The 72,089-nt window shown below is 41.7% G+C and overlaps 1 protein-coding gene and 1 pseudogene across 1 annotated transcript; both read right to left on the reverse strand.

Moving 5' to 3' along the window:
• Window positions 1-9,766: 9,766 nt before the first annotated feature.
• LOC106610026 (neuromedin-K receptor) lies at window positions 9,767-52,293 on the reverse strand. The gene is made up of 5 exons (XM_014209136.3): window positions 51,765-52,293; window positions 46,261-46,449; window positions 45,204-45,354; window positions 14,201-14,397; window positions 9,767-12,634 (listed from the first exon to the last, which is right to left on the reverse strand). The coding sequence occupies exons 1-5, from the start codon at window positions 52,136-52,138 to the stop codon at window positions 12,328-12,330; spliced, it is 1,218 nt and encodes a 405-aa protein (XP_014064611.1). The 5' UTR covers window positions 52,139-52,293; the 3' UTR covers window positions 9,767-12,327.
• Window positions 52,294-66,877: 14,584 nt separating this feature from the next.
• The window catches only part of LOC106609993 (cyclic nucleotide-gated channel alpha-1-like), a 19,944-nt pseudogene continuing 14,732 nt past the window's right edge, over window positions 66,878-72,089 (reverse strand).

Below are 72,089 nucleotides of genomic sequence, written 5' to 3' on the forward strand. Positions count from 1 at the left end.
CCCATGGTGTTTATACTTGCGTACTATTGTCTGTACAGATGAACGTGGTACCTTCAGGCGTTTGGAAATTGCTCCCAAGGATGAACCAGACTTGTGGAGGTCTACAATTTTTTTTCTGAGGTCTTGGCTGATTTCTTTTGATTTTCCCATGATGTCAAGCAAAGAGGTACTGAGTTTGAAGGTAGGCCTTGAAATACAATTAGCCTATCAGAAGCTTCTAAAGCCATGACATCATTTTCTGGAATTTTCCAAGTTGTTTAAAGGCACAGTCAACTTAGTGTATGTAAACTTCTGACCCACTGGAATTGTGATACAGTGAATTATATAAGTGAAATAATCTGTCTGTAAACAGTTGTTGGAAAAATTACTTGTGTCAGTTTTGGCATTCCACGGTAACCTCACCATGCGGTAAATTGGTAAATAGACCAAAAACCGAGTTCCAAACCTCTCTGCCAATAACAGCTAGTTTTCAGTTTTCCCCTCCCCACTCAGACCACTCCCTGACAGTACTAGCTAAATAATTGCTTGCGAAATCGTTTTTTACTAAAAATCGATTTTTGCCCATTTTAATGGAAATCTGTTACAATAAGGTTAGCCAGAAGTGATTTGATAAAAACTACTTAATTAAAGTAATACTCCCACTAGTGTATCAGCTGTGGTAAACAGACATGGGCTTTAAAAAGACACCAAATATGTGCAAATCTCAACAGTCAATCAGACTCCAAAGAGAGGGTATAGGATTGAGCTACATTGCCAGAAATCTAATTTATGAAAGTTAAGGCATAAATACATATAGAAACTTATGTAAATCACTGGGTAACCTTTCGATCAAAAAAGGGGAGAAATGATAGCCTACATAATATATCTTTATCAAAGCTTCGTTGTGGTGTAATACCGCCCATCAATACATCCTGTAACACAGACACACAGCAGTGTATGTTGAAAGATATGCAAATTAGAACAGATAATTGGATAGCATGCAAGGGATATGAATGCATATGATAGAAGTGCTGGTATTGTATTGATGATCAAGAGTACATTCGCAACGAGAAATGCATCTAAGAAATGGTGTGTGTGTTGCGTGTGTATGTGTGGGGCGATGTTTTCCATGGACTTGTGAAAGTAAATGGAGGGAATCCTGTGTTATAGACTCATATATATTTCATAGGAATCATCATCATAAAGACATCAAGCTGTTTCACTATTTCTATTTATTTGAAAAAGAGAGGTTGTCGCTTTTTTGAGGTCTTGTGTCTCTGACTTGATAAAAGTCAACAAAATGCATCTTATATAATCGAAATCCTTAGAGAAGAGGCCCGGCTCAGTATCAATGTACACACACCAGATATTGTGTCTCTAGTGTAAATCTCTCTCTGGGATTTTCCACCTCACACTCTGACCTGTATAAAGACTCAGCATATATACTTCACATGAGGGACATACCTTCAGAGAAAGCTTCCAACTTTTAATGTACAATGGAGCAAATATGAAAGCAATCTCTTTTGGATTGCAGGTAGCAATGTCAAGATGCGCTGTATGGAATACTGTATGAGAAAAGTGTATGACATGACTAGTAATATGAAAGATCTGTATGCTTGACTCTGAATTCGTAAAACACATGTGAAGGTGTGCAGGGTTGCAAGTGCAGTTGATAAAAGAAAAAGACAAGACTTATCTGGACCCCCCAAAGGCCCATAACATCTTACACATCTTAATGATTGTGTGATGTGTTGAATTCTATTCCTCCTTTCAGAAAAAAGTAAACCAAATCTTTATGAAACCACAAATACTGTGTTTATGAACCCATGGCATTTGATTGAAAAATTCCCCTTCAGTTTCTTTTAAGAATGGAATGGAATTAAGACAACACAGGATCTTTTTGATCTGGATTAAACATTTTGAAAAACTGACCCCTGAATATAGGACAAATATGATCCTTGAGAGACTGATGGAACTAACTGTCTTTCAAAAGACAGGAAAGAGTTCATTCCATTGTCTGAGCTGAGGCATGAGGTGACTCCAATGTTGAATGAAGGTGGATATTTCCACTACACCCCGGCCAGCCCACTCCTTTAAAGCAAAAAAAATATCCCAGGAGAAGAAACACACATATTTTCTTATATAAAGGGACTTTGATTTCCACACCAGTGGCTGAAGTGAAAGTAGGAGATTGCACCACCCTGATTCCAGTTGTATGTCTCACGAAAATGGGTCTGAATAAACATTTTTTTTTAAAGATTGCATGCCAATATGCAGCGCAGCGGTCTACGGCACTACATCTCAGTGCAAGAGGCATCACTACAGTCCCTGGTTAGATTCCAGGCTGTATCACATCCGGTGTGCAAAGCTGTCATCAAGGCAAAGGATGGCTACTTTGAAGAATTTCACATAAAATATATTTTGATTTGTTAAACACTTTTTGGGTTACTACATGATTCCATATGTGTTATTTCATAGTTTTGATGTATTCACCATTATTCTACAATGTAGTAAAGAGTAAAAATAAAGAAAAACCCTTGAATGAGTAGGTGTAACTGGTACTGTACATCGAGCTATGCTGCCTTACTAGCTGCCATGGAACTAAATTGACTGGTATGTGATATTTTCCACATCTGCCTATGGCAGCAAGGCCTGTCTGTATACAGTGCATTTGGAAAGTATTCAGACCCCTTGACTTTTTCCACATTTGTTGCGTTACAGGCTTATTCTAAAATTGATGAAGAAAAAAACGATTTAATCAATTTACACACAATATCCCATAAAGACAAAGCAAAAATATATTTTTTGAATTTTTATCAAATATCACATTTACATAAGTATTCAGACCCTTTACTCAGTACTTTGTTGAAGCACCTTTGGCAGCGATTAAGGCCTCAAGTTTTCTTGGGTATGACGCTACAACCTTGGCACACCTGTATTTGGGGAGTTTCTCCCATTCTTCTCTGCAGATCCTCTCAAGCTCTGTTTCAAGTATCTCCAGAGATGTTCGATAGGTTTCATGTCCGGGCTCTGGCTTAGCCACTCAAGGACATTCAGAGGCTTGTCCCAAAGCCACTCCTCCATTGTCTTGGATGTGTGCTTCGGGTCGTTGTCCTGTTGGAAGGTGAACCTTCGCCCAGTCTGAGGTCCTGAGCATTCTGGAGCATGTTTTCATCAAGGATCTCTGAACGGAGCAAAGTACATTTTTCCCTCGATCCGGACTAGTCCCTGCCGCTGAAAAACATCCCCACAGCATAATGCTGCCACCACTATGCTTTACCATAGGGACGGTGCCAGGTTTCCTCCAGACGTGACGCTTGGCATTCAAACCAAAGAGTTCAATCTTGGTTTCATTGGAACAGAGAATCTTGTTTCTCATGGTCTGAGAGTCCTTCGGATGCCTTTTGGCAAACTCCGAGCAGGCTGTCGTGTCTTTTACTGAGGAGTGGCTTCCGTCTGGGCACTCTACCATAAAGGCCTGGATTGTGTCAAGGCCCTCTTGGGGACCTTCAATGCTGCAGACATTTTTTGGTACACTTCCCCAGATCTGTGCCTTGACACAATCCTGTCTCGGAGCTCTACGGACAATTCCTTGGACCGCATGGCTTGGTTTTTGCTCTGGCATGCAGTGTCAACTGTGTGCCTTTCCAAATCATGTCCAATCAATTGAGTTTACCGCAGTGGACTCTAATGAAGTTGTAGAAAAATCTCAAGGATGATCAATGGAAACAGGATGCACCGGAGCTCAATTTCGATACTTATAGCAAAGGGTCTGAATAAAACTTTCTGTTTTTCATTTTTAATAAATTTGCGAAAACCTGTTTTCACTCTGTCTTTATGGTGTACTGTGTAAAACATTTAATTTAATCTATTTTAGAATAAAGCTGTAACGTAACAAAATGTGGAAAAAGGGAAGGGGTCTGAATACTTTGCGAATGCACTGTACCTTGCTACTTAACCTGACAAGAGCACTGACACAGAGCAGCCACAAACTGTCCGCACGCACACGCTGCTCTGCCATGTGGTACGTAGGTGGTAGGATATATTGCTAGGCTGCTACAGTAACAGTTCTCTCAGAAGAGCCTCTGCATGCCAATTGCCTTATTTAGTGGTGTGATTCCAACCATGACTGGTGTGAGTTTGAAAAAAACACAGTAGCTGCTATCCAAAATGACATCAGGGCCGTATCCACAAAGCTGCTCAGAGTAGGAGTGATGATCTAGGATCAGTGGGCCCTTTTAAATCAAAATGAATACGATTATATGGACAGATGGGGACCTGATCCTAGATCAGCACTCCCACTCTGAGACACTATATGGATACGAGCCCAGATCACTGAATTACTCCTTCAATCAGTGGTGGAAAAAGTACCCAATTGTCATAGTTGAGTAAAAGTAAAGATACCTTAATAGAAAATGACTCAAGTAAAAGTCACCCAGTAAAATACTACTTGAGTAAAAGTCTAAAAGTATTTGGATTGAAATATACTTAAGTATCGAAAGTAAATTTAATAGCAAAAATATACTTAAGTATCAAAAGTAAACCAGATGGAATAATTTTCTTGTTTTGTTAATTTACCGATAGGCAGGGCCATGCTTCAACACTCAGACATCATTTACAAACTGTAAATGTGTTTAGTGAGTCTACCAGATCAGAGGCAGTAGGGATGACCAGGGATGTTCTCTTGATAAGTGTGTGAATTAGACAATATTCCTGTTCTGCTAAACACAAAAAATGTAACTAGTACTTTTGGGTGGAGCAAAAAGTACAGAATTTTCTTTAGGAATGTAGTGAAGTAGAAGTAAAAGTTGTCAAAAATATAAATAGTAAAGTACATATACCCCAATAACGACTTTAGTACATTTTATTATTTGTAGAAAATGTGTTTCTTATTTTGTATTCTTTTTTCTCTCGCTACCCAAGAAGATATGACCTCTGAAATACACATTCAATTTCGAGGGAAATGTTTTGTCTTTTTTGAGTCTATCTAATATAACATTATGGAGTAACTTTAGGGACAAAAATATACTTTTTAATTAATTCCACGTTGTAAAACAAGAAAATGGGGGAAAAGTCCAAGGGGGGCCAATAATTCCTGTAGACACTAATGTTTAGGGCTAAAATGAAACATTAATTTAAACAAGAACATACTCAAGCTAGAGCACATGCTGGGGGGTGAAGTGTGGGAAGATGAGAGCGAATGGAAAGACGGAGAAATACGTTTATTGTGCTTCATTACTTCTGCAATAACAACAGCTTCAATGACAGCAAGAGGTAAACAAGATGGCCCTAGTACAATACGTCTCTTCGCTACATTAGTAACCATGTCACTTTAGACTGCACTAACGTAATGATCAACGCCATCAACCCTGCGTCATCCCATGGCTTCATTCTGCCCTCTTCAGGGAATCACCACATAGAGAAATATTGAAATGATGACGTTTGAGGACAATGATACTGTCAATGCTAACGCATCTAGAACTGAGAGAAAGGGAAAAAAACATCTGATTACCTCAAAATGTAATAATGTCAGAGGAAATTGTATGTAAGGAGGAAAACTAAGTAGAAAAACCATAGATGATATCTTGTTCCAACCTTTTTCTGTGTAGTTAACTTTCTTTCAAAAAAATTATTCAACACAAACGCTTTCACCTCAGCTAATGAACAGTGAACACCCAGCTTATACCCAGTGAGGCATGCCTAAAAATTCAATCTGTCAATTGACCTACTACAATGTACTAAAAGGAAAGGATGCCTGGGTGGTAATAATACACATTGATACAAATATGTGGGCAATTAGCTTAAAGACTTGTCACTCTGTCTGTCTGTCAGTCGGTCAATCTTATCTTGAAGATCTTGTAAATAGCTCTCTAAGTAAAGACAATTGAATAAGGAAGCTTATAGTCTGAGGAAGAGGCTGTGTCTGAAATAGCACCCTATGGGCCCTAGTCATAAGTAGTGCACTTAATAAGTAATCGGGTGCCATTTGAGATACAGACAGGGTTTGAAGCGAGTGGCGTTTATGACGGAGTTAGTTCTGATTTCATTTGGAGTGCAAGCAGGTGAATTATCAGTATTGTCTTGTAAGGGCTGCGAGCCAAGGGAAGTCATGGTCTTGGTTCTGCTTCTTGAATATTAATACACATTCACAAGTCTCTGAACTAAGGGGTAGACAGTAACAGCACAATAGTAGCCTAACTCTGGCATTTCGAAACAAAAAAACATGATATTTCTGCTTGATACCGAAGGGTATTATTATTTTTTCTCAAATAATGTACTTTATTTGACTATGTTTGGGGTGCCAGCTAGGTGGGATTTGCACCTTTTTAACTATTTAATTGGTTCCACTGTGCCTGGCAAGCTCAAAAGTATTTGGAAGAAAGAAATACACTACAGTCAAAAAGTTTCCTCCACAGCTTGTCTGCTGTCCTTCCATAGAGTTGCATAAAGGGTGCACATGGAAGATGCTAAGATGAGCCCAATTCTATGACTCCTTGCAAATCCATAGAGGAATGTCTGTCCCAAAAATGTTCACATGGGAGTTCAAATCAAATCCAATTTTATTGGTCATATACACATGGTTAGCAGATGTTAATGCGAGTGTAGTGAAATGCTTGTGCTTCTAGTTCCGACCATGCAGTAATATCTAACAAGTAATCTAACAATTTCACAACAACTACCTTATACCCACACACAAGTGTAAGGAATGAATAAGAATATGTACATATGGATGAGCGGTGGCCGAACGGCATAGGCAAGATGCAGTAGATGGTATAGAGTACAGTATATACATATGAGATGAGTAATGTAGGGTATGTAAACATTATATAAAGTGGCATTGTTTAAAGTGACTAGTGATACATTTATTACATCCAATTTTTATTATTAAAGTGGCTAGAGATTTGAGTCAGTATGCTGGCAGCAGCCGCTCAATGTTAGTGATGGCTGTTTAACAGTCTGATGGCCTTGAGATAGAAGCTGTTTTTCAGTCTCTTGGTCCCAGCTTTGATGCACCTGTACTGACCTCGCCTTCTGGATGAACTTCAGGGTGAACAGGCAGTGGCTCGGGTGGTTGTTGTCCTTGATGATCTTTTTGGCCTTCCTGTGACATCGGGTGGTGTAGGTGTCCTAGAGGGCAGGTAGTTTGCCCCCGGTGATGCGTTGTGCAGACCTCACTACCCTCTGGAGAGCCTTGCGGTTGTGGGTGGAGCAGTTGCCGTACCAGGCGGTGATACAGCCTGACAAGATGCTCTCGATTGTGCATCTGTAAACGTTTGTGAGTGTTTTTGGTGACAAGCCAAATTTCTTCAGCCTCCTGAGGTTGAAGAGGCGCTTCGCTGTTGCGCCTTCTTCACCACGCTGTCTGTGTGGGTGGACCATTTCAGTTTGTTCGTGATGTGTACGCAGAGGAACTTAAAACTTTCCACCTTCTCCACTACTGTCCCGTCGATGTGGATAGGGGGGTTCTCCCTCTGCTGTTTCCTGAAGTCCACGATCATCTGGTTGAGTTGGAGGATTAGTCACGTCTGAGTGAGTTCCGATTGGATGAGCGATTGACTAATATTCCCTTCCACGACCATATGCACGACTGATTCTTAGTAGGAAAGCATCGGTTTGACTTTAGTTGAGGATAATTGGTTAGATATCTGCTTTGTTTTGACAGTCCCCCACGCCACTTTAACAATTAGTTTAGATATAAGGGAAACCACAATAGCTAAATTCTGCAACACCATGGTAATGTAAATACTGTACCATAGAATGTTGACAGAGCATCCACAAGAAGTAGTAGGGATGACCAAAATGTGGTGGGGTGAACACGTTGTTGTTGTTTGAATCCCAGACAACCCTTGAAGCACTTTTATTGTAGGAAAACTGCAGTAACTAAATTCCACTACACAATGGCAGTAGTACTGAAGTAAAAATACTTTAAAGTACTACTTAAGTAGTTTTTGGGGCTATCGGTTATTTACTTGACTATTTAAATTTGACAAATTTTACTTCACTACATTCCTAAAGAAAATATTGTACTTTTTATTCCAAGCATTTTCCCTGACAATGAAAAGTACTTGTTACATTTTGAATGCTAAGCAGGACAGGAAAATGGTCCAATTTACACTTATTATGGACACCTATCTGGCGGACACACTAAACACAAATGCTTCATTTGCAAATTATGGAGTCTTGGAGTGTGTCCCTGGCTATCCTTAAATAAATAAAAAACAAAAAGTGCCGTCTGGATTGCTTAATATAAGGAATTTGAAATGATTTATATTTTCACTTTCGATACTGAAGTATATTTTAGCAATTACATTTACCTTTGATACTTAAGTGTATTTAAAACCAAATCCTTTTAGACTTTTACTCAAGTAGTATTTTAGTGGGCGACTTTCACTTGAGTAATTTTCAATGAAGGTATCTTTACTTTTACTCAGGTATGACAATTGGGTACTTTTTCCACAACTACACAATGGTCATGTAAATACCACAGAATGTTGACACAGTATCAACAAGAATAATTAGTAGGGACACCTAATAAAGAACAAAACTATTTTATTTACAGGATCACGTTAAACCAAACACGTTACATCGACAATGACAAAGTCCACATTGTGATGAAAGTCAACCAAAGCTCCACCAGTAGGTCATAAATAGCTAACACAAAAGTGTTCACAATGTACAGAATTGAATGTATTGATTTATGATTACATGTCTTAAATTGGTAAGGCCTGTGTTACTGTTATCACTGTGAAACTCTGCAAGTTATACATATGCTGCTGGCCACTGTTCATATGGTGCTTGTAAATGTACATGAACTGCATAACTACATAAAACACTTTTCAATCTGAGCAAACAGGATTCTCCAAGTGTGTGTTTCTTCAATTTGGAATGTATTACAATAAAGTATTTTAAATTCAATATGGTGGGTTGTGTAGATGTAAGCATTCATGATAAGCGCGTAGACAGAAGCTTGACATTAAGCTTCAACAATACTGTTTAGTACAGGCTGGGTTCACATACCCAGATGAAGTCTATTCAAAGGAAAATCTGATTCCATGAATAAACTTAATCTGGGTCCATGAAACTGGCCCATAAAATCAAACTTTAGAAGTTATGCAGAAATACTTTGTACCACATGTATAAGCATCACATTACAACTTTTTGTAAGCACTACATGAACATTCATAATATCTTATGCCAATGTTAAATCACTACACAGCATATGTCAACTGGGAGTTTGTTGCATACTGTATGCTGCCATTAGCACTTCGTGTTTGTGAAGCTGTTATGACTGATTACCCTGTGGTATATCCTTATTCAGGGCCCTTTGCAATTAAGTGTTATCAAATCAGTTCATCTGGACAACTGCAAAGCAAAAAGATAGAGGCACTATTAGTTATACATTAAACTTTAACATTGTCTTCAGTAACATAAATATACAATGGACGACTGACATCTCAACAGTTTTTTTTCTTTCCGTATTTTCTTTGTTGTATCAAACCATATCTTAATGAATAACAGCACTATCAAAAACATTGGGATTGAATGATAAATACAGTAGCTAAAACGCATCATGACAACACGTAATGAAATACATGACGCAAATATAGTATTTCTTTACATTCTTTCATAAAGGCTTAAGACATTCTATTGGCATACTAAGGCTGAAGAGAAGCCTGGTGCTAGTGCCAGCACTTGATTTAAACCCTGAAGGATCACACACTCACACACACACACACACATATATGTATATATCACACACACACACACACACACACACACACACACACACACACACACACACACACACACACACACACACACATATATATATACTTATATATATATATACACACACACACACACATACACACACTCACATATATATTATATACATATATATAGTAGGCGCACGCAAGCACACATACACACACCCAGGGAAGAAATACCACCCCTTACTGGAAGTGATGGGATGGCAACCCTCTTTCACTATGGTATCCATCTAATTGATGGCCCAAGGTTTTACCTAACATCTAGATTCTAAACACTGTGGTCATATCCACCTGCACTGTGGATGCACACACACTGTGATCATGAAAACTCTGCTACGTGGGCACACACACAAGCACATCTTAACACCTCATTGTGGGCATTTTGTTCAAAGGTACAGTACTATATGTAAGTACAATGCAGGAGGTGACGCACTTCTCAATGGGAATATGAAGGTAAAAGAAAAGTAGTAGTAAAAACGGTCATCTGCTATTTTAATTCCATTCCACAACAGTTTTTCCTGCAATTGTTTTCTTATTTGATAGCGTGCATAACCACAAAGCTACTCAAACATAGAAAAACATGGATACTGCTTTAAAACATTAGCAGTAAAAAAGATTTACGCTGTACTATGCATTCAGATTCAGATCAATGATGCCGCTTTAAATAAACAATTAGCTAGTTATTTATGTGCAAATTTGTGTAATCGTTAGTTTGCTTTTTTGCCAATGGTGACCTAACGTTGACCATGTAGGAGGAAAAACAACGTGCATACACACTAACACTTAACACGGAAATCACTAAGTGGCTATAGAGGTTACAATTGGGGCATAATGGAGGTATCAGGTATGAAGGTAAGACCCAGATGCAGACACGTCGAATGAACAATAATTTAATATTCCAACAGGGGAAGGCAATAGACAGGTCAAGGCAGGCAGGGGTCAGTAAACCAGAGGTGGGGCAACGGTACCGAGTGGCAGGCAGAATCAGGGTAAGGCAGAGGTCGGTAATCCAGAGAGGGGCAAAGGTACAGGTCGGCAGACAGGCAGGCTCAGGGTCAGGCAGGCGGGCTCGGAGTCAGGACAGGCAAGGGTCAAAAGCACGAGGGCGAGAACAGAGAGACTGGAAAAAGCAGGATCTGAGACATAAAATGCTGGTTGACTTGAACAAACAAGATGAACTGGCAACAGACAGAGAACACAGGTATAAATACACAGGGGATAATGGGGAAGATGGGCGACACCTGGAGGGTGGTGGAGACAATCACAAAGACAGGTGAAACAGATCAGGGTGTGACAGGAGGGATAGATGGGATACTTTGGTCATTCTATACATGATGTAACTACATGACATAAGACTTTGTAGAATCTAGTAGAATCTGTAGTGCTTATGAAGACTATGTATGCCATATGAAGCCTTTATAAATTGTAGTGTGTTTAAACTGGGACCAGTCATTCTATACATTACGTAAGACTACAGCTAAAAACCACTGCTACAAATGGTAACTATGGACACACTACCTAAAGATATAGGTCGCTCCCCAAAATGTATTCTCTCTGGTATCTAGCAGGCATATATCTAAAAGTGCTGTAATTTCTAAATGGTTCACTCGATAGGGATAAATATACCCTCACATTAAAGCTGACAGTCTGCACGTCCAAAGTGCTGGTGTACAGAGCCAAAAACAACAAACAAAATTGTCACTGTCCCAATACTTTTGGAGCTGAGTGTACAAAACATCAAGAACACCTTCCTAACATCCCTGTAGAATGCGTTCGACACCTTGAGACACTAGGTGTCGAACGCATTATACAGGGATGCTGGCCCATGTTGACTCCAATGATTCAAGTTGGCTGGATGTCCTTTGGGTGGTGGACCGTTCTTGATACACACGGGAAACGTTGAGCATGAAAAACCCAGCAGCGTTGCAGTTCTTGACACAAACCAGTGCGCCTGGTAGCTACTATCATACCCCGTTCAAAGGCACTTAAATCTTTTGTCTTGACCATTCACCCTCTGAATGGCACACACACAATCCATGTCTCAATTGTCTCAAGGCTTAAAAATCCTTCTTTAACCTGTCTCCTCCCCTTCATCTACACTGATTGAAGTGGATTTAATAAGGGATCATAGCTTTCAACTGGATTCACCTGGTCATGTCATGGAAAGAGCAGGTGTTCATAATGTTTTGAACACTCAGTAGCCATTGCATTCAGGATGTTACTTGGCCAGGCATTTTTTGTATATTTTTTCGTATGCATGTTTATATACACAGTACACTCAGTATTACAGACCGTACAACAATATGTTATCTGATGGTTATATTTGACAATTAATTCCTGCTTCTCATCTAAAATGTGTTTTTCTGCCGTCTTCTCTGAACTCGTTGAAAAGTGTGTGTTTGCATGTGTGTGTATTGACAGGGACAGCATGTCTTGTATGCATGTTTGCAATGTCTACCTGTTTTTGCATGTACTGTACACAGTATAAGTTACCACTCTATACATGCCTGCGTGTGTGAACACATGCCAGTGTGTTTGCGCATGCCTGACAGTGTTTGTTGCTTTCTCGTATGCCCTCTTAGGAGAAGTCCTCAGCCTCAGCATTGGGGGCGCAGCCTGCCTTAGCCTTGGCCCCGTTCCCATTGCAACCAAGCCCGTTTTCCACTCTAGGGTTGACGTAGCTCTTCTTCCTGGCCTGGTTCTGGTTGTTTGTTCTGTCTACAGGGTCATACACCACTACCACGGCGGTATCCATGCGAGACAAGGTGTACATGCTGCTCTGGCGGGCCGGGTGGAGGCGCGTGGCCCTCAGCTCCAGCTCGTCATAGCTGGACACCTGGACAAAGGGGCACCAGCGGAACGCCTGCTTGAAGCCGGCCCGGAACCTGGGGGGAAGAAGGGGCGAATAGAGAGGGGGGAATGACACACCCCTCTGTGTTCCTATTGGACGAGTTAAAGTAGCACAGTACCTGTGTCACTACGTTTCCAAAACATTTTCCACCTACTGAACACAATCCAGGTTTTCATATGATGATCTGATTTTCATAAGGCAGGAGTAAACAAATGACATACCAATGTATACAGTGCAGTGAGGTTGAAGAGAGAGTTGTATACTGACATAAAACATCAACCGAAAGCACACAGACGAACAAATAAACAATTCAACAGGAAACTAAATCTAAATCGACTGCAACATACACAGCCCTGTGTTCTCCATCAATTTAAAGTCAGCTAATGACCCAGATAATAAACAACAAATACATACTTAATACAGTACATAAATAAATACATCAAATATTTTTTTTTATAATAGAATAGAGTCCTGTCCAGGGGTATACTTCAAGCTACCTCACTCTACCGAAACAGGAGATAGGCTCCTGCCCTACTGGCCATTTTGGCTCGGACAAGGCTTACTTAATAATAGCCAAGAAAGATTTAATGATGTTGTTTTTATATATACACATCATGAAGGGGGCAAAGCAACCACACAGCACATCCTTCTTGAATAGCCCGATTGTGATGATGGTAAGAGTGCTATGTGCTTTAGATAATTGCCTGCGTGTACCTAAGTGCACTGGGGAGCTTCATTCACAAGCTAGCATTCATCAACGCTCAGACTCTGGATTCAGAGCACTGAAGCTCCTTCAAGGGAGGTCTTGCTCTGTATTTAATTTGGTTATGAGATTTCTGAGGCCGGGCAAAGGAAAGACTAAGGCACAGAGCTTGTCTAGATGGATATACAATTGCCATGCTCTTTTCATGGCATTAGGATGAATTGACTATGGAAACACAGCTACGTGTGTGAGTGTTTGTGTGTGTGTACACGAGGTGACGCTGAGAGGGTCTTATAGGACTACACCTGACGTCATACTTCCAGGTTCTGTACCCGCATTGTTCCTGCAGAAAGAATGAGTCACACAGGTACTGAGTGGTTTAAAGAACAATGTTCAAAAAGCATACAATGGTAACCAATTTAAATCACGCTTTGATTTCCAGGTCTCTTCAGCATTTCTTAACGATGTCCTTGAAGTAGCTTTACTTTCAATCCTCAGTCCTAAAATTGTCTTTTTTTTTTGCATTTTCAAGAGTGCATGGAAATCACAAAAGGACATGTTATCGGGATTGCCATGGCCTGGACCTTTGTTGAAGCACGTCTCTTGTGCTGTGTTTGGAGGATTACCGGATATTCAAAGCTTCGACATGCACCTTAGTTGTTTTTCAAGGATTGTTATGAACTTATACAGAGGCAGGCCAACAGCATAAATATAATTTCCATGCCCTTTCCAACCATCGACCATGAAAATATAGCTACATGGGTATGTGTGTGCGTGTGTGTGCACATGTACCTACGTTTGCACGCACTTGTGGGTGTATGTACCTCCGCGCATGCATACCTGTGCCTGCTCCCATTTCTGCTTGCCTGCCTGTGTGCACGTGTGTATTCTCCTTACCTGCTGTTGAGGCAGCAGTAGATGATGGGGTTGTACATGGTGGAGCTCATGGCCAGCCACAACACTGACAGGTAGACCTGCTGGATGGACTTCCACCTCATCAGAGCCCTGATGAGGCCCGTCACGATGAAGTAGACGTGGTACGGCAGCCAGCAGAAGGCGAAGGTCACCACCACGATGATCATCATCTTGACCACCTGAAGGTGAGGGAGGGAGATGGGAGGTGTGAGGGAACATTAGTTCAATTCTTGTTCAACCCCGTGAGGCGAGCTGTCTGGACACTGTGTGGCGTCTGCTGATAAACAGACAAATTCTCCTGCCACTCGATCAGCCAGACAAATGAAGCTAATTAGCCTGTAAAGTGCACTCTGCAGTTACTATTCTGTGGAGAGCAGAGCGAGCTGTCAATCCTTCAATTGGAGAAGGGAAATGAAGCTTTAGCTTGCGGTTTCCTTCTTCCAGTGTGTGTGTGTGCGCTTTAATGAGCCTGGTAGGAGCTCTGACTAGCTGGAGTGTATATGAGTAAACGTATTGTAACGTCCGTTGTTGGAATGAGACCAAGGCGCAGCGTGGGTTGGGTTCATCATACTTTAATATAAAGGGTGAACCAGCAAAAACCAAAACAAGAAGCAACACAACGAACGAACAGTTTCACAGGCTTCTCACAGCAATGCAAAAACAACTTCCCACACCAGACAGGTGGAAAAAGGGCTACCTAAGTATGGCTCCCAATCAGTGACAACGATGTACAGCTGTCCCTGATTGAGAGCCATACCAGGCCAAAACACAGAAATACAAAACATAGATAGGGAACATAGAACGCCCACCCCAACTCATGCCCTGACCAACCAAAATAGAGACATAAAAAGGAACTCTAAGGTCAGGGCGTGACCGGGTGGTCTACAATGATCAAAGATAATAGGCCAGGCTTAGGGAAGAAGTGCATCAGTGAGTGTGTGTCTGCTCTTTGCACTTTTGAAAACTAAATGTATGTTACTGTAGATATAGATATATAAATAAATAAGTGGTGGTTAGATGTCTTGCTTAAATTTTTTTTTTTTTAAACACTCCAGTTCACTGGCCATTTAAAACCTTAATTTTTTCTTCAGGGAGCAACTGGTGACAAAAACAGTTTCTGAAAGACACATCAACAACACAGTTGAAATGGGAAGAAGTGAACTCCAGCTTTCAGTCTCTTATCACCAGTTGGTGGTATTCTATAGTCTGCACTACAATCCCAGAAGTATTTCAGAGGCTGAAGATGTGTCTCAGGGTCGATACTCTTCACAGTAAGGGGTGATCTTTTCTCCAGGTGGGCGTCAGATCCGACAGGCAGGAGATAATAACAGAGCTTCTTAATGTGTGTGTGCGTGCACGCGCATGCGTTTGTGTCCACTGCGGAAAGACTGCTATGATTGCACATCTCTCTCTTCTCCTCAAAAAGGACCTGTGGCCCCGAAGATGAAAGAAACAGAGGCTGACCATTCAGCCTACCGAGAGACTGGCAGGAAAGAGCTTAGCTACCCTTTGAATCCCCAGGACATGGCTTCTCTTCTGAAGAGAGCTTGGATTTGTCCCAAATGGCACCATATTCCCTATATAGTGCGCTACATTTGACCAGAGTTAGGTTAAATAGGTAGCAATTTGGGACAAAACCCTTAGCTTTGCGTAGGTAGACTGCACAATGGTATGGTTGCTAGATGGTGGTAGGAAAATATATGGTCATGCTCAAGGTTGAACGGACTTGTTCAAAAACTGATTAACATCAAGGAAAATCTACACCTAAAGACTTACTGGATCAGTAACTGTACGGTACAAAAGCAGCAATGTCACTGTCAAATTAAAAATAACACTGAAAACTGTTGAATATTGAAAGATAGGTAGATTTCCTGAATAAAGCAATCTTCCCACGTCCTGTAGCATTGTGGATACAGGTAGCGTACACAGTGACAGGTGTGGTCTGTCTGTCTCTGGACGAGCATGGGAAAAGAAGGGCTTTTCATAAAGGCCCAGAAGAGCAAAGTTCAGAGTGCGCCACACGACTGAGCCCAGACAGGCAGAGAGCAAAAAGTGAAGGAAAACCACCCGGAGAGAACTAAAATACAATTTTCCTCATCTCTATTTCTGGCAGCCAATATGGAGTGACGAAAGTTCACGGATGCCTGCACAGTAATTGAAACAAGGCAAGACAATCTTATATTTCTCATGTCCATGACGTGAAATAGTACTTGTTTTCTTTCTGTCCTTGATTGAGCTTGTGTGGCTTGATGGAGCCATTGGAACCAATGCAAACGCTACCCTACCTGGCACTCCCGGCAATGCCAAATCAAACTCTCAAAGCATTTCAGTGAAAACAAATACTATTCAAACCCAGGTCTGGCTGGCATATCAACGGTATTGTACCTAAGGACAGTACATGGAATGTGTTGTTTTCAGTGTATCGTGGAAGGATAAGGAAGCCATACTAGCATTCATAGTAAAATGCCAGTCACTGCCCATGGCTACATGTGGTCATGTCTTATAATAACCAATAGAAACAATGGTCATGTAGTCAACATGTCACAGAAATGTGGTGTCCCAACCCTATTCCCTTTAAAGTGCGCTACTTCTGACCAGTTGAGGACAACAAATGAGACAGTTGATAAGTCAGGGTTTTTAAGTGTTAGTAAGATAAGCGGACAACAGCCATTTTCAATCACTTATCTCAGATACAGGAAAATAATCACATCAGATTTTTCCAGGACAATCGGTCTTTGTAATCTGAAAGAAATGTTACTCCTAGCAAATAACAGCAACACACGCCTTAAAGAAGTGTTTACACTTAAATATCAGGAAATATAGATAGACTCAATTATTTTCTCCTTTTCCATGTCAGTAAGCGGAGATAAAAATGGAGGATGGTTGTTCTCTGACAAGGACAAAGGACATTTACTTGCTAGAGGACACTTGTGGCTAAAATGAATGGACAGCTCAACAAAACAAAAGCCTGTGGCGTGGGAGAAAACCAGAGAGGTCACAGAATGTGTTAGTGACACTACTGCTGGGCTGGTTAGCTGGAGCAATATGGATTCTGTCTGTGTTAAGTGGGTTTAGTTCCCTGTTAATAATCTGTACGCTATGAAAATAAAGAGCTAGGGGATGTATCGACCACTGGGTAAAAAAGACAGACACAGTCACAGCAACAAACACATGCGAGCGCACACTCACAAACACACCAGAATGCATACTAATGTGCACACACACGGACACACACACACACAGCAGCTCAAAACGAAATGGAAAGTACAGTATAACCCAGAACCAGCTGAATGAACCATCATTCATCACAATGACTATCCTAGTAAAAAGCAAATGAACTGGCATCTCGCTCAACACTCGAGCACACACATTGAAGAGCAGGGGAGCTAGAGACTCAAAAACAAGTGAGGATAAATGCAACCTAAAAGCCTGCGTAGCTATCAAGAATGGATCAGGTATGCATTCATTCAAAGGGAGAGCAGTGGGACATATTTACTCATAAGTGCCACTCGCTGTAGGGTGGCAGGGAAGGAGCGATGGGTGCCGCAGAAAGAGTAACTGATTAGGTACAGTGAGGGAAAAAAGTATTTGATCCCCTGCTGATTTTGTACGTTTTCCCACTGACAAAGAAATGATCAGTCTACAATTTTAATAGTAGGTTTATTTGAACAGTGAGAGACAGAATAACAACAAAAAAATCCAGAAAAACGCATGTAAAAAATGTTATAAGATGATTTGCATTTTAATGAGGGAAATAAGTATTTGACCCCTCTGCAAAACATGACTTAGTACTTGGTGGCAAAACCCTTGTTGGCAATCACAGAGGTCAGACATTTCTTGTAGTTGGCCACCAGGTTTGCACACATCTCAGGAGGGATTTTGTCCCACTCCTCTTTGCAGATCTTCTCCATGTCAAGACTGTCGTAGGAAGAAGAGGACCAAATTGCAGCGTGTGTCGTTCCACATTTTATTTATACTGTGGAAACTATGCAATACATAAATACACTGAATGAAAAAAAAAAACGTGACACAGAGATGAACACATACATATCTCAAAATTAATCACCCACAAAACCCAGGTAGAAAAACCCCTACTAAAGTATGATCTCCAATTAGAGACAACGAGGACCTGCTGCCTCTAATTGGAGATCATCCCAAACAAACCAACATAGAAATACAAAAACTAGAACCTAACAACATAGAAATAGAACACATAGAATACCCCCCCCTGTCACGCCCTGACCTACTCTACCATAAAAAATAACAGGTTACCATGGTCAGGACGTGACAGTACCCCCCCCAAAGGTGCAGACTCCGAATGCAACTAAAAAAACAAAACAAAAAGGGAGGGTAGGGAGGGTAACCAGTGTCTATGGCGGCTCTGGTGCAGTATCCAGAACCTTATCATCCAGCGCATCCTCCAGTAGAGGAGGCGGCTCTGGTTCGGGGCGTAACCCCCGCTCCGCCCGCTGATCCCTCTGCTTCTGTGCCACTGGACCGTAGATCATTGCCGGAGGTTCTGGGCTGCAGGCCGCCGCTCGAGGTTCTGGGCTGCAGGCCATCGCTGAAGACTCTGGGCTGCAGGCCTTCGCTGAAGACTCTGGGCTGCAGGCCTTCGCTGAAGACTCTGGGCTGCAGGCCGTCGCTGAAGACTCTGGGCTGCAGGCCATCGCTGAAGACTCTGGGCTGCAGGCCGTCTCAGGAGGTTCAGGGCTGCAGGCCGTCTCAGGAGGTTCCGGGCTGCAGGCCGTCTCAGGAGGTTCCGGGCTGCAGGCCGTCTCAGGAGGTTCAGGGCTGCAGGCCGTCTCAGGAGGTTCAGGGCTGCAGGCCGTCTCAGGAGGTTCCGGGCTGCAGGCCGTCTCAGGAGGTTCCGGACTGCAGGCCGTCTCAGGAGGTTCCGGACTGGGAACTGTCGCCGGAAGCTCTGGACTGGGAATGCACACTGGAGGCCTGATGCGTGGAGCTGGCACAGGTGACGCCAGACTAGTAACACACACTTCAGGGCAAGTGCGGGGAGCAGGAACGGGACACCCCGGACTGGGCAGGCGCACTGGAGGCCTGATGCGTGGGGCTAGCATAGGTGGCGCCAGACTGGTAACACGCACCTCATGGCAAGTGCGAGGAGCAGGAACAGGGCATACCAGGCTGGATAGACTGGAGGCCGGGTACATGGGGCAGGCACAGGATATACAGGACCGTGGAGGCGGAATGGAGGTGTCGTGTCTTTGGGGGTACCATTAAACTGAAGATATGTTTATTAATTAGCTCCCTGTAATTATTATCACGCGATTAAACTGATTAATCGTTTAATTGTAATTAACTAGGAGGTCGGGGCACCAAGGAGAATATTCAGATTACAAAGCTATAATTTTCCTAATATAACTTTCCTATACTATAATATTATATTCTATTATAGTATAGGCCGATTATCTCCTAGTTTAAATGGTGTATTTACCTCTAGTCCAGTCTCATTCCAAAACGTCGTAAATTGTTGTATCTGCACGAACCCAGTCTTTACTAAAATCATCCATACATCAATTGTCTTAAAATCATTTATTTACTACACTAAGTAATTAACAGAAAAACATACAAACAGTAATTATCGTCAACAAAGGATTGGTATCGGAATGTGCCCTTGTGGGCTAAACAGGCTGGTCGGCCTGTTGAACAATGGGTCATAAATGGTCAGCTGAGAAGTTTACACAGAGTTCATTAACAATTGACAATTGAAGGCTCACTCATTCGGGAACAATTGCAATCAATATATATATTTACGCTCAGTGTGTCGTTCTGATTCTTGTTGGAGAGTAGTTCTGTTGGGGAGTTTTGTCCGCGTTCTCTCTCTCTCTCTCTCGGTTAGAATGGATCTTTCAGAGCGACATTCATTAATGTCGTCATAGAATGGTTGTTTCGTTGGTCTTCCCGTTCGATGATATAATTTACTTAGCTGCAGACTAATAATTAATATCAAAGACTTGTTCTTATTCTGTCGGTATCAATAGTCTAAAAGTTAACCACGTGGTATGGTTCACTTCAGTAGAGTACTTGGATGGTCAAACCTCTGGCCATAGAGTGTAGGCCTGGTCTGGAGAAATGTGTTTTATAGTGCCCATCGAACAGGCTGGTCAAATGACGCCTGGTCCTGTATATGTCCCTGGGGCGTGCCTATGACTGAGTTAGATTTGGTTACAGAAATACAATTCTATCACATTACATCAGTACATAGCATCTCAATGTCTTACAAAAGCTTTATCCTTATCAATACATTCCATACACCCATATGAGGCAAGTCTTAAACTGAGTCTATTATATAAACAGTTTTATGGTAATATGGCTATATTGTCTCTTCTGAGTATCACAAAATGGTACCGAGCGGATCAGTTCGTAGCTGGGTTCTTCACCAATCTTCCATACCTTCTCCAGCACACCCATGTTGCTCGGTTCTCCAATTCTATGAGTTGGAAGAATTTCCTTTGTCTCTCTATGAAACATGGGGTAGGAGATTCTCCTCAGAGGTTTTTTTTACAACCCTGGGTTGGGGGGAAGGTAGGTTGGGTGATGGTACGAAGGGGAGGGGGTCAACTGTCCTTCCTGTACCCAAAGAGGCCAACGTCATGACAGAGGTCTCGAGCGTAGAGCTGGCACAACCCGTCCTGGCTGGAGGCTTACTTTCGTCCGGCAAACGCGGGGCGCGGGCACAGGATGCACTGGGCTGTGAGTACACACTGGTGACACAGTGCGCAGTGCCGGCGCAGGATATCCTGGACCGAGAAGGTGAACTGGAGACCAGGAGCGCTGAGCTGGCACCACACTTCCTGGCTGAATGCTCAACGTAGCACGGCAAATGTGGGGCACGGGCACAGATCGCACCGGGCTGTGAATGCGCACTGGCGACATAGTGCGCATCACCGCATAACATGTTGCTTGCTTCTTCACTCGCTCCCCATGGTAAGCACAGGGAGTTGGCTCAGGTCTCCACCCTGACTCTGCCAAACTCCCCGTGTGCCCCCCCCAAAAGAAATTGGGGGTGCCTCTCGTGCTTCCGTCTTTTCCGTGCTAGTTCCTCGTAATGTTGCCATTCTGCTCTCGCTGCCTCCACCTGTTCCCATGGGAGGCGATCCCATCCAGCCTGGATCTCCTCCCACGTCCAGGATCCCTTTCCATTCAAAATGTCATCCCAGGTCCACTCCTGATCACGCTGCATGGTCCTTTGGTGGTGGGTGATTCTGTCACGACTGTCGTAGGAAGAAGAGGACCAAAGTGCAGCGTGTGTCGTTCCACATTTTATTTATACTGTGGAAACTATGCAATACATAAATACACTGAATGAAAACAACAACAAACCGTGATGCAGAGATGAACACATAGATGAACACAACTCAAAATGAATCACCCACAAAACCCAGGTAGAAAAACCCCTACTTAAGTATGATCTCCAATTAGAGACAACGAGGACCTGCTGCCTCTAATTGGAGATCATCCCAAACAAACCAACATAGAAATACAAAAACTAGAACCTAACAACATAGAAATAGAACACATAGAATAAACCCCCCTGTCACGCCCTGACCTACTCTACCATAGAAAATAACAGCTTACCATGGACAGGATGTGACACTCCAAGTCATTAAGGTTTCGAGGCTGACGTTTGGCAACTCGAACCTTCAGCTCCCTCCACAGATTTTCTATGGAATTAAGGTCTGGCTAGGCCACTCCTGGACCTTAATGTGCTTCTTCTTCAGCCACTCCTTTGTTGCCTTGGCCGTGTGTTTTGGGTCATTGTCATGCTGGAATACCCATCCACGACCCATTTTCAATGCCCTGGCTGACGGAAGGAGGTTCTCACCCAAGATTTGACGGTACATGGCCCCGTCCATCGTCCCTTTGATGCGGTGAAGTTGTCCTGTCTCCTTATCAGAAAAACACCCCCAAAGCATAATGTTTCCACCTCCATGTTTGACGGTGGGGATGGTGTTCTTGGGGTCATAGGCAGCATTCCTCCTCCTCCAAACACGGCGAGTTGAGTTGATGCCAAAGAGCTCCATTTTGGTCTCATCTGACCACAACACTTTCACCCAGTTGTCCTCTGAATCATTCAGATGTTCATTGGCAAACTTCAGACGGGCATGTATATGTGCTTTCTTGAGCAGGGGGACCTTGCGGGCGCTGCAGGATTTCAGTCCTTCACGGCGTAGTGTGTTACCAATTGTTTTCTTGGTGACTATGGTCCCAGCTGCCTTGAGATCATTGACAAGATCCTCCCGTGTAGTTCTGGGCTGATTCCACACCGTTCTCATGATCATTGCAACTCCACGAGGTGAGATCTTGCATGGAGCCCCAGGCCGAGGGAGATTGACAGTTATTTTGTGTTGTCACCTTCTCACCAAGCTGCTTGGCGATGGTCTTGTAGCCCATTCCAGCCTTGTGTAGGTCTACAATCTTGTCCCTGACATCCTTGGAGAGCTCTTTGGTCGTGGCCATGGTGGAGAGTTTGGAATCTGGTTGATTGATTGCTTCTGTGGACAGGTAACAAGCTGAGATTAGGAGCACTCCCTTTAAGAGTGTGCTCCTAATCTCAGTTTGTTACCTGTATAAAAGACACCTGGGAGCCAGAAATCTTTCTGATTGAGAGGGGGTCAAATAGTTATTTCCCTCATTAAAATGCAAATCAATTTATAACATTTTTGACATGCGTTTTTCTGGATTTTTGTTGTTATTCTGTCTCTCACTGTTCAAATATACCTACCATTAAAATTATAGACTGATAATTTCTTTGTCAGTGGGCAAATGTACAAAATCAGCAGGGGATCAAATACTTTTTTCCCTCACTGTAGGTGATGAGGTGGGTTGATTATGCCACATTTTTGCACTCCCCATTTACACAATCTGAAGGAACCGCCTGTTGTCAGCAATCATTAGTGTTGGTGGTGACTCGGTTACCCATGACCCCTTGCAGGCACGCACACACACACACACACACACACACACACTCCCCCACACAGGGTTTTGACGACCTGGTGGTTTTGGTTTTTCTCTCTGCTTGACCTGGGTTCAAATAGTATTTGTTTACTTTCAAATAGAGCATTTCAGGTGCACTTGTTTGAGCTTGAGCCTTATTCAATGGAACCAATGAAGTAGTCCCAAACACCGCCAATCTCATGGCACTCCAACTATGATTCAACCAGTATGTGCCCAGTGGGTTTCGTTTCTTCTAATGGCCTCTCGCTGCCTCCGGAACTCAGATGAAAATGTTCAGAAATAGTGTTTAATGGTCCGTTTTCCCATGCAATTCTCTCTGAAAAAAAAAGACTGGTTTTAGGGTCCACTGATTGTGAGGTAAAACACAAACCTCATCACTGTAAGCTGGGTAAGTTAAAGGGTGTTTTTAAACCTCAAAAGGAGTCTCTGTTGAGATAAGCACTTCCCAGGCCATCGGTTATGTACAGTTTAGAAAACTCTTAGGAGAGGAATGTTCAGTGCAGTCCATTTTCATGTTTTTCTTTCCTTTGCATATAAGAACTAAGATAGTGGTTATTAAATTAAGAAAATAAATGGCCAACTCATTCCCTGAGGTCTTCAATAGCATTTGACCGATTTTGTCTTTTTGGTTTTAAAGGCTCATTTGTTCAAAGAAAAAAAAAATGTACTGAAAAATGCTCTTTCAAAAACATACAGTCGTATGAAAAGGTTTGGGCACCCCTCTGAGGCTGCATAATAATGTATTCTGTCATCACAGAAAATGATCATTTTCTAATAAAAGCAGAGTACTGGGGTATTGTCCAGACAAAGATTTTTAGTGCAGCAATATTAAGCTGTTTGAAATTAAATCAGATGTGAAAAATAGGCTATGCAAAAATTTGGGCACCCTTGTCATTCTGTTGATTTGAATACCTGTAACTACTTAGCACTGATTAATTGGAACACACAATTGGTTTGGTGAGCTCATTAAGCCTTGAACTTCATAGACAAGTGCATCCAATCATGAGAAAAGGTATTTAAGGTGGCCAATTGCAAGTTGTTGTTCTCTTTGACTCTCCTCTGAAGAGTGGCAACATGGGGGCCTCAAAACAACTCTCAAATGACCTGAAAACAAAGATTGTTCAACATTATGGTTTAGAGGAAGGCTACAAAAAGCTATCGCAGAGATGTAAGCTGTCAGGTCCACTGTGAGGAACATAGTGTGGAAATGGAAGACCACAGGCACAGTTCTTGTTAAGGCCAGAAGTGGCAGGCTAAGTAAAATATCGGAGAGGCAAAGGCGAAGGATAGTGATAACGGTCAAAAACAGCCCACAGACCACCTCCAAAGACCTACAACATCCTCTTCCTGCAGATGGTGTCACTGTGCATCGTTCAACAATTCAGCACACTTTGCACAAGGAGAAGCTGTATGGGAGAGTGATGCGGAAGAAGCCTTTTCTGCACACACGCCACAAACAGAGTCGCTTGAGGTATGCAAACGCACATTTGGACAAGCCAGCTTCATTTCATAACAAGGGACGTTATGCATGGCGGCAAAAGAACACAGCATTCCAAGAAAAACACTTGCTACCCACAGTAAAATTTGGTGGGGGTTCCATCATTCTGTGGGGCTGTGTGGCAAGTGCCGGTACTGGGAATCTTGTTAAAGTTGAGGGTCGCATGGATTCCACTCAATATCAGCAGATTCTTGGGAATAATGTTGAAGACCTGAATATCATTGAGAATCTGTGGGATGATTTGAAGCGGGCTGTCCATGCTCTGCAACCATCAAACCTAACTGAACTGGAGATGTTTTGTAAGGAGGAATGGTCCAAAATACCTTCGTCCAGAATCCAGACACTCATTAGACGCTATAGGAAGCATCTAGAGGCTGTTATTTTAGCAAAAGGAGGCTCTACTAAATATTGATGTGATTTTTCTATTGGGGTGCCCAAATTTATGCACCTGTCTAATTTTGTTTTGATGCATATTGCACATTTTCTGTTAATCCAATAAACCTCATTTCACTACTGAAATATTACTGTGTCCATCAGTTATTTGATAGATCAAAATGAAATTGCTGATCCAAACACCCAATTATTTATAAATGGAAATCATGGAAATTGTCAGGGGTGCCCAAACTTTTTCATACGACTGTATATGCAACTGATGTGAAAGACTGTAGAGTACTTTCTGCTCTTCGAGTGACTTTTTGACAGACATTTATGAATGTGGCATGCTGATTACAGCTTCAAGCAAATAGAAGAAAAAAAGCATAGTCTAGAAAAACATACTGTATGTCAAACAAATGTACTGTTTTTAATGTGGGATCAATTAATTTCCAAGACAAGTCCTGGTGAGGACATGAAATCCTTCAAAAGCCCAAAACAAATACTTTATATTTAATTCACCCTGGCTCAACCCAAAGAAGCTACAAATACTTTGAATTCAGTCCTAGAGAACACCTACTGATTTGAATATACATACAGTCTACTCAAATAACCAGAGAATATACGAATACATATTTATACACCCAGAAGCTACACTAAATAAAGTGTCTATCCTTTTTTAATTCCTATTATTGTCAATATTACGCCCTCAAGACCTCACATTTCACAATAACCACGTGGACGCAGGTAAAAAAATGAACGAAAAAAAACATCTGTTGATTTAAACTAACTCCGGGGGAGAAACCTTGTGTTATAAATACTGAATGTTAATGATCATTTACATTTGTATAATGGTTATTTAATTATTCAGTAAGCAAGCTGAACGGTCTTGGTTAGACTAAAGGAAAACCGGATTATGTAGAGCAACTGACAATGAGAGAGAAATAGCGAGAGAAAAAAAGAGATACAGAAAGAGCATTTAAAGGTTTTGTGGTGGAAGCATCATGTTATGGGTATGCTTATCACCGGCAAAGTGATTTTCAGGATCAAAAGGAAAATGAAAGGAGCAAAGCCCAGGGAAACAGTTAGAGGAAACCCTGCCTCAGACTTCTGAATACCTAATCCTGGAATAGTTGTGTTTTTCAGTGGAACAATCACATACATCTTTATGCCAAAAACACACCAGAATGGCTTTCCAAGAGGTGTTGAGTGCTCCTAAATGATCCAGCCTCAAACCTGACTTAAATCTGCCTGAAAATCTGAGACAAGGCTGGACTATTGCTGTCCGGTTTTTATGTATTCAACCTTTATTTAACTAGGCAAGTCAGTTATGATTCCCAACCAAATGTACTCAGCAATGTTAACAAAACAATGGATATATGTAGGGTTGCACATTTTGGGGAATATTCAGAAGTGGAAACATTCCGTGGGAATATATGGGAATTAATGGAAATATGTGTAAATTAATACCATTTAAATGTAGATGTTTTTTGCATTGGATATATATACCATATATGGAGACAGAAACATAAACCTTTTACCTTATCATAAGTGGACATAATTGCAAATGATTAAATCCTTCCAATATATATTTTTTTAAATATATGTAGTTATTGCATCTCCATCCCAAAGCCCTTGCTTGAAAGTGTACTTCGCCAGAATGCCAAGAACCTTGCCCTCATCCAGGCCAAGGTGGCAAGACACAGTAGTGATGACATCATAGGCCTTGATGATCTCTGCACCAGACACGATGCTCTTGCCAGCATACTTGGGGTCCAACATGTACGCTGCAAAGTGTATGGGCTTCAGGCAGAAGTCTTCACGCTTTTTGATGTATTTCAGAACTGCAGTTTCCTCTGCTTGGAGCAACAGTGAAGTGGGCAGTACGGATGTATTCTCTTCCATCTGCAAGCAGAGTCTGAACATCAGACAGGATGGCATTGTCTCCCTCAATCCATACCACTCTCTCCCAAAATACATCATCCAGGAGGATCCTCTTGATGGGGCTGTCCATATTGGCAGACTGTGATATGGCCATTTCTTGGAGAGACTCCTTCCCTCCAGGAGACTGTCAAACACGATGACAACACCACCCCAACGGGTGTTGCTGGGCAGCTTCAATGTGGTGCTCTTATTCTTCTCACTTTGCTTGGTGAGGTAGATTGCTGCTATAACTTGATGGCCCTTCACATACCTAACCATTTCCATGGCTCTCCTGTAGAGTGAATCCATTGTTTTCAGTGCCATGATGTCCTTGAGGAGCAGATTCAATGCATGAGTAGCACAGCCAATGTGTGTGATGTGTGGGTAGGACTCCTCCACTTTAGACCAAGCAGCCTTCATGTTCGCAGCATTGTCTGTCACCAGTGCAAATACCTTCTGCGGTCCAAGGTCATTGATGACTGACTTCAGTTCATCTGAAATGTAGAGACCGGTGTGTCTGTTGTCCCTTGTCTCTGTGCTCTCGTAGAATACTGGTTGAGGGGTGGAGATGATGTAGTTAATTATTCCTTGCCCACTAACATTCAACCACCCATCAGAGATGATTGCAATACAGTCTGCTTTCTCTATGATTTGCTTGACCTTCACTTGAACTCTGTATCCAGCAAATGAGTAGATCAAGCATGTCTGGTTGGAGGGGTGTATGCTGGGTGAAGAACATTCAGAAATCTCTTCCAATACACATTGCCTGTGAGCATCAGAGGTGAACCAGTTGCATACACAGCTCGAGCAAGACATTCATCAGCATTTCTCTGACTATGTTCCTCCATTGTGTCAAATAAAAACTTCTGATTCCAGGAGGACCATGAGCTGTTCATATCGATAAGGTGTCCGATTGATCATTTTCGCCTTGAATAGAAGTAGAGGGACTTTTGTCAGAGGTTGCTTGTTGTTAGCGCTGAGGGAACTTTATGCACTTGGTCAGATGATTCTGCATCTTTGTTGCATTCTTTACATATGATTTGGCACAGTATTTGCAAATGTACACAGCTTTTCCTGTTACATTAGCTGCAGTGAAATGTCTCCACACATCAGATAGTGCCCGTGGCATTATCCTGTAAAGATAAGAAGAAAAAAAATAACAAAAAAACATTCCATGTACAGATAAATTGTTAAGCAGTTAGATTAAACAACTCCTTTGTAAGATAAATGTTATAAAATGAAACATGTATGGAAACAGGTGAATTAACACTCCTCAGCAGGCTCAAGCAAGCTAAAACCCACATGGTAGCAAAAAGTAACTAGCAGACATTGTTAGCAAGTTAGAAATTATTTAAACACACTTTGCTGTAGGCTACTAGAAAGCATGTAGTCCTTGGCTCAAACAGTGTAGTAGTGTGGGCTCAATAGCATCTCATTAGTGTGCAAGATCTTGAGAATCAGCTGTACATGTGATGGAAGAACGCACTGTGCATGCAGAGGGTTGCAATACCATTGAATTGGGGATAGTTTAACCAAAATATGCCACAAGACCTAGAGTTGCCATGTGTATCCCACAAAAAAAGTTCACTGTTATAAGCTAACTTTCTTGATGAATTTAAGCAAAATTCCCCAAATTCCCGAGCTTAACATCTCATGGAAATATTCCAGAAATTTACCGGAAGTTTCCGACCCTTTGTAACCCTAGATATACGTTGTGCAAAGTTGGTAGAAAGGCAGCAAAATGTGAAGACTGTGCAACGGGTGTTTAGACTTTCGCTAGGCACATTATATAGAGAATAGGGTACCATTTGGAATACAGGAACATTCAGACTAGGAGGATTACCCCTGCTGCTCCTGCCCGCTTATCTGCCCAGTTTAGAAAGAGCCTGTGTATCACACGTGTGTCTACCATGGGGATTAAGAAACAGTCTTATTGGATTTTTTTTAAAGGCAAAAATCCAGGTCTCCCCAGGTAATCCATCTATCCACCACCCACAAGTCAATAGCAACATGCATCCAACCTCTTTCGAATCCTGCGTCGCTGACAGACACTGAATCGATGATGCTTCGAGCGATTCCACTTTATACCCAGATGGGGTAATGGATTCACAGGTGTCATTACGAGGCATTTCTCCAATGCCTAATGTCATTTTTCCCAGATTTTGTGTGTATGCCACCAGACAGGGACCAAATATAACCTGGAGTACCAGGCCTGGTCTGCACAGCGGAGGTTCAAGCAACAAAAGGAAATGTGAGCCTCCTCCAACATCATTTCAGTTGAATGGAGATAATAATGATGAATGTCAGGGAATTATGGCTTTTATAGCTATTCAATGCTTCCTGACACACTTCCGACTTGACCTGTGCTCATGTGAATAATAACCTGTCCATCTCACCTGGCGGAGAAAGATCAACTAGGCTGCTGGTGACCCGAGATTAGTATTTCATTCACTGTATATACCGTTCACCTTTCTCATGGCCTCGCGATGGCATGCCCCTAAAAATACATCAGAAGAAATCTGACTTTAAAGCCTTTCAAACAAAGGCCCACAACAAAATGGTTTGCCACATGGTTTGCTATGTAACTGATGGATGATCAACAAAAATATGACAGAGTGGGCCAGTTATACTTGAATTTTGAAGTATTTCTGTACACTGAACAAAAATATATACGCAACATGCAACAATTGCAAAGATTTTACTGAGTTACAGTTCATATAAGGATATCAGTCAATTTAAATTGTAACGGTCTTCGTCGTCCTCGGATGAAGGGGAAGAGAAATCAGACCAAAATGCAGTGTGGTAAGTGTTCGTCATTTTAATGTACAACTGAACACTAAAGCAACAAGCAAAACAAAAGAACAACCAAACAGTTCCGTCAGGTGCAAAACACTAAACAGAAAATATCTACCCACAAAACCCAAAGGAAAAACAGGCTGCCTAAGTATGACTCCCAATCAGCGACAATGATGTACAGGCCAAATCAAAGAAATACAAAAACATTGAAAAAAGGACATAGAATGCCCACCCAAATCACACCCTGACCAAACCTAAATAGAGACAAAAAAAAGGCTCTCAGGTCAGGGCGTGACAGTACCCTTAACCCGTTTCTCTCCAATATTCTCTTAATTCTGAGATATTTGGATTACATTTTCATGATCTATACAGGGACCCAGGCAGAACTTTTGGAATTCCATGCATATCTAAACTCTATGAATGAACACCTTCACTTTCCCATTAACTATGACCTATCACAAATCAGTTCTTGATGTGATGGTTATTAAGGACAAACACTCCCTCGCTACAAATCTCTATAGGAAACCTACAGACAGGAATACCCTCCTTAGATGTGACAGCTTTATTCCACGTCCACTTATTAAAAGTCTCCCTATAAGTCAATTCAGTCGTATCAGAAGAATATGCAGCTCTGATGCCTCTTATTAGAAACAGACCACGGACCTCAACACAAAGATTTAAGGAAAGGGGGTACAAAGACAATTGGGTAAAACATGCCAATGATTGTTTTGAAGGACTAACACAGATGGAAAGCCTTCAACCAAAAGTCAAAGAAAAAGCAGAACATGTCCCATTATGCTTTACCCAATACTCACCATTGGGGAAGTCATTTAAAAGGGCATCATCAGGAAGTACTGGTACATTATTGCTACTGACCCACAATTGAAACCCATTTTTAAATATCCCCCATGTATGGTCTTTAAAACACCCCCAAACGTGAGAGATATTGTGGTTAAATCTGCGAAAAGGGAAACTTTCTTGGACAAGGTTCCGGAGGGTAATTACAAATATGGCCAATGTGCTCAATGCAGCTCATTTACCCACCCCCACACAGGACAAAGATTTAAGATCAAGGGCCTGATTACCTGCATGTCCACCAATGTTATTTACAAGTTGCAATGTCCTTGTGGTCTGTCTTACATAGGGAAAACCCGTAGAAGCCTTAAGACACGGATCAGTGAGCACCGCAGGAATATACAGACAGGAGAAAAAATAATTTAAAAATAAGTTTTATATATATATATAAAATCTGGTTACTGATCATTTGTACAAGCTGGACATCCTATTAGTTCTCTGAGATACATTGGAATAGAAATGGTCAAGATGTCCTGCAGGGGAGGGGACGTTTAGAAGAAACTTCTTCAAAGGGAATCTTTCTGGATCCACAGGCTCAACACACTGTCTCCTCTTGGCCTTAACGAGGAGTTTGACATGAAACCATTTTTATAGTTTCAATATGTCCAAATTGGTGTTTTAAAAAAAAATCATAATTGAATATTGTATGTGTAAGTATTTTACTGTAAATATTGATCACAGTCCCTGTGTATGATCATATATTTTGATACATTGAATGTTAATATTGTGAAACTATGTTATACATTTTTGTACCTCCTGTTTCAGGAAGTGATGTCACTGAGTACAGCCATATATATATATATATATATATATATATATATATATATATATATATATATATATAGGACCTTCCACCTGGCATATGGATGCCTGATGAAGACCTAAAGGTCGAAACGTTGTTATAAATAAATATCACCTGGGAGCATGAGCAGCGGTGTGCAGCGTTTTCCTTTCTGTTTTCCATGAGTTTGCCTGCAACTCCAGCACCTGTAGAAAGTGCCTGGATGTTTGTCAGCTTTTGTACAGTCAGCAGTTCACTCACCAAGTAGACTGCTGGGAAGACAGGCAGCACTAAAAGTAGATGGCCCTATCTAGCAAAAAGACAGTACCAGGCAACAATATATAAAGACAAAAATTATACTTATCAATTCTGGAGATCTCAGGAGTCCTCTAGCTAGAGAATTACACGGAATAGAGGAATAGGAGGAGACTTTTAGAGGGCGCCAGTTCAATTCTAGAAGTGTTTTAAGCCAAAGAACATCCACAGTCCCTATTGATCACCACCATGGTTACACCCACAATTTTTCATTTCTCAGGCATTTGCCTTACAGTACCTTAAGCTTGTAAAGATAGTCTGTACGCATCAAATTAATTCAGATGATGAAAATACAGTGCTCTCAACTCCTCAAACAAATGTTAATTTATTTTGGAAAACAGGATAATAAGAAACTTAGAGGAAAACAGGCTCAGTGTGGGCTCAGTGCTAGGCTCAGTGTGGGCTGACAGAGCAGAACAGTGCCTGAGGCCACCAACTCCCTACTCAGACTGTCTCTGAGCACCTAATCGTATCTGAACCCCATTCACCTGGGCCCGTATTTATAAAGCGCCTCAGAGTTGAAGTGCTGATCTTATACTTTTTAAAAACGCTCAAACCGGTGTGATTATAATGCTTATTTAAAACGTCCGGTTTCGATTGACGCAACAGTCAGCATTAAAGCTGGCCACTTTTTTTCAAACATTTTGCACAAACATAGTCCTAACAAAGTTATGTCCTGAATGTGACCAGTTTATTTTGGATGCAATGTTCAGGAGTAGTAATCGAAAGTAATCCAACGATGGGTAGTTTATGCGAGCCGCCAGATAAGAGGAGACAAGATGAGCTTGGTGAGACAAATGGTGCCGAAGGAGATGGCTGCCGTTTTATGGGCTCTTAATAACCTCTTGACGGTCGCCTAGGATAGGGGGCGCCACAGCGCATTTTGAAAAAAATTCGTGCCCATTTTAAACGGCCTACTACTCAAACTCAGAAGCTAGGATATGCATATAATTAATACTTGTGGATAGAAAACACCCTAAAGTTTCTAAAACTGTTTGAATGGTGTCTGTGAGTATAACAGAACTCATATGGCAGTCAAAACCCCGAGACAGATCGAAACAGGAAGTGGAATTCTGAATTGCGGACTCAACTTCATCACGTTGCCTATTAATCACACCGTGAGCTATGGTTCATTGAGCACTTCCTATTGCTTCCACTAGATGTCCCCAGTCTTTACAAAGTGATTTGAGTCTCCTACTGTGAAAACTGACAGAATGACACGCTGTGGAACGTGGTCACACGGAGAGGGCCATCACCATTATGACGCCGGCGCCCCTGGCTACCCTCCCCTTTCGAAACGTTTATAAAGACAATGCAATCGTCCCCCTTGAATCTTGTTGGAGCTCTGGTTGAAAAAGGCCCTAAAGATTTATGTTATACAATGTTTGACATGTTTGAACAAACCTAAATAAGAAAAAAATGCATTTTGTTGAAAGAGTAGCCCCGCGCACGTCGGAACTTTTGGTGCAGCCTTCAGAACGCGCTAACAACAACAAGCTAATGGAACATAAAGGATGAACTTTTTCGAACGAAAATACATTTGTTGTGGACCTGGGATTCCTGGAAGTGCCTAAGGATGAAGATAATCAAAGGTAAGGGATTATTGACAATAGTATACAAGACTAGACTTGATATGCGATTGTTCCAAGATGGCGCTGACCTGTATTGCTAGCCTATTGTTCTGAGTATCGCATCCCCTTTTATCGCAAAGTGTGATTACCCAGTAAAGTTATTTTTAAATCTGGCATTACATGTGCTTTCAAGAGATATTCATCTATAAATCTTAGAATGACAATATTACATTTTAAAAATGTTTTCGAATAGTAATTTAGTAAATTGTAGCGCTGTTTCATCGGATGCATTTGAGGGAAAATAGTTAGTCAACGTTACGCACCGATGTAAAATGCTGTTTTTATATATAAATATGAACTTTATCGAACAAAAGAATGCATGTATTGTGTAACATGATGTCCTAGGTGTGTCATCTGATGACGATTGTCAAAGGTTAGTGCTGCATTTAGCTGTTTTTTGGTTATTTGTGATGCATGTGGTTGGTCGGAAAATAGCTATGTGGCTACTTTTACGATATACTCCTCTAACATAATCTAATGTTTTGCTTTTGCTGTAAAGCCTTTTTGAAATCGGACAACGTGGTTCGATTCAGGAGAGGTGTATCTATAAAACGATATAATTTGAAAAAAAATAAAAAAAATAAAAATTATTAAATTTTGTTATGCTAATGGCGATAGGATTTTTCGCTGGATGTCCGTCCCGCGAGGCCGCACAGGGGTTAACGAATTGTGCGATTGTGTGTTTTGTCACGTTCTGTGTTATGACGTGCCCTGGGGGGAGGATCATGGCCCTCTCTCTACAGTTTTATGACTTAACGACAGGTTGTAAATTCCTGGAAGGGACACTCTCCCCCTTTGGACATGCAGTATTGAGAGAGAACAAAGGACTTCACTTGGCCAAACTCCTAAATCCCCAAAACGGGAGAATTAAACAATATTTATACTTTTGAGAATGTTGGAATGGTCTGTGGACACTTAAGGGACAGTTATGACGAGTGTGTTTATTTTGATGATCCGAGCTGACAAGGTAAAAATCTGTCGTTCTGCCCCTGAACAAGGCAGTTAACCCACTGTTCCTAGGCCATCATTGAAAATAAGAATTTGTTCTTAACTGACTTGCCTAGTTAAATAAAAAGGTAAAAAAAAATTAAAATGGACAGGAAACACACATAACGGTATCTCTTAAAGGTGTACATTTCCCAGCAGTCAGGTTTACATCTAAATATTGTGAAACCCATGTGATTAAACATTAAACTATTTGTGAAAAGATGTAATGTGACATTAACCTTCTAAATGATTTAATATAGGTTTTCATATAAAGTTAACCAAGTCAGTAACCACGCCCACGAGAGCATAGACATTACGTCGGCGTCATGGACCGCCCTTTTCTACTGAAATGTATAAAACCGCCGTTGACGAAATTTACATTTCATGCCAAAGAGACCCACGGTAAGCCGGATGTCTCGAATGTTCAAGACCACGGTGTAAGCTAAGGTTGCAAATGGTTAAACTCAGACTATCGATCACTACAGAATAAGAGCAAATCTTAGATTTATAATTAATAGTCTGCAGCTAGAAATTACATAAGTCTAGAACGAGAATACCGACAACCGCCGAAGCATCTATTCTATGAGAACATTTCCAAATGGTACACTAAGGTTTCCATTCTAACCACCTCCACCACGAAAGACATCGTGACTTCTGGGAAAGTGAGCCAGAGACTCTAATGAACCCTATAGGACGATTGAGGATTGTAACAGAGAGACAACAAGACATACTCGTAAATATGTAAATTGCAATTTATTTTCGAATGAGCGGTCGTTCACGTAAAGTATTCATTTCTATGAGCGTAGTTATCAGCTATGAGTTTCCCGCTCTTGAGTGGTCCACACCCCCTTCCCTTTGTCTACCAAGCCGTCATATCGGCTTAGCCCACTAGGAACTTTCCTATCATTGTTAGTAACCAATATCTACTGTTTGTTTGTTATGTATTTCTGTGATTATTTAGTTAGTAAATAAATAATTAAGCCAATTTGTGTATTGCTGATTCATTATGGAAACTAGGGTTCGTGCAGATAACCAATAACTTTTACAATGTCTGGAATGAGACTAATGAGGTAACAATTAATAATTCATTAAATAGAAGACTAATTGATCAGATAAAATATCTGAAGAGTTATATTCTGAAAATTATTACTTTGTAATCAACATTTTCCGTGGTGCCCCAACTTCCTAGTTAATTAAAGTTGACATGATTAGTTTAATCATGTAATAATAATTACACATAGAGAATTGAATTGATAGAATAAGTCATCACATTTAATGATAGTCCAGACACGACATTTGTAACTTATTTTGAACATAATGTTTCTGCCACCAACTCTTATGACCGAAAAGAGATTCTGGATATCAGGACAGTGATTACGCACCTCTTACTGGATGAAGATTTTTTCTTTAACCTGTTAGGGCTAGGGGGCAGTATTGACACGGCTGGATAAAAAACATACCCGATTTAATCTGGTTACCACTCCTACCCAGTAACTAGAATATGCATATACTTATTACATATGGATAGAAAACACCCTAAATTTTCTAAAACTGTTTGAATGGTGTCTGTGAGTATAACAGAACTCAAATGGCAGGTCAAAACCTGAGAGATTCCTTTACAGGAAGTGGCCTGTCTGACCATTTCTTGAACTTCTTTTCCATCTCTATCATTTACTAAGGATCTCTGCTCTAACGTGACACTTCCCACGTCGTCCATAGGCGCTCAGAGCCCGGGAAAAAACAGAATGTCGTCATTCCAGCCCCAGGCTGAAACACATTATCGCCTTTCTCAAGTGGCCGATCAAGGGACACTGGGCTTATGCGCGTGACCCCGACCGCCCCCGCCTTTGGGATTTTTTCCTCTGTTTGCCGAAAAGGAGATTCCCTGTTGGAATATTATCGCTTTTCTACGAGAAAAATGTCGTAAAAATTGATTTTAAACAGCGGTTGACATGCTTCGAAGTACGGTAATGGAATATTTAGAATTTTATTGTCACGAATTGCGCCATGCGCGCGACACTTCTTTACTATTTCGGATAGTGTCTGGAACGCACGAACAAAACGCCGCTATTCGGATATAACGATGGATTATTTTGGACCAAACCAACATTTGTTATTAAAGTAGCAGTCCTGGGTGTGCATTCTGACGAAGACAACAAAAGGTAATCAAACTTTTATAATAGTAAATATGATTATGGTGAGTGCTAAACTTGCCGGGTGTCTAAATAGCGAGCCCGTGATGCCTGGGCTATGTACTTAGAATATTGCAAAATGTGCTTTCACCAAAAAGCTATTTTAAAATCGGACATATCGAGTGCATAGAGGAGGTCTGTATCTATAATTCTTAAAATAATTGTTATGCTTTTTGTGAACGTTTATCGTGAGTAATTTAGTAAAATGTTAGTGAATTCCCCGGAAGTTTGCGGGGGGTATGCTAGTTCTGAACGTCACATGCTAATGTAAAAAGCTGGTTTTTGATATAAATATGAACTTGATTGAACAAAACATGCATGTATTGTATAACATAATGTCCTAGGGTTGTCATCTGATGAAGATCATCAAAGGTGAGTGCTGCATTTAGCTGTCTTCTGGGTTTTGGTGACATTATATGCTGGCTTGAAAAATGGGTGTCTGATTATTTCTGGCTTGGTACTCTGCTGACATAATCTAATGTTTTGCTTTCTTTGTAAAGCCTTTTTGAAATCGGACAGTGTGGTTAGATTAACGAGAGTCTTGTCTTTAAATGGCTGTAAAATAGTCATATGTTTGAGAAATTGAAGTAATAGGATTTTTAAGGTTTTGAAAATCGCGCCACAGGCTGGCAGTGGCTGTTACGTATGTGGTACGCAAGCGTCCCACCTAGCCCATAGAGGTTAAAGAGTCGGACGCAAATTATTTACTTCAGACACCTAACAAGGCCGTCATTCGCAGGAGAAAGAGACCTCATCCAGAGGTGGCGCTCCTAGTGTCCAGGGACTTTAATGCAGGGAAACTTCCTCATTCCTACCAACATGTTAAACGTGCAACCAGAGGATAAAAAAAATCAAAATAAAACTCTAGACCACCTTTACTCCACACACAGAGACACATACAAAGCTCCCCCTCACCCTCCATTTGGTAAATCTGACCATAATTCTATCCTCCTGATTCCTGCTTACAAGCAAAAACTAAAGCAGGACGCACCAGTGAATCAGTCAATATAAAGAAGTGGTCAGATGACGCAGATGATAAGCTACAGGACTGTTTTGCGAGCACAGACCAGAAGAATCCAAGAACATATTCCAATGGCATTGAGGACCACACCACATCAGTCACTGGCTTCATCAATAAGTGCATTGATGACGTCGTCCCCACAGTGACCGTACGTACATACCCCAACCAGAAGCCATGGATTACAGGCAACATCCGCACTGAGCTAAAGGGTAAAGCTGCCGTATTCAAGGGGCAGGAAGCTTATAAGAAATCCCGCTATGCCCTCCGACAAACAATCAAACAGGCAAAGCATCAATACAGGAATAAGATTGAATGTGAGTAAGACCTTTAAACAGGTCAACATTCACAAGGCCGCGGGGCCAAACGGATTACCAGGGTGTGTACTCCAAGCATGCACTGACCAAGTGGCAAGTGTCTTCACTGACATTTTTAACCTCTTCCTGACTGAGTCTGTAATACCAACATGTTTCAAGCAGACCACCAGTCTCTGTACCCAAGAACACTAAATGTAACCTGCCTAAATGACTACCGACCCGTCGCACTCATGAAGTGCTTTGAAAGGCTGGTCATGGCTCACATCAACACCATTATCCCAGAAACCCTAGACCCACTCCAATTTGCATACTGCCCCAACAGATCCACAGATGATGCAATCTCTATTGCACTCCACACTACCCTTTCCCACCTGGACAAAAGGAACACCTACATGAGAATACTATTCAGTGACTACAGCTCAGCGTTCAACACCATAGCGCCCTCAAAGCTCATCACTAAGCTAAGGACCATGGGACTAAACACTTCCCTCTGCAACTGGATCCTGGACTTCTAGATGGGCTGCCCCCAGGTGGTAAGGGTAGGTAACAACACATCTACCACGCTGATCCTCAACACGGGGGCCCCTCAGGGGTACGTGCACAGTCCCCCCTGTACTCCCTGTTCACCCATGACTGCATGGCCAGGCACAACTCCAACACCATTATTACGTTTTCAGATGACACAGTGGTAGACCTGATCACTGACAATGATGAGACAGCCTATACGGAGAGACCTGGCCGTGTGGTGCCAGGATAACAACCTCTCCCTCAACGTGATCAAGACAAAGGAGATGATTGTGGACTACAGGAAAAGGAGGACCGAGCACACCCCCTTTCTCATCGACGGAGTTGCAGTGGAGCAGGTTGAGAGCTTCAAGTTCCTTGGTGTCCACGTCACCAACAAACTATCGTGGTCCAAACACACCAACACAGTCGAAGAGGCCACGACAAAGACTATTCCCACTCAGGAGACTGAAAAGATTTGGCATTGGTCCTCAAAAGGTTCTACAGCTGCACCATCGAGAGCATCCTGATTAGTTACATTACTGCCTGGTATGGCAACTGCTCGGCCTCTGACCGCAAGGCACTACAGATGGTAGTGTGTGCAGCCCAGTACATCACTGGAGCCAAGCTTCCTGACATCCAGGATCTCTATACCAGGCGGTGTAAGAGGAAGGCCCTCACAATTGTCAGACTCCAGCCACCCTAGTCATACTGTTCTCCCTGTTACCGCACGCCAAGCAGTACCGGAGCGCCAAGTCTAGGTCTAAAAGACTTCTTAACCTCTCTAGGGGGTGTGGGACGCTAGCGTTCCACCTGGCCAACATCCAGCGAAATTGCAGAGCACCAAATTCAAAAACAGAAATACTCATTATAAAAATTCATGAAACATACACGTGTTATACATCGGTTTAAAGATTAACTTCTTGTTAATCCAACCACGGTGTCAGATTTCAAAAAGACTTTACGGCGAAAGCAAACCATGCGATTATCTGAGAACAGTGCCCAGCAGACAAATCATTACAAACAGTAACCAGCCAAGTAGACAAGTAACAAAAGTCAGAAATAGCGATAAAATTGATCACTTACCTTTGATGATCTTCATATGGTTACACTCACAAAACTCCCAGTTACCCAATAAATGTTTGTTTTGTTCGATCAAGTCCCTCTTTATATCCAAAAACCTCAGTTTTGTTAGCGCGTTTTGTTCAGTAATCCACTGTCTCAAACAACATCCGGTGAAATTGCAAAGCGTGAAACTCAACAAAACAGAAATTCTCATAATAAACATACATAAAAGATACAAATGTTATACACCAGCTTAAAGATAAACTTCTTGTTAATCCAACCGCTGTGTCAGATTTCAAAAAGGCTTTACAGCGAAAGCAAACCATGCGATTATCTGAGAACAGCACCCAGCAGACAAATCATTACAAACAGTTAGCAGCCAAGAAGAGGAGTAACAAAAGTCAGAAATAGAGATAAAATGTATCACTTACCTTTGATGATCTTCATATGGTTGCACTCCGAAGACTCCATGTTACACAATAAATGTTTGTTTTGTTCGATAATGTTCCTCTTTATGTCCAAAACCCCCCGTTTTGTTGGTGTGTTTTGTAATCCAATAGAACAAAGCGTGTTCACAACAGACAGAAGAAAAATCAAAGAAGTACCATAAAGGTTCGTAGAAACATGTCAAACGATGTTATAATCAAGCCTCAGGTTGTTTTTGTCATAAATAATCGATCATATTTCAACCGGACAAAACTTCATCAATAGAAAAGGAAAAACAAGAAAAGCACACTCCCGGTCACGCGCTGGAAATTTCCACTGTCCTCTCATTGAAAGTTGTGTTTCTCCCTCATTTTTCAGAGTAAAAGCCTGAAACAATGCCTAAAGACTGGCCACATGTAGTGGAAGCCATAGAGATCGTGAACTGGGTCATAAGTCTTTGTATGGTGGATAGGCTTTCAATGGAAAAACAGCCATTTCAAAATAAAAGCATTTCCTGGATGGATTTTCCTCAGGTTTTCGCCTGCCATATCAGTTCTGTTATACTCACAGACATTATTTTAACAGTTTTGGAAACTTTAGAGTGTTTTCTATCCAAATCTGCTATATGCATATCCTAGCTTCTGGACCTGAGTAGCAGGCAGTTTACTTTGGGCACGCGTTTCATCCAAAATTCCGAATGCTGCCCCCTACTCTAGTGAGGTTAAAACAGCTTCTATCCCCAAGCCATAAGACTCCTGAACAGCTAACCAAATGGCTACCCAGACTATTTGCATTGTCGTCCCCCACCCCCCACCCCCACACACACCCTCTTTTACACTGCTGCTACTCTCTGGTTATTATCTATGTATAGTCACTTTAACTCTACCTACATGTACATATTACCTCAATTACATCGACTAACCTGTGCCCTCCCACATTGACTCTGTACAGGTACCCCCTGTATATAGCCTCGCTACTGTTATTTTACTGCTGCTCTTTAACTATTTATTTGCATGTTTTACTTAACACTTATTTTTCTTGAAACTGCATTGTTGGTTAAGTAAGCATTTCACTATAAGGTCTACACCTGTTGTATTTGACACATGTGACAAATACAATTTGATGCTTCCAGTATGCATGTTGAAGGGGGTGTGTCATCTACGATCATTCACCTCCCTTCATTCAATTCCAGAAGTTTACTCGAAAGATGAGAGAACCATTCCTTCACCTCAAATGTCTGCATACTTGATCTATGGAAACACTAAGGAAGTGCTTGGGCTCCCCTCCAAGAGAGAAGTTTGTCTGGCTCAGTAAAACCTAACAAATTGTCCTCAACACTGAAATGGGCTAATTTTATGTGAATCAATGAGGAGGCGGAACACACCTCAATTCACACTATTGTTAGAAAATAAAACGTGTTAGAAAATAATTTGAAATTGGCAAGTAACAAGTGTTTACTGTCCTGTTGCGTAACAATCACAGTTTGGAACAGTGAGTGCATTCTGACATCAAGTGGATAAAACAGCTCACACTGGGGCGACCGTTAGAGATATTTGAAACTCACATGTGAAAAGGTTAAAGTAAACTTTTTGTCTTCAACATTCTAAAGGCCCCATTGTGACATCACTTCCAATATTCTATTTTATTGACTGTAAAATTTACCTCTTTGCCAACCACTTAGGCAAAAAGTTAGAGCATATGCAATCTTACTCCAATTCTCTACTATTCAAATCGGAACAAACATATCTGCTGACAATCAAAAGTTACAGCAGTTTGTCGGAGTTTAAAGTGATGAAAAGTAGCTAGCAAACGTCAGCGAACAGCTCTCTGTCTCTTCACTGAGATCCCAAACAGAGCCGTTGCTATGGATTCTCCCACACACAGAGGAGCACATGGGGCAGTGAAGGCAAATATTATTAGGAGGGTGAAGTGTGTGATTGAATTTAGAACAATAGTGTAATGACGATGAACAATTGTGAACACCAAGAAAGAAGCTACTTCCTTCTCAGGATCATACATCATGCTCTAAATAACTCAACTGGCTAGTTTTCCTGTCTGTAAAGAGAAGGATGGGTTGTACATTGGTCCTGCTACCCTGATTGGATAGATAGAGCGAAGCCGTCTCCGTTCACTCGCTTCATATTTCACCTAATCATTTCCGATCGCATGTTTCGGTCTAATCATTTAGATTACTGCGGCTTCCTGTCAGCCTGCTACTACGATAAATCATCAGGCGAGGACGTTTGCTAGCAGCTATCAATGTGAATTATATCCAACATATATTATGTCTTGAGTACAAGACACACAGACAGTCCCCCCCCCCCCCCCACACACACACACACACACACACACACACACACACACACACACACACACACACACACACACACACACACACACACACACACACACACACACACACACACACACACACACACACACACACACCTCTGCACACTGCTCCTAATCTGCAGCTTTTTTGTTCTATAAATCTGCAAATAGGTTTTTGGCCAACATCTACTTAGGCATAATAAAACACTTCTGTTTTTTCCTGTTCACGAGTATCAACTGTCAATTTATGGATACGATTACGAATAAGAGTATAGCCAGGTTGTCACACCCCTAACAACAACAACAACAACAACAAACTAGAATCTGATACGTAGGGAAACTTTCTCCAGTTTTTTATTTTCTTTTTTATTGCGTGTGAAAACGTCTGTTTTTACACGCATCAACATTGAGATTTTAATATGAAGGAGAGTTGTGTAGCCTATTCAGTTCAGTCGGTCAGCATCAGTGATTTGTATTTTTCTTTCTGAAACGGCACAGGAATGTCACGGTCTGTGTGTGTGTGTGTGCAGTGTGCGTGTAGGTCTACACTTGTGTAGCCGTTAGCGATGATGCTAATGATAAACTACTTCTGGTAGAGATGGAAAGGCTTTCCCAAAAACCTTCTCAATTAAAATGCTAACTACGAAGTGGCCTATGCATACCTGGTAGAATGATATGATTATTTAAATCAATCTAAATGGCCATTTGTTTTGCAAACTCATGCAAAACACACCCTAAATCTACATTTCTATTTTTCCCCAGACCTCAAAAGCGGCCCCTGATGTGGGTTTAAGCATTGTTGTGGATTTTATAGGGCCCTATGTATGCTATGCTCAGTTAACTTGTGTGTCCCCCTTGGGTTTAAAGGTGCTCAGAGGGAAGGGGTTCCCCTTTTCCGGCCAGTGGGTCCTCTTCTCACTGATCTCCCTCCAGCCTAGACAGGACTTCGCTGTCATCCAAATACATTGTGACATTTTTGTTTATTTCTATAAAAAGTTAAACAATGCCTCATTGTCTTCTGTGCTGTATTATTACAGTTTAGATATACTGTCATATTCTAGTAGCAGAGTGTATACAAGTGTAGTAGTCAGAGTGTAGTTATTTCTGATTGAATGTGTGATCTAACTGCCGCACAGTCCAAAGTAATATTTAATAAAAAAATATATTTCACTAGCCAAGTCAGTTAAGAACAAATTCTTATTTACAATGACGGCCTACAGCGGCCAAACACGGACGACGCTGGGCCAATTGTGTGCCGCCCTATGGGACTCCCAATCACGGCCGGTTGTGATACAGCCTGGATACAGCCTAACAAGGTTGATATAGTAGTATATCAACGTAAATCAGACCAATTATTTTTCTACATTTAACTTTGCCTATATGTACAGTAACTGCTTTTCTTTACATAGTCAAGTAAAACTTCTTCCACTACCACAAAAATACTTTTAAAGAGCTAAAGCAAGTCCCACAACTTAACTTCATGTAAAGGTACCATCTAGTTCATTGTGATCTTACAGGCAAAACTTATCCTAGATCAGCACTCCTACTCTGAGATGCTGTATGAATATGTGCCTGGGGTGTGGAGGTGACCTTCTTACTATTGAAACTCTATGGTTTATGCAGAGGTATTGTTCTAATAGATAGAAAGGTCTCTTCACATACAATAGCCTAGCCTGGTGCTCCAGTCCGTTCGTGTTTTAGCCAACTTCACACTCCAGCTCTCTTGTCTCTGTGGTCTTTAGAGTGTGGACACTCTAGTGCCTCCAGTCCAATCCTTATCACTCATTCATTCCCAGTGGAGGTGCATCTCTCATATTTCCTGTCGGCTTAAGGTCATTTACCCAGCAGGGCTCCGACTTTAAAGGGGCAATCTGGAATTAGTACATACATGTTTTAATTCAAATGGATGTCCAGTTCTTAGCTGTTTAGCAAAAAAGTGGCAAGGAGTCAGCTGTGTTCTTTGAATCCCAGATTGCCCCTTTAGTGAGCCTCTTAGGCTTAGTGCCAGAATGGACAGGGCCTGACCCACCCACTGTGGTCGATACTGAATTGTATTGGCACAAGCTTCTTAGGGACAAAATGGGTCAAAATCCAAAGCAAAATGTAATCTGTTATATGGAGTGTGTACCGAAATGTTGGACCAGTTTTCAATTAACTCTGCCTAGGCCGCATTTCCGGTTTCTGTTTAACACGACTATTTTCTTAGGAAGCACGTTTTATTCTCAAAACCAGAAACCTACACTGACAAGTCACCTGTTCTGACTGTCTGAGTATGCCTGTGACTCACAAAGTAGACAGTCCGGAGAGTATATCCAAGTGTTGACTTTTGACATCAGTACGAGATGGAGGGCCAAGCTCGCAGTGCCTTAGGAGGCCATTAGCATTCAGAGCTAGCGCTGCATGTCAAAAAGCCACTACGTCAAAAAAACAGGGTCGATGGCGGAACGGTGACCACAGGTCAGAAAAAACAAACGTCTCAAATTCCTTTTTCATAGACTTAAAGGTCTGTGCTGTGTTTTGGCGATTAGGTTGTGTTGATAGGTTTTTGTCTGCAGAGATTGACCAATGTGCTGGATTAGGAGACCCAGAATGTAACGTAATAGTTATTGTGAATGTCGAAACACATAAAGACACAGTAAATCATCCATTATCTTGCTATAAACGCAATCCGAGTTTGTACCCATAGTACAGTATGTATGTAGTATGTGTGTTTTGATGAATTATATGTCCCGTAGTACACTAACCCTTAACCAACTCACTGGAGTGATTTTTTTGGCACTTTGAAGATCGATTGATTATTATGTAATGGGTTTTTGACCATCTCTGAAAATCCTAGTGGATGGCTTATATAGCATCGCTATTGCCTTAAAGTTCCTGAGACCTGAAGCGCTGTCACCCCAGAAACAAAGATACCTTCTCTGGGTCAGTGGTACCGACAGAGCATCGTAAGTACGTTGTGTCGTGGGTTATAATCTCGGGTCAGCTCTGGATTTACCTTCCTCTTGGCCCGGAGCTGGCCGTGGTAGTTGTCAGATGAATTGCCTGGGATCTCTCCCCCCCACAGAGTCACCCCGACGATGGTGTAGGTGATGCCCATTACCATTAGGGGAAGCAGGTAGACCAGTACCATCACAATGATATGAAACCTGGGCACGACAGGGAGAAAAAAACAGAATGTAAACAAAGATGAAACAACAATGAGCAAAATGGCACTGGCCCATTTTTTAAGTGGATATGCAGGCAGAGAAGTAAGGGATGAGAGGAAGGAGGAAAATAAGAGTGAGGCAAACTAGACAGGCATGATAAAAAGAGCAGTTAAAATCTCAGAGAGAGAGGAGAGAGAGGACCTGTGTGCACTTCCAGAGAGGAGAAAAGCAGAAGGGAAGAGGGAAGAGTGCTAGTCAGATGATGTGTTTATACTGTAACACAACAAAAAGGGATGAGGTGAGATAACACATTGAGTTGTAGAGAGAGGAGTGAAAAGAATGGCTATGCTAAGCTAGCCCAGAGCAGGCAAGCTAATGATCTCTCTCTCAACTGGTACAGTCACATCTTTCCATAATACAACCCTGAAAAAGGCCACGAGCTGAAATAACAATAAATACGCTTTTCTATCAACTTCCACTGTCCTCCAAGAGTTGCGGAATATCCTCCTCACTTCAATTTGCTCCTTAATTAATTTGCCTTGGTTGGAGAGCGAGTTAGCGGCAGTGTTCCCATAATACATAAGCTGCCATAAAGTGTAACCATGTAAAACTGAGTGAAATGAAGAGGCTTATGATGATAAAAGAGGCTTAGTGTGATAAACATGTCTCATTTGAAGTAGTCGTATAGAAGTCTAGAATGAGGTGGCCTGGTGCGATGTACCGCTGCCAGCATGGGTTCAGATCTGGCCTACTGCTCTTTCAGCACTCTCCTACCTTTCACCTCTATCGCTCTCTATCCAATAAAAAAACAAAATACTTCAAAGATATATACTGTATACTTTTTTAACGGCTTGAAGGAGGCTAGTCTACAAAGGAGGCTACAGGGCTAAAGGTGTTGTTACTCACATGAAGGGGTCGTCCTCCTTGCGGGGCCAGGCCACATAGCAGATGGTCCGGCGGGGCAGGATGCGGATGGTGGAGTAGAAGCAGAGTGGGAAGGCCAGCACCACGGCCAGCGCCCAGATACACATGATCACCACCTTGGTGGCTGTAGCCGACAACCGGGGCTTCAGAGGGTGGATGATGGCCATGTACCTGCAGGGGTCAAGACGTTGAAATGGGGTCAAAGGTCAAACATAAGATAAGGGAAAGGGGGATACGTAGTTAGTTGTACAACTGAATGCATTCAACTGAAATGTGTCTACCGCATTTAATCCAACCCCTCTGAATCAGAGTAAGTCCTCTCTTTCAGGGTGTGTGGAGTCTTGGAAGTCCCAATCATGAATTTAGTTTTTGTAGTGGCAAATTACATAAATGAATGTGTGAATGTTATTTTACATTTTTGACATGCAATTTGAATTATTTAATTCAATTCCTGTACTGAATTGAGAAGGAATTGACTGTCTTTGTCTCCTGTGTTTCCAAAACACAAAGACGTTCAGAAATCCACTTGTGGTCTGGCAGTTTCTATTGTCGATTCATTCATATCAAACAAGAGGCTTTGGGGCAAAGCCACGGACAAAGCTGAATCAATGGATCGTCCAAATTAGTAGGAGATTACTCTGAACACGCTGTAAGCCTGGGGACACAATTTATTATGCTGCTGCATCCTCTTGTTTGCCTCACTTTATGACTGTCCATTACTGAGAGCCACGGCTTGTTGATGCTAATGATAATTAGCATCTCCTTTCCTTGAATGATGCACCTCGGACTCTGTTTCTGATAACTTTCAGAGCCCTGGCTGCCATCTCAATGACGGTTGGAAAACTCCCAAAGGGCCAGACAGCATTCCCTCAACACGTCTGAAATCACTTGGTATTTAGTCTGAGTGGCACTTGGGTCCTGGTATTGAGATGAGAGGAATTCAGAATTGATCAATTATACTTCAGTAGCAGTGTGTGTGCAGTGCAGTGCCACGCAGGGGGATGCTCTTTCAGTGCTTCATTGTATTTCATCACAGAAATCTCATGATGGTGTTTTCCTGAGGTCTTAAGTGAGGTACAAAGTACCACAAAGCAATACCCAAGGGCATCCAAGACCAAAATAGATACTTGAAATAAGGCATTTAAGTCATTTCTTTAGGCATAAAAGGGGTAAAGGATGGAAATAATGCATGAAAAGGCTAGAGGTTGAAAACACTGCATTAGCCTACACATCCGTCTTCCAAATTGTGTTCCCCTCATTTGCATCACAAAATTAGCAATTCAAGAATTTGAGAGTTTCATTCATTAAAGGCCCAGTGCAGTCAAAAACGTATATATATATATATATATATATATATATATATATATATATATATATATATATATATATATATATATATATATATGTATATATATCCACACTATGAGGTTGGAATAATACTGTGAAAATGATGACAATGACCTTTAAGTGAAAGAGCTGTTTGAAAAGACCGCCTGAAATCAGCCTGTTTGGCAGGATGGAGGATGGCCTGCCTGATGACACCACCTCTCTGCCAATAACAGCTAACTTGCTCTTTATTATGAAGCTATTCTTGTTTTGTTTTTTTACCATTTTAATTGAAAATATTCACAATAAGGTACTTAATTGTTACCCAGAAATTATTTGATATTGAGATAAAAACATCTGCATTGGATCTTTAATGATTTTCAGAGTTGAAACTTGCATAGTCTCAGCCATTAACATCAGTTAGAGGCTACTGTGCCTAACATGACCATCTAAGAATAACGAAGAATAATGAAGTGTGAGACTTGCTTGAAGAGTGTCAACTACCAACAATGTTAAATCTAAAATCAGTCCCATCTCAAAAAATACACTTGCTGACAGACTGGCACCTCGTCACACTCTTCCCGCCAAACGAGTGTGTGGGAGGATGTCTTGCCGTTTTTAATCAAAGGTGTGTGTAGGAGTCTTATCTGAAGTGCTGTTCACACAGCAAATGCGTTTCACTTCCACAGGAAATAGGGATGGAGGGGTGGAAGGGGGGCACATGTAGGGTTGGCCCCCACATTGCAACCCGGTGCCATTTCCAAGGCGACAGACTGTCTGGATTGCGCTGCGCATCAGTTCAGCCATGAAACAAGTAGGACTGGAGGTTATGTGTTTCAATCTGGATCAAATCTATGTTCTCTTGTTCTCTTTACCTCTGGTATTGGGTGATGAAATCGAAGCGACACTTAAAAAGATGGAATTTGTCTGCCTCGGCTGCAGGAAGGTCATTGAGAGCAGAGCCTAAAGGGTGCTCCTTTTGTGTTGTCGCAGAGCTGCAGGAGATACCAGCGCCTCACACTCACTACTTCTCCATTATCACACCATAGCTCTACAGTATATGATGTAACATAGGGATATTCATCAATATCGAATCAGCCAGAGTCCCATTTGATATGATAATCTCATTAAGTGACACCACAGAAGAGGAAGAGTCATTGAGGGATGTGTACGTGTTTTGTGTGTGCCAAGCCACTTGTGTTTGATGCAAGAGTATGTGCATGCCTTTGATGGAAGTGTGTGTGTGTGCATGCGTATATGTGTGTGTAGTCAATGCAAGCGGTGTGTGTGTGTGTGTGTGTGTGTGTGTGTGTGTGTTATTTTTACAAGCCAAGTCTGGCATCTGGCTTTGGCTAGGGTATAAACAACCCTTTAGGCTTGTGGTGTTGGGAAACAATTCCTGTCTTGTCTGTCTCATCTCTTTAGCAGACCATCGAAGAATGGTGTCAACAGAAGGACAGCAACATAGTGTTTGACTGACACCCCATTGAGTGAATACTATTCAGTTAAAATGCCAATTCCAATCAATCTGCTGTCAAATGAGTGAATCATTTAAATTCACTGCAACCAATCACTTATAAAAATAAGAGCAGAGCCGAGATGACTCTGTCATACAGTGCATACAGTGAGGGAAAAAAGTATTTGATCCCCTGCTGATTTTGTACATTTGCCCACTGACAAAGAAATGATCAGTCTATAATTTGAATGGTAGGTTTATTTGAACAGTGAGAGACACAATAACAACAACAAAAATCCAGAAAAATGCATGTCAAAAATGTTATAAATTGATTTGCATTTTAATGAGGGAAATAAGTATTTGACCCCCTCTCAATCAGAAAGATTTCTGGCTCCCAGGTGTCTTTTATACAGGTAACGAGCTGAGATTAGGAGCACACTCTTAAAGGGAGTGCTCCTAATCTCAGTTTGTTACCTGTATAAAAGACACCTTTCCACAGAAGCAATCAATCAGATTCCAAACTCTCCACCATGGCCAAGACCAAAGAGCTCTCCAAGGATGTCAGGGACAAGATTGTAGACCTACACAAGGCTGGAATGGGCTACAAGACCATCGCCAAGCAGCTTGGTGAGAAGGTGACTACAGTTGGTGCGATTATTCGCAAATGGAAGAAACACAAAATAACTGTCAATATCCCTCGGCCTGGGGCTCCATGCAAGATCTCACCTCGTGGAGTTGCAATGATCATGAGAACGGTGAGGAATCAGCCCAGAACTACACGGGAGGATCTTGTCAATGATCTCAAGGCAGCTGGGACCATAGTCACCAAGAAAACAATTGGTAACACACTACGCCGTGAAGGACTGAAATCCTGCAGTGCCTGCAAGGTCCCCCTGCTCAAGAAAGCACATATACATGCCCGTCTGAAGTTTGCGAGTGGCGTCACGGATTGAAACACTGTTAGTGCGCACCCCGCTAACTAGCTAGCCATTTCACACTGGTTACAAAGGCATAACAATGACCATAGGAGTTGACAAGAAAGCACAGATCCGAAGCATACTATAAATACACACATTTATCTAAGGGGTAGTGTTTCTCTGCACGGTCAACTGATGTGAAGTGGAGGCACAATAACACAACCCTCCGAGGCACCTCCATTACTGGAATGGATGTGTGTAGGCTTCCCCAGTGACACCCCCTGAAGACGCCATTAATAAGTTATTAGCGTCTGAAAATGAGCAATAATAGCGCGGGCTTGTGCCTATTTGTCAAACGACTAATTTGTTATTTCCAAGCTGTCTTGGCCGGGCGTTTTCCATGTGTAGGTTTTGGTTTCCTTGAGTGTAAGTAAAGTGGATACTGGTATTTCTGTGATGAAAAATGTATTTTTCCTTTTTGGTCATATGAGTGTATACCTACACACACAGCACTCACAAGCATGTGTACACACACACACACACACACACACACACACACACACACACACACACACACACACACACACACACACACACTACACAGATGCAAGTACTCATTAACTTGTTGCTAGTGGTTGTACTAAACAATCCTGTAATTATACAAGTTTCTTTTGTATACAATGTGAAAATAATCTATGTAGCTAGATAGTTAGAGTTTCTTCTCACTAGTATTTTCTTGGCTTCATAAATCTTAGTAAAATAGCCAATGGTGTCTAGTGGAGGCCATACGCAACCAAGGTCAACTTTATTTCTAATTATTTAAATTCACAAGATAGAATTAACACGTGTGTCAGCCATCGAGAACTGAACCTCAGAGATTCCTGAGCTTGGACGCTGCCATTGGATGTGACGCAAAGTGAGCACAACATGGACAATATAGCAGCTTTCATTGATTTCAAAGGAATCATTCCCTCAATGGCTGATGGCAACGCCAGATATCCGATGGCTATAGTGTAGCAGGGCCGTAATGATGACAAACCTACAATTACTAATATGCCAGAACATGCTACAGAAGCCTGACACCAGCTTCATCTAGATTTACAGTTTGAATCACAAGGACATTTCCAACACACAACCTGTAATATAGCTGTGCTCTGGATTGATGTCAGCAGTCTGGATATTCTATGTCTCTTGATATGACTGCCAAGGTAAGTTAAGATGGAATATAATATTTTTCACCTCCCCTGACTTCCATGAATAAGATGAAAAGCATTACTAAGTTCACGGTTACTAATAGTTTTAATCTTTTCATTATCTTCTGTGGTCGGTGCTGCTTTGAACCTCTCCACTGACTCATCTGCTTCACACATACACATAAAGGTATAAACGTACACACATGCTTTTTCGCAGGCATCCACATACTCATGATTACACATGAAATATACTGCCTATACCCCGCCCCCCCCCCACACACACACACACACACACCCTACTACCTGGATAGAATAAACAATGAAATGCACATTTCCTTAAACATGACAAAATGGAGCCATGGTGTGTGATCTCAATTCAATAACAATTTAAGGGAGACAGAGGGATACCAATTCTCCAGAACCTCATCAGCGTCACCATGTAGAGTAAATCCTGTTTTCTTTTACTGGTAGAAAATGCTTGTAAAGAATCATGAGAAGTGTTGAATAATAACGTTTATAGATCATCATCATATCATAATAAATAAATACCGTTAGTGATTTAAAAAGTAGGCATGATCAGCATCAGTTGCCTACCTATCAACGGCAATTGCAGTCATCGAATAGATGCTTGCGAACACGGAGGTGACGGGGAAAAAGTTTTGAAACCTGCAATAAGCCTCTCCGAAGTACCAGTCTCCGTGGGCAGCGTATATGAAATTAATTAAAGTGTTGAAGGCGGCCATGGATGCGTCCGAAAATGCCAAGTTCAAAAGGAAATAGTTGGTGACTGTCCGCATTCGTTTGTGGGCGAGAATTATCCATATAACAATGAGGTTTCCGAACACAGCCACCGCCAAAACGGAGCTGTAGGCGACCGACCACAGGGCAATGCGCCAAGGCGGCTGAACAAACTGATTCGTAAAGTTCCTCGTAGTTATGTTCGATCCATTGAGTGCCACAGCTGCCATTCTGACTTCAATGTTCACTTCCTACTGTGGAACAGGTCGTTTTTTCAGGCTGTGTCCTTGAAATGTTTGGAGAAAGAGTAGATAGCCCCACCACTGCGCGCGCAACGCACCTCTCTGCAAAACGCCAGTAAAAATACTCTCAACTTTGAATAAAACAACCTGTCACCTTCGACTCCACCGCAGCAGGGGCGGTTCCGTGGGGGGGGGGGGGGGGGGGGCAGTGCCCCTGTGAGTGCCCCTGTGACAACAATTTTGGACCCCCTTGTGGCCCCCCTAAATGTGGAGTATGAAATAGTTTTTACATAACACATTTTTGCTATCTTTCTTTTTTTACATCCGTTATTAGACAGTGGCAACGCGGAACACTAATGATTATGAACATGGTCTTTTGCCTGCTAATGCCTGCAATGCAGTGAAGAAAATGATACGACAACAATAACGTCTAATGTAACTGGCCCCTCTAACAGTACAACTGGCCCCAGCTTGGCCCCCCCAGTTGAAATGGTCTAGAACCGCCACTGCACCGCAGTCGCCTGAGCGCATCCCATTTAGAATTTTAGCTTTGAGTGCACGCCACTACTTCGGTAAAGATGGCAAGATGCGAAGTATAGTTTCCAAGCGCATCCTGTTGAATGTGAGCGCGATGGGACGGCGGAGCCCCCAAGCCTCTGCAGTATAAACTGTGCACACACATAATGACGTACCACCAGCTTCAGCTGGCACAAACAGGCTAGAAAGCTCGATTCATACTGGCACTGCTGGTTTTAACCTCGGTGAGGGACAAATAGGTCTGATCAGGCGTCTGCCTACGCTCAGTGAACCTAAAAAACACAATCCCGAGTGACAACACGATGTTTGAATATTTGGGAATCACTCCGCAAGCATTCAAATATCAGACAGCAAATCCATATTTCGAATGTTTTATCTTTTCACTACATTTGATTAATTCTGTCAAACAATTAGGTATTCGATTTGTTACTGATATCTTTGCAAATATTTACTTTGGAAAGATATGGATGTTTAACAGTTCTAATCAAAGTGCAAACAGTAGCCTGCTATATACCTTAAATGTTTCCACCATGGTATGAATCTCCTTTTAGGTTGATGCAGCCCATCCCTTACAAAAAAAGAAACGTCAACAAAATCACGTGAAAACAAATGCATTTGGTTCAGGTCCAAACACTTAAAAGACACACCCTCGTCCACTTACCCTCGCCATGTTGGAGACCGGTCCAAATGATTAGCCAAGCAAGGGAAGTTTGCAAGTAAGCCCCCCGGCCCTCGTTTTCAGTCGGCTTTGCGAGTGTACCGTTATGTTTACTCTGGGCCTGAACTTTTTCAGTATTATTCCAACATCATCAAGAAGTCCAACAGAGTGAGGGGTTACTGCTTTTAGGATGACAAGGTTTGAGTGAGCGTGATAAACATGATCTGGGTTCAAGTAGTTATTTGCTTTCTTTTATATACTTTTGGAGAGTTTCATTTAGCCCGCCTGTAGATTCAGATAGGTGGGGTTTGCACTTTTGGGATGAGTGCATTGGTTCTATTGCACCAGGCAAGCGCAATCAAGCACAGATAAAGTGTTTGAAAGAAAACAAGAACTATCTGAACCCAGGTTTAGACAGACATAGTAATAGTTGATGCCAGAAGATTTCCTCATGATGTACTGAATCAATGGGGTTTTGCTGTTAAGTTGCCTGATAATGAAACCCAAAATAACATTTGATGGTGTGTGAATACTGAACACAACACTCACCCAAGAGTAATCCTTAGAAGAGTAGTGCATCTATGCCAGGTGAGGAAAGTGCGTGCATGCATGCATGTGCATGCGGGTCTGCATGTGAAGTTTCTGTAATCTTCTTTTATTGTGGATACCAGTCACACTTTACATTAGGATCCCGAAAACCTGTGGGCCTATGCAATTACTGCAACTAACTGGTGCAGTTAACTTATTACATAACTGTTTCCCTCTGAAAACAGATAATGCATTTGTACTGTAGAATTCAATTACATGTACACCAATCCAGACACAGTATAGGCGCTTCTCCACTAAATGAGTTATCTGTTCCTATAGACAATATAGTATATTACAATAACCACGCCGTGACTTTGAGGTACATTTACAATGAAAGTAATACTATTCCCTGTTCATACCTGAAACTCCTGCTTTTCTCTCTCAGGAGTTTGTACAACTTACTGTGACATTAAGGAATATACCCTAGTAGCCTAAGAACAATTAAATAAAAGAATTCAATGTACGTTAATGTTGTAATTGCGCACACATTGAAGGAATTTCTGGATTAGGACCTCTTCTGTTAGTGAGCAAGCCATTAGAATAAGTACACTGGTAGAACAGTGTACTTATTCTAATGGCTTGCTCACTAACAGAAGAGGTCCTAATCCAGAAATTCCTTCAATGTGTGCGCAATTACAATGATATTTTAATATGGTCAATTTCAGAAAATTGTATATAACATTAACATACTGTTGACAAGTAGGCTATAGTGTAATGGAATGTTTTGCCTTGTGTGGTAAGTTTTGTGGGTAAAATTATGTAGGTGTCATAACCAGCCGTAAAATAACTACCATGGTAGGTTTTGTTGGATTTACACTCTTATGTAGGTGTCATAACCAGCCATAAAATCACACAATATATGTCACAACAGGGCTAAATATATGTGTCAGGACAGTGTTATGACCATATTATAACAGGTTATGACAAGCTATGTCAGTTGTTATAACATGGCTATGACCGTATTATGACGCTAGGTGTCAAGTAAAGTGTTACGAAAAAGACGATTGGAAATTAGAAAGTTGGTGAGCTAAGAAGAAAAAGAAGAAGCATAGGATGGGAGACAATAACACCTTTTAGTGGTCCATTATCAGTGGTAGGGGCTGTCTAATCAAAACATAAACCAGTTATGCATATACTACAGGCATATAGTGTTGAGAGGTTTTACTCCGCCCAAAATCTGTCCACCAAAATAAGCCCACGAAGTGACTCATTTTTGTATGGAGGTCAATGCTAGAGGGTCGAATTTGGTCAACAAAAAATGTCATTGCTAATTTGCTACGCGAGGCTCATTTGATCGAATAGAAGTTTCGTAATGGTTAGGTTGTTAGGAATGCACTGATGTAAGTGGACACACGTGGCATTTCGGCAACTTTGAAAAAAATAACATTATATTGGGGTTGGACCTGTTGTCATAGAGATAGATAGAGAACTTATCATGCATATAACTTATCAATCTTTATGACAACAGGCACACCAATTCATCGCATGAACATTTCCATTGAGGGCTTCACCATTTTAAAGTAGTCAACTGGGTGGGGATTCCTATGAGTTGGGAGCAATCAGCCAATGAAGAAGAAGAAAATTGAATATTTTAAAATAGCCCCAATGGCGCTGCCCATGCTGTCACAGCATTTTAATCGCTTATCAAAATGAAAAGAAACCAATAAATACATTTAATCAATAAAATTGTAATTTTTTTAAATTATTTTGGCAACCTCACTGCAGTTCCCCCGTGACCCCAACTTTGAATAACACTACCTAAGAGGGAAGCAATGTATTGGACCCTGCGTTCTATGTGGTAGGTTTATGCAAGTATGGACATTATATTGTAGCCTGGAGGGAATATCATATAGCCTACATATCACAATCTCTGTATCTGAAGTCAAGCCTATTATGTTTTCCGTTACTTCCATCTCTTCTTCCCGCCTTTTGTCTCCCCACCAATCAGTCAATCAAATGTATTTAGAAGCCCTTTTTACATCAGCAGTTGTCACAAAGTGCTTACACAGAAGCCAAGCCTAAAACCCTAGAGAGCAAGCAATGCAGATGTTGAAGCTCGGGGGTTAGGAAAAACTCCCTAGAAAGGCTGGAGCCTAGGAAGAAACCTAGAGAGGAACCAGGCTCTGAGGGGTGGCCAATCCTCTTCTGACTGTGCCGGTTGGAGATTCTAAGATTACATGGTCATTAAGGGTAGATTGCTCTTCTAGATGTTCAACACATTCATTGATGACCAGCAGGGTCAAATAATAATCACAGTGGTAATAGAGGATGCAACAGGTCAGAACCAATAAATTGATGAACAGAATACGGTCTACTCACTTCACCTAACTCGGACTTAATGAATTCATAAAAAATGCATCAGCTGTTTTCAAACACAATTACTGAGTAGCCTACCCTAATTACAATCGCACATTCGGTATAACAGGAGTGATGCTCACATTAATTGAATGATTACACAAGAGGGATCAATGTTTCACTGGCTCAAATGCCTTTTCGAACAGTATCCAAAGTAATTGCTGGGGAACAGTTCGATGGTAATGATTTGAACCATAAGCTACACGATTTGTAAGAGGAAAACCAATCATCAAGCACTTTTGTAAAGCAGCGCACCTGCACTGGCTCGGGACTCGTTGGGTGGAAGGTTTATTGCCATGACGACCTGTGAGCAAGGGCTTTATGCCAAGCGGCGTGAGGTGGGAGCTTCCCCTCCTTTCAGAAACGCTGTGGTAAATGCAAGTGACAGCAGCATTGGCAGAGATTTCATGGCTGTCACTTGGGGTTCTGATGAGGCCAAGAGTTTTCTCCCTCCCTGTCTCGTTCGTTACGCACTGACTACCCAAAATGGAAATCGCCAAAGTGGAGGGGAGTTAGGAGGATAATTGCTTAAAACCCCCTGATTTAATACCCACTTATTTTGCTGCAGTGGCGCTGTCGGGTTTAAACCCATACCTTCAGGGTCAATGTGTAGTCCATAAAGGACCAGGTCACTTGGAAGAAGCCATTCTGTACTTGCATAAAGCAGGGACAATACAATAATCTGATAAGAATCTGTTATTTTTTCAGCAGTCTGAACAGCCAAAAAGCACATGGAATCAGATATTTCAAGCCACATTTCAAACCACCTTCGTAGGTGGTTTTAAATCAGATACAAATCTGATTCCTGGCCGTGTGACTTGTCTGAACAGTCAAATCTGATTTATTTGCTCTCAAGTGGTTTTTAGCATATCTTGTTGTTTACTATTTACTCTGTTGACAGTTTTGACAAGAACATGTGGTAGCTAAACTAGCTTGTTAATTGTTTACAAACAAATAAGTGAATGTGCTAGAAAGCGAAACAGCTACCTAGATAGCTAGTTGACTGCTGTGGCTAGCCAAAAATGAAAAAAAAGTGGGATCATCTTATCCTTTGAGGCTTTAAAAGTGGTTTTACACTAGGTTTTTGAACATACAAAGCTACTGGGAAACGTCCATGGCAGGCATTGTTGTCACCTAACTTCTGTATGATAGGAAGCATAAGTACCACCACCAATCAACCTACACCACTGTGCACACACCCGTTGTTACTATGGCAACTAGTTTAGCCATGTCAACAAATGACTGCTGTCTGAACACACAATTTCGATTTGATCACTTGTAACTTGCTGTTCGGACAGTCAGTAATCCAAAACGGTTTTGAAAAACAAAACTGATTTGAGCATTAAGGCCTGCAGTGTGAACAAGGCTTAACTGGTCTTGAGATGCCATTAAAACTACAGGTCTTGCTCCCCACTACAAAGATCAGATTTTCAGTTCACTTCCCAAATGCTACGGTCATGTTATATTCATTCAATACATTTAAGACCGATGACAAGCCCAAGGCCATATTGTGCAGCGGTGTGTGTTAACTATGGTTTTCTCACAGATATTCCGCAATGGATATTGGATACATGGTGTTAAATACTGTATTACCTCAATGTGAATTGCCAATGGTGTTGTAGTGCTCTAGACCCAACACCCTCTCAAAACCAAATCATATCCATACTGTAAGAGAACGCAATTAGGTCTCCTTTGGGAAATCACCTTGTATATACCATTTTATCCTATCCACACTCTAGAGAAGCCATGATTCACTCACCATGGTTTAAATCGATTCTGGTCTACTGGGGCATTTCTCTATTAACAACACAAAGGCCTTCCACAAGGAGTGTGCGAATGAAACATTGTTAGCTAACTAACCAACACACAAAATGATTTAAATGGTTTGGGTCCTTTGCATCAAGGCAGGATTATATGGATGAAAAAAAAGTAGTTTAGTGTGATGAGAATAAGGACAGAAAAATAGGCTAGAACAGAGCCAACTAATTACCTCTTTCTATATTGTGTGTACTGTATGTGGGCATGTAAACTGTATAGCCCAGTTGTAAGCCTACATACAGCATCTATGATAGCATTGGTCTTATTAAAGAGGTAGTCAAGCATAAGGGTTGTGTTCATCAGGCATCAAACAGAAGAAAGCGGACTGAAAAAGGGAGGGGCTACCTGGACTAAGAAATGTTTTTTGTTCTTAAAAGGTTTTACTACGGTATGCATTACTGAACACAACCCTTTTCCCATTGGAGGCATATGGGTCTTCCAAGAACCACATACACTCAATCTAAGGGTGGACTCTATATGAACTCAGAGAACTATATGAAACCCACTTGGCCCCAACTGATATCTGCTACTGATCTTAAGACTCCCTTCTAGGCTGCTTTTCATTTTGTGCTGCTGTGGTTATTACTGTGTCTCAAACGACCCCCAAAACGATACATTTGTGGAATGAAATGAGTGTCCCTGTGTGGGCTCCTTCGCCTGTCTGCTTCATTATCTTACCTTTAGCCTAGGCTAGCCTACTTCTAATTATGTGCCGTTGTGGTTAGTTATTAGGCCTACTGTGGCTCAGTTAGGAAGCTAAAATGCTACATTGGTGAGTGGAAATTGTGTATGCTCAATTAGAGTCCGTCTCCTGTCTGTTTCATTACAGGGTATGAGATATTTCTTGGCAAGAGCTAATATCTGTTTGGCGCTGCTATCACCAGTCTGATTGATGAAGAGGGACTCTGTTGGTGGAGTCTCACTTCGAGCTGCCGAGAAATCAGGGATAACTGTCCAAATAGGCTGTTAAATGGAATGGGCATTATTTCTCTCATAGTCGATGCTCGGCTGCACTCACGTAGGCTACCGTTATCTATACTGAACAAAATGATGAACGCAACATGCAACAATTTCTAAGATTTTACTGAGTTACAGTTCATACAAGGAAATCAGTCATACAAGGAAATCAGTCACATTAATTAGGCCCTAATCTATGGATTTCACAGATACCTTAAAAAAAATTTAGGGCATCAGAAAACCAGTCAGTATCTGGTGTGACCACTATTTGCCTCATGCAGCGCGACACATCTCGTTCGCAAAGAGTTGATCAGCCTGTTGATTGTGGCCAGCGTAATGTTGTCCCACTCATCTTCAATGGCTATGTGAAGATGCTGGATATTGGCAGGAACTGGAATACGCTGTTGTACACTTCAATCCAGAGTATCCCAAATATGGGTGACACGTCCGATGAGTATGCAGGCCATGGAAGAACTGGGACATTTTCAGCTTCCAGGAATTGTGTACAGATCCTTGCAACATGCATTACCATGCTGAGACATGAGATGATGGAGGTGGATGAATGGCATGACAATAGGCCTCAGGATCTCGTCACGGTTTCTTTGTTCATTCAAATTACCATAGATAAAATGCAATTGTGTTCGTTGTCCGTAGCTTATGCCTGCTCATACCATAACAGCACCATCACCATGGGGCACAACGTTGACATCAGAAAATCGCTCGCCCGCACGACGCCATACACGTGGTCTGCAGTTGTGAGGCCAGTTGGACGTACTGCGAAATTCTCTGAAACGACATTAGAGGCAGCTTATGGTAGAGAAAAACTTAAGGTGCACCTGTGTAATGATCATGCTGTTTTACATTAATCAGCTTCTTGATATGCCATACCTGTCAGGTGGATGGATTATCTTGGCAAAGGAGATATTCTCACTAAAATGTAAACAAATCCGTGCACAACATTTTTGAGAAATAAGCTTTTTGTGTGTATGGATAATTGTTGGTATCTTTTGTTTCAGCTCATGAAACATGGGAACAACACTTTACATGTTGCGTTTATATTTTTGTTTAGTGTAGATCTGAAAGTAAGAACCTGGCTATCAGTTTTGTCGCCATTAGTTTTTTGGTCCCATGGCGTGGACCCCCTGGGTAAACCCCCTGGCAGTGCAGCAGAGTTGCGATACCATCACTGATGAATTGCGTTTTATTTCAGTGGTGGTGGGAGAGGTAATCACTCTTTCTTGCTGTTTTCTTTCATAGTCTTTGTCCTAAAGTTGCCTACACATGTCTGTAACACACAGTGTTGAAAATGTATTGTCTAATGACAAAAGCAATGGACACACCTGCACACATCTGCACAGACAACACACACACACACACACACACACACACACACACACACACACACACACACACACACACACACACACACACACACACACACACACACACACACACACACACACACACACACACACACACACACCGAAATAAAACAAACACACACACATCTGGCCTACTGCCAGGGTAGAATAAACAATCAAATGTTTCCTTAAACAGGAAAGAATGCAGCCAGGGTGTAACCATGTAAAGCAATGTACTTGTACATGTTTTTTGCTGGGGATTTTTTTGTTGTAAAAATTCATGTGAAGTGCAAAATAATATACATATACAGACACATGCACACCAGTCTTTTGACTTTCTTCATTACTATGTACAGTGAGGGAAAAAAGTATTTGATCCCCTGCTGATTTTGTACGTTTGCCCACTGACAAATAAATGATCAGTCTATCATTTTAATGGTAGGTTTATTTGAACAGTGAGAGACAGAATAACAACAAAAAAATCCAGAAAAACGCATGTCAAAAATGTTATAAAATGATTTGCATTTTATTGAGGGAAATAAGTATTTGACCCCCTCTGCAAAACATGACTTAGTACTTGGTGGCAAAACCCTTGTTGGCAATCACAGAGGTCAGACGTTTCTTGTAGTTGGCCACCAGGTTTGCACACATCTCAGGAGGGATTTTGTCCCACTCATCTTTGCAGATCTTCTCCAAGTCATTAGGGTTTCGAGGCTGACGTTTGGCAACTCGAACCTTCAGCTCCCTCCACAGATTTTCTATGGGATTAAGGTCTGGAGACTGGCTAGGCCGCTCCAGGACCTTAATGTGCTTCTTCTTGAGCCAGTCCTTTGTTGCCTTGGCCGTGTGTTTTGGGTCATTGTCATGCTGGAATACCCATCCACGACCCATTTTCAATGCCCTGGCTGAGGGAAGGAGGTTCTCACCCAAGATTTGACAGTACATGGCCCCGTCCATCGTCCCTTTGATGCGGTGAAGTTGTCCTGTCCCCTTAGCAGAAAAACACCCCCAAAGCATAATGTTTCCACCTCCATGTTTGACGGTGGGGATGGTGTTCTTGGGGTCATAGGCAGCAATCCTCCTCCTCCAAACACGGCGAGTTGAGCTCCATTTTGGTCTCATCTGACCAAAACACTTTCACCCAGTTGTCCTCTGAATCATTCAGATGTTCATTGGCAAACTTCAGACGGGCATGTATATGTGCTTTCTTGAGCAGGGGGACCTTGCGGGCGCTGCAGGATTTCAGTCCTTCGCGGCGTGGTGTGTTACCAATTGTTTTCTTAGTGACTATGGTCCCAGCTGCCTTGAGATCCTTGACAAGATCCTCCCGTGTAGTTCTGGGCTGATTCCTCACCGTTCTCATGATCATTGCAACTCCACGAGGTGAGATCTTGCATGGAGCCCCAGGCTGCTTGGCGAGGGTCTTGTAGCCCATTCCAGCCTTGTGTAGGTCTACAATCTTGTCCCTGACATGCTTGGAGAGCTCTTTGGTCTTGGCCATGGTGGAGAGTTTGGAATCTGATTGATTGCTTCTGTGGACAGGTGTCTTTTATACAGGTAACAAGCTGAGATTAGGAGCACTCCCTTTAAGAGTGTGCTCCTAATCTCAGCTTGTTACCTGTATAAAAGACACCTGGGAGCCAGAAATCTTTCTGATTGAGAGGGGGTAAAATACTTATTTCCCTCATTAAATGCAAATCAATTTATAACATTTTTGCCATGTGTTTTTCTGGATTTTTGTTGTTGTTATTATGTCTCTCACTGTTCAAATAAACCTACCATTAAAATTATAGACGGATCATTTCTTTGTCAGTGGGCAAACGTACAAAATCAGCAGGGGATCAAATACTTTTTTTCCCTCACAGTACACTTTAATAAGACAATTAATTGAACCAAAGGGCTTTCTCTGGTTTCTATGAATAATGACAAGGCAATTGAGGAAGAATATAGATTAATTAATGAGATTCATATTTGGGCTTCCCATGAGATGTGAGACATGACCTAATGCCCTGTGTCACGTCTGTCGTCATGGGTAATTGTTTTTAGTATTTCTCCTCTCTTCTCTCCCATTTATCAGTTCTTGCCTCTAAACACATTAAAGTTATTGGCCAAATACAGCATGACAGTAGAAGGGAGGGGAGCTGAACATAGTTACACTAAAAATGGAAGCAGTACCATAAGGTAGAGGTCATTATACTATGCGATTTAAAGTAACGCTCTGTTATATCTTGGCTTGAACATTTGGAGGCTATGTGAGCAGCATATACAGTGCCTTCGGAAAGTATTCAGACCCCTTGACTTTTTCCACATTTGGTTACATTACAGCCTTATTCTAAAATTGATTAAATAAAATCCTCAGCAATCTACACAAAATACCCCATAATGACAAAGTGCAATTTTTTTTTTAAATGTTACCAAATGCATTAAAAAAAAAACTATTTACATAAGTATTCAGACCCTTTGCTATGAGCCTCGAAATTGAACTCAGGTGCATACTGTTTCCATTGATCATCCTTGAGATTTCTACAACTTGATTGAATTCCACCTGTGGTTAATTCAATTGATTGGACTATCACTTGAATTCAGGATAAGACCCAGATGATAAGACCCAGACTATCAATAACTCAGGATAAGACCCAGATGCAGACAGCTAGAATCACAGATGTGTATTGACCCAAACAGGGGGCAGGCAAAAGACAGGTAAAGGCAGGCATAGGTCCGTAATCCAGGGCAGAGTCAGAAAGGTACAGAACGGCAGGTAAGCTCGGGGTCAGGGCAGGCAGAATGATCAGAACTGGGGAAACTAGGAAACAGAAACTTGAGAAAACTGGAAGATGGGAAAGAATGCTGGTAAGACCTGACAAGACAAGATGAACTGGCAACAGACAAACAGAGAACACCGTAATAAATGCACAGGGGATACTGGGAAAGATGGGTAACACCTGGAGGGGGGTGGAGACAAGCACAAAGACAGGTGAAACCGATCAGGGTGTGACATGGACATCATTTGGAAAGGCACACACCTGTCTATATAAGGTCCCACAGTTGACAGTGTATGGCAAAGCAAAAACCAAGCCATGAGGTCGAAGGAATTGTCCATAGAGCTCCGAGACAGGATTGTGTCGAGGCACAGATCTGGGGAAGGGTACAAAACATTTCTGCAGCATTGAAGGTCTCCAAGAACACAGTGGCATCCATCATTCTTAAATGGAACAAGTTTGGAACCACCAAGGCTCTTCCTAGAGCTGTCTGCCCAGCCAAACTGAGCAATTGGGGGAGAAGGGCCTTGGTCAGGAAGGTGACCACGAACCCGATGGTCACTCTGACAGAGTTCTAGAGTTCCTCTGTGGAGATGGGAGAAACTTCCAGAACAGTAACCATCTCTGCAACACTCCACCAACCAGGCCTTTATGGTAGAGTGGCCAGACAGAAGCAACTCCTCAGTAAAAGCCACATGACAGCCAGCTTGGAGTTTACCAAAACGCACCTAAAGACTCTCAGACCATGAGAAACAAGATTTTCGGGTCTGATGAAACCAACTCTTTGGCCTAAATGACACTTGGGTGTCACGTCTGAAGGAAACCTGGCACCATCCCTACGGTGAAGCATCGTGGTGGTAGCATCATGCTGTTTGGATGTTTTTCAGCGGCAGGGACTGGGAGACTAGTCAGGATCAAGGCAAAGATGAACAGAGCACAGTACAGTTAGATCTTTGATGAAACCTGCTCCAGAGCACTCAGGACCTCAGACTGGGGCAAAGGTTCACCTTCCAACAGGACAACGACCCTAAGCACACAGCCAAGACAACGCAGGAGTGGCTTCAGGACAAGTCTCTGAATGTCCTTGAGTGGCCCAACCAAAGCCTGAACTTGAACCTGATGAAACTTCTCTGGAGAGACCTGAAAATAGCTGCGCAGCAACACTCCCCATCTAACCTTACAGAGCTTGAGAGGATCTGCAGAGAAGAATGGGAGAAACTCCCCAAAAACAGGTGTGCCAAGCTTGTAGCGTCACACCCAAGAAGACTTCATGCTGTAATCGCTGCCAAAGGCACTTCAGTAAAGTACTAAGTAAAGGGTCTGAATTCTTATGTAAATGTAATATTTCTGTTTTTTATTTGTAATAAATAAGCCAAAATTAAAAATAAAAAAACTATTTTTTCTTTGTCATTATGGGGTATTTTGTGTAGATTGATGTAGAAAAAAAGATTAAATCAATTTTAGAAAAAGGCTGTAACGTAACAAAATGTGGATAAAGTCAAGGGGTCTGAATACTTTCTGAAGGCACTGTATATTAAATGCAATAACATCAGCCCAGTTCACAATTATAAGAGGAAAACATTGGGAGGGGTTGAGATTAAAATCAGATTGAAAATAGCATTTTTGTGTAATTCCACATTGATAGAAAGAGGAGCGCGTTGTCAGACACTGATAAAATGAGTGTATATGGTTGAAATTGGAGCAGTTTAGAGTGGATATTCAGGCTGCATTCTAAAACATTTAACATAATAGGCTACTGATGTAAGCTCCAGACTTTAACATACTACCAACATATTTTACAAATATGGAATACCAACTGGGATCTTTTTGACACCAAGAAGAAAATACTGGAAAAAGCAACAATAATAGCAAAATTATCAACTTAATTCTTATCAAAACATCATTAGACATGTAAATAGTGTCATCTAAAATAAACATTTTTTAAAAGTGTTATTTTAGCAAAATTCTGTCAAACAAAATATATTTTTTCCTTATATAACGTGCAGCTTTTTTCCAAAGTACAATCCATATAAGTACTAAAAACAAGATTTAACATAATTTGATTGTTATATCATTTAGTTTTTAGAATGTTGTAAATACAAATGTTGTCATATTTGTGTGGTAAAAACAATTTCCATTTAAAGGGGCGGTACACCAACATTTTAAATCCCTCGAGACATTGACCCAAAATATGTCTTGGTTTTCTTTATTTACTGCTAGTGAAACAATGGGAGTAGTATGGTCTATGGCAGGATGCTTCAAAAAGCATGCCCAAATCCTCAGTCACTTTAAACCAAATGTTATAACACAAATACCATAACAAGTTGCACATATAAAATATTGAAGGGTATTATAGGAATTTTGGTATTTATTTTATGAATACACACCAATACAGCACTACGTGTACATTCAGAGGGTAGTTGGTTATTGTATCACAGTTCTACCAAGTATTTATGCCATTGACAGACCTTTATGAGCTGTTTTGACTGCAACTAAGCATATATCTAAGGTAATTGATTTTGTACACGATCATACTTAGTTATAACCAAAGGTGAGTACATAAGATGCTCCATCTGTACAGGTGATCTGTCTATCAGGTCGAGATCACTCCAACATTTCCCCCTCCACCCTCTGAGGATATGTATACCTTAATAGTATGTATCCAAAGAAACCTGAATTCAAATAAATACATTTTTAGATTTGCCCTAGAATAACTTGTTTTCAGGGAATACACATCAATACAGCTCTCTGTGTAGATTCAGAGCGTATTCTAGTTGTGTATTGCAGTTCTATCAATAATATATACCATTGGAAGACCATTGTCCATTGTCAGATTTTAAATGCACAAAAATACGATAATCTTGGTTTTATACACAGTCATACGATATGTGGTATAGAAAAGTACATTCTTAGGTGAGTACATGGGGAGCTATATCTCTGCAGATTATGTCTATCTGTTCAAAACCATCACTGATACTGGTCCCCCTCCACCCTCTGGTGTTATTGATAACTTATATCTACGGATAAACCTAGATTCCAAACAAGGGCCTATTAATCAAATTACTATAGTTGGAATGAGTTGTTTTTGGCTAAAAGTCCATATTGATACAGAAACACTAACCAATGACAGATGTATTAAGAAAACATTGATTGACAAATTATGAAACATTTGAAGAATTTAATAAACTAATTTTGGGCTATGCTAAAAAATATTTATCTGGGGTCAAAATGACCCCAGTCGGTAGTTTGAGGGTTAACTACAGCACAAAAGCCAAACTTGGGCAGTATTTCTTCCAACTGGCAGTTTGCCAATTCATATCATGCTTTCCTTGTGGTCAATTTGTGTATTACACAAGGGGTCCAAAAGTTGAAAAAAAAGACCGGTATGAAAGTGCTAGTTTTATGGCCTCTGGTGCTCTCTAGTGGTTAAATTATATTTGAAAAAGTCAAATAATCTCTCTGGAGGCTGTAATAAATCTATTCCATCAGGTTTCTAGAATCAGATTTCCCAAAAGCTGAAAACCCTTCAACCAGAAAAAATGTCAGCAATACAATTGAATACTTTGAGTAATAAATAGCCTTTTGTTTTAACCAGTAATAAGACTTTCATTCAAGCAGGTTTTATTTTTCTAATGGTCTATATCCAGTTAGCTCAAATTGTGTTAAGATCACACGAACAGTGTTTATTTTATCTTCACAAAAACTCCTTGTCTACTTCAATCTTCTCCTCCTCTTCTGCCTCTCCTTCCCTTTTCTCCTCCTCCCCTCCCTCCTTCTCATCTAGGTCCTCCTCTGCCACATCCTTTCCAGTCAGCTGCTCCATCTCAGCGATGCGTTCCCTCATGGCCCTCTGGCTGGTGTTATAGTCTCCCAGCAGCTTCTTCAGCTTGGTCTGCATTAGCTCCAGTTTGCTGTACATGTGATTCACCTTAAATAAAAAAATCACATTTAGAATGTTGTACAATGTAAAGTGCAATCTTAAAGTCCTACTGTTTGTGCATTAAAATACTAAAATCAAGAAACAACTAACTCTACAAAAAGGCAGTTCTGTAAAGGTAATATATTTTAAAGCAGTGTTTTAAAAGATACCACCTTCTCGATTTCTGTGGTTTCGGGGATAATTTGGGAAGGGTCCAGTTCCAGCAGGCCGTCGTTCAGCAGGATCTGACAACCTTTTTCCTCCAGCATGCCCTTGGCTTTCGGGTACTCGGTCAACGACTCCATCAGGTCAACCAGGCAGAAGAGATCTGAGTAGCCAATGCTGCAGATGTTTGCCGTCCGCCGGTTCCCTGCCTTAGAACCCTTTATCGCTAGGATACTGATCTCGCCAAGTAGTGCCTTCTCCCAGTATGCAGAACTGCATGACGCCATTGTCAGCTGCCACCGCCAGCTTGCCCTCCTTGACAATATACTTCTCACGGCCGATGTCGCCCTTCTTACAGATGTAGTTGCTGAGGCTGAAGACCTGAGGCTGCAGCTTGAGCACCAGCTCAATCAGCAGGCCTGCTTCGCATTCAGCGAAGATGCGGACCTTCTTGAGAGTATCCAGGTGGACATTAATGACGATTTCGGCCCCAAGCTTCTCGGGTAGATAGCGCAACATCTCCCTTTCGTCCTGAGCCTTGTCGTTGGTCCACAGGTAGTCGAACGACCTCTGTAGAGGTGTTATAGGGAGAAAAGGACTCATATGAATAAAATACAACTACCTACCATTGTGACGCACCACTTGCCCTTCCAACCTCACAATGGGCGCTAACATAATTTCTATGAAGTGTAACAGTGCACCAACATTTGAGTCAACAAATCCTCAGTACTTTGATGGCTCCAGACAGTCTGTAGCCTTTCCGAACCCCACACATGCACCTGCATGTACTGCTTGATGTTGTCGATGCGTGCCTGAAACTCGACCCGCGTGGCGCTGATGTTGCCCACCAGGGTGGTGAAGATAAGCACACCCACCAGGAAGTTCAACACATGAAATAAGAACTGAGTCCAGCTCCGGTGATGGCATCTCGCCGATGGTGGTGAGCGTGGGCCAGTAGAGGCTGAAGGAGTACTTCCTCCCCAGTTCGCCTAACTCTGGCTCGTCCAGGTCATTCAGATCCGGGTAGACCCAGGGGTCAGAGCAGAAGCCGATGGACTGGATTAATTGATTATCAGATTTGTGTATAATAAATGTACACCATAAAGGTACAAAAATCTTAGAGGATAGTAAATGAGAGAATTAATAGTACTCCGAGTGGAAATTTACTTGCAGGTGAATAAGAGGATAATATGAAATTACACAAAATAAGAATTTACTCAAAGCAATTTTAGCCTTAGACTTTGTTATATATAAAAATGGAACCTTTGCAAACCACCAAAATAATAACTTATTTTATACCCTCAAAATCCAATCCATGCCACTAACTAACTATATATTTTAAACAAACTCTATATATATTTTACACAGTACATTTTTACTTGGCTGTTATAATGGTCCAGTTGTACATGACTGCTATTGTGATGAACAGCCAGTTTTAGTACAGACTGCCCGCTGGGTTGATGACAAACGCTTCTTTGGGCCTGCAAAGAAAGGAGGATGGAGAAGTCAATGTAATATTTAAAACATTATACTTATTAATATCGTACAATGATATCAGTATATGGCGTCGGGTGAAATGTTTCATACACACCCCTCCTTTAACTCTTTCTCATTTTCCTCTTTCCTCCTTTCTCCTCCTGCTCTTTTTGCTTCTTCTTTTCTTTCTTTTTCCAGAGATAGTCACTGGAGACGTCCTCGATGCACTTACTGATGAAGCCAGTGACTGATGTGGTGTACTCCTCAATGCCATCAGAAGAATCCCAGAACATATTCCAGTCTGTGCTAGCAAAACAGTGCTGTAGCTTAGCATCTGCTTCATCTGACCACTTTTTTATTGACCGAGTCACTGGTGCTTCCTGCTTACATTTTTGCTTGTACGCAGGAATCAGGAGGAGGGAATCATGGTCAGATTTGCCAAATGGAGGGTGAGGGAGAGCTTTGTATGCGTCTCTGTGTGTGGAGTAAAGGTGGTCTAGAGTTTTTTTCCCCCTCTGGTTGCACATTTAACATGCTGGTAGTAATTAGATAATTAGGTAAAACTGATTTAAGTTTCCCTGCATTAAAGTCCTCGGCCACTAGGAGCGCCCCCTCTGGATGAGCGTTTTCCTGTTTGCTTATGGCCATATACAGCTCATTGAGTGCGGTCTTTGTGCCAGCATAGGTTTGTGGTGGAAAATAGACAGCTACGAAGAATACAGATAAACTCTTGGTAAATAATGTGGTTTACAGCTTATCATGAGATCAGGGGCGGAAATCCTGGGGGGGACGGGGGGGACACGACCCCCCCATCCTGGGAAAAATATGATTTGTCCCCCCCAATATATCACTGAAACATAACTATGTAATTTAAATAATATTAATAATACGCAATGAAAGCAATTGTGCTGATTATAGACACTTAATAGCGCGTTTTTAAGTTTCAAAAGATTGCGACCCCCCCACCCTTTGCCTCACAATGGTTTGATCCACTGCCAGTTCCTTAGTTGGCAAGGTAACAGAGGGGTCGTATCTACTGTCTGAAATGCACTCAATGAACGTAACTGACATGAGGTTAATCTAGTCAATCGCACACACACACTAGCTGAATATGCAGAGCTAGCGCGCAAATATTAACTATTAAGCTAGCTAGTACCTATTCCATTTATGTGGCGTCGTCAAAGATGGAATCTTTGCTATCGTCAATTTATTCCAAGATCAGCATGCAGATGATGTAAGTTAGTGCTTCAAAGTCCCTGTGATAAGGTTAGCGATAAACTGAAGTCCAAACTGAACAGAACTACACTCTCTTCTACCATTGTCTTAAATATATTTAATGGTCTCGTTGCAAAAGCTAAATTGTCGCAAGGGAACTTTTATTTATTTATTTTATTTCACCTTTATTTAACCCGGGTAGCAAAGATTATAGCAAACACCACTGAAACTGAATTGGTGCTCGCTAGCTTTGCAAATTCAGCTATTGTTGGAAGCCAGCCAATATGAAACAAACTATTAAAATTACAAAAGGTTGCAGCATATGTTGTGTAAATGGGGAACTCATACAGCTGTCAACTCTTGTCATTTTAATCCGTTTCACATTTGCTAGCTACCTTTTAGATCGAAGCCCAAATAGAATGATAGAAGATGATAGAAGCCCATCTCCTACCTTAAATAACCTACACACTGTGTGTGTAGCCAGCCAGCCAGGTAGAAAAATGGCAGAAAAATAAAAGACGGACATCAGAGTATTTTTCAATACACCAAAACGCATAGTAAGAACCCTAGTAGCCTAATATCTCAAAGACTAGTTGATAAAATGTTCATAAGAAAGAAATGAAATTCTAATGGAAATGTTTCACAATGATGTCATTAGGCAGAGCAGGCAACAGATGGCACACAGACAGCAGAGTTGGGGACAGATATGCAGGGACAGACTGGCAGAGACAGGGAGTCTCAGGTAAGTTTGTTGAGTCTTTGTTTGGCAACATTATGAAAAAGGTTCTCAATTTTTTGGACTTGTAAAATAGGAACATCATTGGAAAATGCCATGGATACCCCCACTCTCAACTTAAACTGGTGACTGAACTAAGATTTGTTAAAGGCAATGGTATTGCTGTTGTGATTAGTTGTGTAGTTTTGGGTACTGGTAGTTTGGAGTACGTCAAACACCTTATTTTTTTGTTTCCTCAATATACATTTACCATATTACAATGTAGGCTATGTGTTACAGTACTACTTTTGGTGTCCCCCTCAGGAATTGCTCTTGAGAAAATTTCATGTAATTGTCCCCTCCAAAGTTGATATCAGATTTTCGCCCCTGCATGAGATACTCTACCTCAGGCAAGCAAAACTTTGAGACTTCCTTAGATTTCATATACCAGCTGTTGTTTACAAATATACATAGACCCCTACCCCTTGTCCTACCAGAGGCGGCTGTTCTATCCTGCCGAAAAAGCGTAAAACCCGCCAGCTGTATGTTATTCATGTCGTCGTTCAGCCACGACTCAGTGGAATATAAGTTGGTAGGATATACGTGTTCCTAGTTCGTCTATTTTATTATCCAATGATTGTATGTTGGCTAATAGGACCAATGGTATAGGCAGATTACCCACTCGCCGTCGCATCCTTACATGGAACCCAAACATACACTACCGGTCAAAAGTCTTAGAACACACTCATTCAAGGGTTTTTCTTTATTTTCTACATTGTAGAATAATAGTGAAGACAAACTATGAAATAACACATATGGAATCATGTGCTGGCCGCCACTGAAGGCTCTGGGCTGCAGACCTCCGCTGAAGGCTCCGGGCTGAGGAGCGTCGCTGGAGGCTCCGGGCTGGGGAGCGTCGCTGGAGGCTCCGGGCTGGGGAGCGTCGCTGGAGGCTCCGGGCTGGGGAGCGTCGCTGGAGGCTCCGGGCTGAGGAGCGTCGCTGGAGGCTCCGGGCTGAGGAGCGTCGCTGGAGGCTCCGGGCTGGGGAGCGTCGCTGGAGGCTCCGGGCTGGGGAGCGTCGCTGGAGGCTCCGGGCTGGGGAGCGTCACTGGAGGTTCTGAACTGAGAAGTGTCACTGGAGGCTTTTTACGTGGAGCAGGAATCGGTCTCACCAGACTGGGGAGATGCACTAAGGGCCGAGTGCTCACAGCAGGCACCGGCCGTACCAGGTTATGGATGCATACTGAACGTGGAGCAGGAACCGGTCTCAACGGACTGGGGAGACGCACTGGGGACCAAGTGCTCAAAGCAGGCACCGGCCATACTGGGTTATGGATACGTACTGGAGACTTGATGCGTGGTACTGGCTTAGGTGGCGCCAGACTGGTAACACGCACCTCAGGACTTGTGCAGGGA

The sequence above is a fragment of the Salmo salar genome, chromosome 08 (assembly GCF_965601325.2).
Source record: "Salmo salar chromosome 08, fSalSal1, whole genome shotgun sequence".
NCBI classification, from domain to species: domain Eukaryota; kingdom Metazoa; phylum Chordata; class Actinopteri; order Salmoniformes; family Salmonidae; genus Salmo; species Salmo salar.

Bases quoted from the DNA above. Each gene is read 5' to 3' on its own strand.
- LOC106610026 (XM_014209136.3), bottom strand. From the start codon at position 52,138: ATGGCAGCTGTGGCACTCAATGGATCGAACATAACTACGAGGAACTTT. The intron at 46,450-51,764 runs GTAGGCAACTGA...TGACCCCTGCAG, and splicing joins ACTGCAATTGCCGTTGATAG to GTACATGGCCATCATCCACC. The intron at 12,635-14,200 runs GTAAGGAGAATA...TCTTCCCCCCAG, and splicing joins TACTGCTGCCTCAACAGCAG to GTTCCGGGCCGGCTTCAAGC.